The following is a 72,089-nucleotide window of genomic DNA, read 5'->3' as shown; positions in this document are numbered from 1 at the left end:
ATAGCTAAACAAAGCAATAAGAAATATAAATTCTTCTGTTACCTCAACATTTTTGTACCAAAAGGGTTCCCATTGTACAAAATAAGACTTGGCTTAGTCCTTAACTTCTTAATAAGATCCATCAACAATTCCCTACAATGTATAAGTGATCTACATCACTTTTCATGGTAAATAGCATAAAAGAAGACTATAAGTCATGCTGCACAACTTGGGTCAATGAGCCATAGTCCATTCCAATAATTCATATATTAAACCAACATTCACATAATACCATTTAACCACCAAAACCATTTATTAGCCACCACTAGGCCAATTTCCAATTCATATAATTTTTAATCAATTAAAACCTTCACTTAGTGTCACCAACTTTCACCATAAGCCCTTATAATGAAAACTAAATCTTAATTTAAATCTTATTGGGCTTAAATAGCATGATTATAACCTAATCAATAGGTTTAAATCATCAAAGAGAAAAACCCAATCCCTTAGGGTTTGATTTTTCTCTAAAACTCCCTTTTTCATTCAATTACCCACTCAAAATACTAGAGAACTATATAAAAACTCAAAATAACCTTCCTATGACCCAAGAAAACCAAAACTTATAAGAAACAAGCCATTAGGATCAAAATCAAAAAATTTCCTCTTCCAAAATTGAAGAAAACAAAGAGGGAGGGAAGAGGATTGAAGTAGAAAATTTACCTATCATGTAACCAAACTCGCAACGCTCACAAACCCTCCTAGATCCAAACCTTACTCCCTCTCTTCCTCCTCTCTTCTTCCTCTCACTCTCATGTTCGTTCATTTCTTTCCTTTGTTTTGTGTTCTATTTTTCATTTCTGCATTCATTTTTCCCTTTGAAAAACTGATTTAAACAATTTGGGAAAAATTACAAGAAAGGGCCCAACATTTTTTTATTATAGCACAAAAGCCCAAGTCAACTTTGATAATTTTTTCATAGTTAAAAATCAAATAAAACTAAACTTTTGCTAAGTAAAATTCAAACTTTGGACCTCTATCAAATTATTTTTAATTTTAATTTAATTATAGATATTTTATTTTAAAATAAACCCGAGTCTTAAGAATTTCGGGATGTTACACCAATTATCTTACTAGTTTTTTTTTCTTAGAATCTCTTTTTGGAAATCTATTTGGTAGCTAACAATTCCAAAAAAAGTAAAGCATTATATTTCAAAAATTTTAAAAGGTGGTTTTCTTTCCTTGTCTAACCTTTGTAGGTTTAATGTTATCCAATCTAAACTCCAGTCTTTGCCTTTATTTCTTGAATGATTGAAACTTTAGAGCATCTTTTTTGCAATGTGAATGCATGAAATGTTCTTGGTTTTGTTCCTCTCTTGCTTTAAACATTAATAAAATTGATTCCTCTCATCTAGATCACTGGTTATATTGGAGTACATTTAAATCTAGTTTGGATGATTATGGTAAAGTCTTGGTTGCTATGTTGTGCTGAAAAACTTAGAAATCTTGTTGCTCTTTCCTTTATAGGAATGTTATTATAGATCCTCTATTTGTAGTCGTTAATTTTGAATCATTGTTGAATGAATTTTGGTTTGTGCACAAGGGTTTACAACCTATTCATGAGAGCTGCCTCAAAGGGTGACGCCTTCCAACCCTTTAAAGATGGCACACTCCTAGCTCTCTTTTTATTAAGTATAATATTGATGCATCTTTTAGTATGATAGGCAGGAAAGTTGGAATGGGCATTTTTTTTGTAATTCAACTAGAACATTAATGGAGTTTCTTAAGATTAGATGCAAAGCTAAATTTGCATTTCAGGCTAGCTCTTTATTAAGGGGTCTAGATACCAGCTTGTTAGATCCCATATTGAAGGAACTTAAGGAAGGTCCTGGCTATATAAATGGGTACGCTATACACCCTAATGAGCTAGCTTTTTAAGGGAAGAGTAATAGCCTCTTGACAAAGTGGTAGTAGAGTTAGACTTAAGTTTGCCCAATCGGTGGGCCCTTCTGGTAGGCCACCCATGATAGGGGTGTCATGAATTGGCCGGGGGAACTATGAGGTATGATATCAGAAGGACTTGGGGAGGATCTTGCTCTTATAAGTGGGTGTGTTGCATATCCTAATGAGCTAGCTTTTGGGGAGAGAGTAATGTCCCCATGGTAGGCTGCTCTTAACTTTTAATATATGGAATTTGGATCTAATTGCCTTCCTCTTATTTAAGGTCTAAGTTCTGAAGTTGATGGCACTGAATGGAATTTGAGTAGCATTATTGATGACATTAAGGCTTTATGTAGTTCCTTTTGTTTTGCTCCCTTTTCTTAGATCCCTTAGTTTCTTAATCTAGTTATCTACTAGCTTACTAGTAATTTTGATAAGGGAGTGTGTTCTTGAGATTATGGACCCCTACCCTTTTTGGCTAGTATTTTGTCTGGTGATATTTCCTTTGTTTGTATTGGTATAGGTTGATGTCTTTGATTGTATTGCTTTTGGTTTAATGATAGTGTGTTTTTTAAGGCAAAAAAAAGGATATAATTGCCATAAACCACAGTAATATATATTTACTCTTTCTATTTAATGTTACAAGACAATTTTTTGAAGTATTATGTTAAAAATATAAAATATTTTTGATTTTTCAAAATATAAATAATAAGATTTTTTTAAATACTCTCATTACGATGTCATTAATAATATTTTTATTTAAGACAATTGTTATCAATAAAATTAAAGTATAAAAAGAATGTGTAATTTTTTTAAAAAAATGATAACTATGTTAAATCTTATATCTTATAAAACTCGTCTACTTTTTTACTTTACTACTGTTCATGTACAGTATTTTCTCGTGAATAGCCCTTCCTCATGAGTGTGTCTTACAGTGTTTTGTTCTGAATGACTTTTTTGTGAGGGTCCCACAAATTGTTAGTAATTTATATTTTAGTACTTGAAAAATGTCATCTTCTTTTTCTCATTTCATCTTTCCTATTCACGGCCCTCTCACCCTCTTATCCTCAGCACCACTGTCCTTGGAGACTCACCCTCATCATCATCATGACCTCTCTCTATCTCTAATCTTCCTTCAATTAACCTTCTCTTTGACTCAATCTCCCTCACAGCCTTACCGTGTCTTCTTTGTCTTCGCTTCCTCGACCGTCACTGCGTTCTCTCTGGTGCATTCTCCCTCATTCTCTACTCGAGCTCATATCATTGGTTGATTTACTATATGAAAGCATTAGAGAGAGATTTAGCAGAAGATCATGAATATGGGAGCGTCAGAGACCGGTTTAGCATATTTAGAAAATCACAAATATTATCATATTTAGAGGCCTGACCTCAAACTAAGGTTGAATGTGGTGCCTGTCATTGACTTTTGGTGAATCTAATTGATTATTGGTGTCTTTTTCTGAATGTTCTGGTGCATTTAGCATCCCTTAACTATTGTGAACTAATATCTATGCTATTCATGTCTTTCTTCATGCTTGTCAACCAATTTCTAGTGAGTTAGGTTGCATCTATTGGCTTCAAATATGTTATGATATGGAAACCAAGTATTTGCAAATAGTGATGTAATTTTTTCATTGTTAGTTTGGTTTATGTAGATTTACATAGTGATGTATTATTGAAGTAGGTGTTTATTTTGTTTCCATATAGAAAGTTGGAATGATGGTTTTATTTTCAGTCGTGCATTTTAGAAAAGACTAGTATGTTGAGGTTTCTGCTTGTATTCATTGAGGGGTCTTCATGGAGCAGTTACTGGGTTGCCTTTGATGTATATAGATAGAATTCTAAAGGAGAAAGAAACAGAGAGAACAAGAAAACAGAAGGAAAAATATGAATGTAGAAAAGAGAACTAATATTATGTAAGAAAAACTAACTTTCAAGTTGATGATTCTATGATAAGATTCAGAACTTGATATTTTTTCCTTGAGCCTTGTTCCCCTCTTTTTTTGGCATAGTTAGTTCAATGTTTATTGACAAAAATTAAAAATAGTTTGTGCTGTTTATGAAGTTATGAATTCATTTACATTACAGTCTCTATTAAGTGAATAATGTTATGACTATGATTAGTGTTCCTAAATATATTAATGTTTGGGAGATGCCATCCTAATTTTTATGTGTTTTTTTAAACCTAGAAAAGAACAAATGCAAGAAAATTATTCCAATAGGTGTTCCATGAAGTTGCAACCAATCTTACTGTTTCATGATTTAGTGAGTGTTTGAATGTTTATATGATGATGAAAAATAGTGAAATACTGTGTGATTGAAATGGTACTTTGGGTTGTTGTTTTGTGTAATGACGTAGGTCGTTAGAAGTTGTACTGAATCTTGATTGAATTCATAGAATAGTTTACACAACAATTAGTAGATTTTGATCTTGCTAGAGGAAACCAAGAAGAGGATTTGTGGGAGGAGGCAGAAGAAACATGTGGGAGAAAAAAATACCCAAGAGATCGAATCAAAGAAGAGGTTAATAAAGGGAACAAAGAGAAGAGCAAGAGGTATTGTGGGCTTGAATTAGAAGATGTAGAGAGGAGAGGAAAGATGTTAGTGTAACATTAGCAAAATAGAAAGGGAGAAAAGAAAACAAGAAATGCACATAAAAAAATTGCACATGAAAAGTTAAAAGAAGTGACACCAAAGAGAGCTATGTGCAGAAGTGTTCAAAAGAAGAGTAAGGACAAGTCAGCCAAATTTGTGTTTGTTAAGGGGTCTAAACAATTTGTAGAAAAGCCAGCAGTATGATCAGTAGTGTTGGCTTTGCCAGCAAGGATGATAGGAGGAACTACGAGGTATGGTTATGGGAGAGACTAGTTAAGTGGTATAATGACATATCCAGCAAGCATTGTTCATCAATGGAAGAGAACACCAACAAAGATACTTAATGCAATTAGGTAATTTGGTGAATTTCATCCTATGTAACTAACCATTGTATATTTATATATGTCTTTTTTTATTAGTGTTTAGTAAAGGGAGTGATATACCACGCCACAAATATCAATCGGAAGGGCCAGCTCATTTGCACACAAATTTGGTGTTACCATGGAAATTATCATTAGATGAGGGCATAGGAGACAAGGAATGAGGAAAAGACAACCTGCAGATTTAATGCAACCATCAAAAAAGGAGGTTTATGAGTATTGCACAACTAGAAAAATAAGAATGAATAAAGAAGAGTAAGTTTGTTAATTGAAAAGGCATAAGTAAGAAGTAGTTAAATATATCTTCTCTTAACTAGTTTGTAGGACTATTATTGAGGTTGATGGTTATTACTTGATAAGGAGTGAAGGCCAAAGTCTTGGACTGAGAAGATGTGTAAATGGCACAGTATGTACATCTATTATGCTGATTTGCTTCCCTTTCAAAATTTTTAAAATCATGCTATTAATTATGTGTGCTTCTGTATAGGTGATAACTTTAGTAGAGTGACTGTTAATGGAAAAGTAGAAGGTAAAACATAAATATGTGAAAAGACATATTGCAGACACTAATTTTATGGTAAGAAATGATCCCAATGTTTCTCTTTGGTGATTGCCCATATAGGGTGTCGAGAAAATAATTTGATCATAGAATGTCCATTTTATCCCAATCCTAGTTTATCTCATCGTTTGTTCTCCATAATTCTTGTAACTAGAGTCTAATTTGGAGAACCTATTGCCTAGACATGTGGGATATAATATTGTAAAATGTGAATTGATTTTTATGCCTTTAAATGTAAATAATCATTGCTCATGCTATGTATTGGAACTGAAGAGAGATAAAATGTTTGTGTTGGACTTATTGAATATCTTGAATTACCCTTATGTGAGTGGTAAACTTATACAAGGAAATAAGTCAAAAGATAAATGTCACAGAGGAAGAACAAATCAGGAACCCACAATTATTCAAGTCATGGTGAATTTTTGCATTGCATAAGAGATATAATATTGGTTATGATTTCTAACACTAGTTATTTGATTTTGGTAGAGGGATAAATTTATTTTGTTGTTGGAAAAATTAAAAGGGGAGGCATACAGTTAATTGATGGATTTAGAAGTTGAAGTTATAAAGATGGTTAACCAGCCCAATATATGAGTTCAAATATGCTAATTGGTTAATTAACCTAGTAAAACGTTTTATATATTAATGTTGGCAAATTCTGCACAGATTTTTTATGGATTATATGTTGTCTATTGTTTAAGACACTAGGAGAATGATGCTAAAAAGGAATGCACCAGATTAACAGTGCCTGCTTTCACCACTATAAGCTATTTGAAAAGTTTTAAAACATTAGTAGTGTGGTAGAGGATGAATACAAATTAATTTTCCTTTACAGTGGTTACTACTTTTGATGCTTTTTCTTTTTAAACAAGAATAGTTGTTTGACATGCGTGTGGACATTATTAATTGGCTTAGTATGCACCCACTTAACATGGTCTTTGAGAGTCTTATGGCTTCTATTGTGGATGCCATAAAAGTTGGCAATTGCAGATGTATAACAAGCAAATTAAGAAGATGATCTGTAGTTACTATGCACTCAACCCTTTTTTTTATAGTGATAATATGTAGCAATTGGGAACTATATGGTCATGATGCACACAAAGTGTGTAGTTGCTGGCAATAATATGATCATTGATTAACTTTATATTTATGAGAATGATGTACTGTTGTATTCATGTTAAAATTGTATGACTCTATTACAATCATTATATACTTTAAATATGTTACAAAGTAGGCTTATGTGAAGATTGAAGTTTATTTTTTACTTTTTCCATTTTTTAACTAGTCATGTGGTTGTATTGGTTTTTTTTTTCATTTTGGAGTTATATTGTGATTCTTTAGTAAGTTGATGTTCTTAATTGATAGTAATTATTGCTATTTATTGTGCATTGACAAATAAGTTACCGCTCCTTTCACGACTGTGTGCAGTTGCATCTATCGTTGCTACATGATGTTTATATATGTGATTAGAGTAGTAATAGAGTTTATTTCTACTTTGGCTGTCCCTCACTATTTTTGGACCATTTGGTTGCTCTCGTCCTAATTTGGCATTCCTTTTTTATACTTGGAGTTCAATTCTACAAACTGTCTTTCCATAACAAGAAATTTAACCATCTTGCTAACTTCATTTCAAGTTGTAAGAAATTTTTTAAAGGAGTAATTATAGTTTTGAATAACAAGGCAAGTGAAATTTAGGACGTAAAGGGATTTTTTTTTTGAAATTTTATGTTTTTGGTTCAAAAAAATTATGTGTGTTTATTGAGATTTAATAGTATGTATAATTTTATTTAAAAGTGTCCTATAATTTATGATTCAAGGCGATGCATGTGCAACAATTGCTAGGACTAGAGAGAGTGTTTCTTCTTAGTAATCTATAACATCATTTTTAATTTTTTTATTGATGAGAAATTTACATAACTTGGGTCAACAAAATTCATTAAAATTAACACATGTCTTGATATTAAAATAGCATACTTGCAAAATTAATTATAAAGTAGTCTTTGACTAAATTCTCAAATTTGTTCTTCCTAAGGTTTGTTAATATCCTTACTAGCCAGGTTATTTAAATCAATTCTCCTCTTGATCGTGAAAACTACCCATCCAATACAAAAGTACCATTTAAAAACCTATGTTGTTCATGTATAGCGTTTTCCCTTCAGGGGCCCTTATTGTTGAGTTTACTTCACAATGTTTATTCCTAAAGCTCCTTATTATACGGGTCCTCTTTTTTTCTTATTTTATATTATGGTTTTAGAAAAATGTCATCTTCTCTTTCGCCTTCCAGGTCATTCCAGCCCTCATAATAGTTCCATGTCCTTTTACCCTCTTATCCTTTGCACCACTGCTAGTAGAGACTATCCCTTATCCTTATCGTGCCATCTCAACTCTTTGTCTTTATTCCTTATCTAATTGAGCTTCTCTTCGATTTCATCTCCCTCACGTCCTCATCATATTTTTGTTGTCTTCCCTTCTTTTGTCATAATTGCATTCTCTTTATATCCCTTTCATCTACCATTACGCATTATTTCTCTGTCTCTACTCGAGGTCAAGAAAGATGGCACAGTATATATATATATATATATATGAGAGCTTGAGAGAGAGAGATTTAGTAGATCATAAATCTGACCACAAACTAAGGCTATTTCTACCAATCGAGTTCTATGAGCGAGTTGAACAGGGAAGTCTATGCAATGTTTTTTAGTAAGTCACGTGGGAAATGTAAATGGTAGATTTATTGAATTTATCATTTGAAAGCCTTTATCTTTATATGCTCTTCCTCTGTTTTTTTTACTATTATTCTTTCTTATTTATTTTACTAACTCTTTCTCTTTTTTTGAAATTTATTTTTGGTGTAAATTGTTATTGGTCATATATCAAAAGGGAGTCTCACAATGCAATCATTGCAGTTGTCAATTATATTTTCTTATGCGTAATTTATCTTTTCAATTGTTGAGGCATAAATTATTTCACCTATGATTTCTCTTATTTCTATTTAATGCTCCCTTAATTGATTTTTGTGATTGGAATGAATTTTTTTTATATTTTGTATACGTATCTTGGAAAAGTTTCCCTTACATAAAATTTTTTGTTTATTGCCCATTGATTTATTTACTAATTCATAGTTTGTTAATTTCAAAACTAATTTTATGCGGGTGAAATATTTATCGGCAATAGAATTGGGACAATTTTACTTGATCACATTAGTCTATGCTTACCAATAAAATATTGTGCAGTCAAATCAATTGATGATACATAATAGTAACATTTTACTTTTATCATGTTTTCCATGTCCTCTAGGAAAAAAAATAGTAATGACAATTTTATGAGTTATTTTATTAATGAATCTAATTCGTGCTATCCACAAAAATTACCGCTTTCATAAAATACAAACCCAACCACAAGTTCCACTGATTTCATTTCTTACCTTTTTATTTCAGATTCTTTTTTCTATTCAGGGTTCGATTCATTTTTCATCATTTGTTGTTTGACCTATTCTTTCATCTTGTAAGGTGGAATACAAATAGTCTTGAGAAACCTTTTTTTTTTTTACTAGGACTTCATCCAAAGTAGCAGAAGCTGAAGGAGTGGCTTCAATTCCATATTTGGATGATTGCCAATCCTTGCAGAAATGTTTGTCATTTTTATTTTCCTTTAGTCATTAATCCAATTACTAATGTCACAGACATATGGTTCGATTTCTTAAACTTTTGTTCAATTCTTTTGATTCGAGCCAAAGATAAATTAGAGCTATCCTTCTATTAGGATTGGTTTCTTTAAAATTATTATATGGTCTTTTAATTTTACTAGGGTTCATTAATGGGTTTTTCTTTTTTTTTTTTATTTTATGCATCTGTTCATTTGATACTTCCTTTTCTTATTTTTAGAGCATATATTTCTTGGTGTGGATAATAACACAAAGGATGTTGGTTTATACGGAAACTTTTTTTTTTCTTCGTTGTGCATGTTAAGAATGTTAAACAACAAATATATTGAGGATCCTGGTATGAGACAAGATATGTCACTTAATCATACTCTTATGTTCCAGTTGAGGTTAGTCCTTTTATTTTTGCATTCTGTAGTTTAATTTTTAATGTAAGAGGCTGGTTATAATTGTTTCATGTCTTAGGTACATTTTTTTGATTGTTTTAGTTTTTTTGTTTAGGAAAAGAAAAGTTAGTCATGGATGAGAATAATTGGATAATTATCATAAGTTGCCAAGTGTTTAAATTTTAATCCTTTTTTTTCCTTTTAGTATTGTTCTAAATTACAGAAAGTAACATGTCTTCTTTTTGTAGCTTGTGGTACCAAAAGACAAAAGAAATAACGGATGTTAGGATCTATTCCAATTTTATCTATGCATCTAGACAACGCTAACGCTAGGTCCAATGTCATCAAGACTCTTGTATTGTGCATGCTGGATCAAGGTTGTGTTTTGTTTAATTTGTTGGTGTATGTGTGTGTTTTTTTTTTATTTACCTAATTCTATTGACTACGCTCTTTACTGATTTCCCATTGCATGTTTAAGATGTTGTTATGGATAATGCTCAATCCTATGAAGGTTATAATTTCCCTTAATTTTTTGATTACTTAAGGATTGATTGATTGTTTTAGTAGCTAGTTTTACTTCAATGCTTACTCATGGTATGTATCTTTAGGATTGCAAATCGTCAATGATTAGAGTCATATATATGAGTATTGCATGCAAGATAATACTATCAACTTTTGATGTGGGAATAGGATGGTTGTGTGCTTTTTTATGACGAGTTACTAGCAATACCTTTGTTTTTCTTTAGTTATTATAATGTTGTGTTAGTTGAATTAATGTGTAGGATATAATGATGAAGGAGATCTACTGTTTGCTTGTGTCATTGTAAAGCCTTGATGTTGTACAATGAAAGAATTAAGCTTACACCATCTATTGAACCATTTTGATTTTCAATCTATTGTGTGCAAGGAAAAATAAAGTTGCCACCACAACTACCACCATCTATGTACTTGAAGCATTAGTTTTTTGATTTTGGTGCAAGTGATTCTTAAAATTTTATGAAGAGTATCAAATGTTATAACAATATTTTTTCTTTTACTTCCACGGGAGGCCAAATAATGATTCATGATGGAGGTGGTCCTTATTCATTCAAAGTAGGTGGTCAAAATTATCATCATATTGGAAGTCTTTTATTTGAAAGTGGGACTACTCCTATTTATTCCTAGCTTTATGTGTTTAACACTGATAACGAGATTGATATTCGAATATCTGTGGTGAGGTTATGATTTATTTTAGGAAGATATGATTTAAAACTTCTATCCTTGATTTCCTTTTATGAAATTTTGTTATTTATTTATTTTTATAGGGGGCGAAACAAAGAGAACTATGTAGATCCCAATATTGTTGTGAAATTAATGCATTTGTTCGACAATGTTAATATCTTGGTAAAACTATACAGATCAACCTCAACAATTCATAAAAACAATTGTGAAGATGATATTAAAATACGGTTACCAAGTGAGTACTCAAATTGTTAAAGGAATTACGAATTGCTTGTGACTTCTGATGTTGCTGCACTTGTTGTTAGAGAGTTCGACCGTTCTTACCACCCTAAGGACATTATTGTTACTAAATGGCCAGGTGAATTAAGGAGAATCCATAAGCTTTATCAATCATACTTGTCTCTTTAATATCCTATTTTCTTCTCATTTGGTATTGGAGGATATGAATCTAATATTAAACATGACCATCAATATGAGTCTGTGCAGTTAACAAAGAAAATGGTTTTTGTTCGGGATATAATAAATGTTCTACACTACTCCATTTTGGAAAATTATTCTAACAGTTCGTTGTTGATGGTTATACCATGATTGAAGCTGATCGACTTCATTTTATTTGCTCAAACCAAGCTAAATTACATGTTGATAAGTATAAGTCATCAACAGATGTTGTTTTAAAGGGGGAAGACCATGCTATTTCCACTAGCAAGTGCATTATCTTGCCATCTTTATTTGTTAAAGGTCCTAGATATTTACTTGAAAATTACCAAGATGCTATGGCTATTGCACAAGCTAAAGGTCATCCAGATTTATTTTTCACTTTTACATGTAACCTTGCTTGGCCTGAATTGAAGCAAGTTTGTGAATATTCTCTTTCCATGGTGTCTTATAAACATGATTACATCACAAGAATTTTTCATTTGAAATTGAAAACTTTGCTCGGTGTGATAAAGGATTAGCAAGTTTTTGAGGTTGTTGAGGCTGGTGAGTTTTTGGTACTATTCCAAATTTCATTTTGAATTGATTTAGTCTTGCATTCTCATGCTTTAGTTGTGCTTTTTTCTTTTAGTATCATTATTAATAAATTTCTTTTCCTATTCATTACCAGTTGTGTTCACTATTGAGTTTTAAAAAAGAGGTCTGCCTTATGCTCACATCACACTCTAGCTTACCGAGAAAGACAAGCTACTAATAAGAGAAGCAGTTGAAAAAGTAATTTTTGATAAGATTTTCAATCCTTCAAAGGACTCCGTTTTCCATGAACTTGCAAAAACTAATATGCTCCATGAACCATGTGGTCTTTCTAATGCTAAGACTTTTTGTATGAGAGATGGCAATTGTTGTAAATATTACCCAAGGAAATTTCATTATAGCATGATTGTTGATGAAGAGGGGTATCCTACATACAAAAGAAGGGATGATGGTTTAATAGTTTTGAAGAAAGGAGTCCCTTTAGATAACCGATTTGTCATTCCTTGTAATCCTTATCTTTTGCTGAAATTTCAATGCCATTTAAATATGGAAAAGATGAATCACACTTACTCTATTAAGAACCTTTTCAAGTATGTTAGTAAAGGCAATGACAGAGTCATTGATTCTTTTTACTAAGGGAATCGAAGCAATAGTCAAGATGATTTCTATGATGAGATCAAACAATACTGTGATTATTGTTATATCTTGTCTTGTAAGGGAGCTTGGTGAATATTTAGTTTTGACATCTAGTACAAGTATCCTTCTATTGAGAGGTTGAGATTCCATTTACTTGACGAGCAATCAATTTTCTATTCTGACTTTTCTAAACTCAACTTTATCTTAGAAAGCCCAACTATTAGCCAATCAATGTTTGTTGCTTGGATGAAGTATAATGCTAATAATATAGATGGACGTGATTTGAAATATGTTGAATTTCCTTCTAAATTTGTTTATAAAAAAAGATTGTTTTCAAAAGCCACGTGAGAGAGGAATTAAGATTGGTAAATTAACTTATATTCATCCTAGTATCAGGGAATTGTATTTCATGCAAGTTATGCTTAACAAGGTCAAAGGAGCTTCTTCTTTCGAAGATCTTCAAATAATTAACAATGTTGTTCATCTTTCTTATAGGTCAGTATGTTTTGCAATGGGATTGTTGAATAATGATCATGAATTTATTATTGCTATCTAAAGAGCTGCCTATTAGGTTTTTGCAATGGGTTTGTATAGATTTTTCGCTCAGATGCTTTTGTCTCAAACTTTGTCTCAACCAAAATTTGTTTAAGATCGAACCAAATTTTTGATATCTAATGGCATGCTATACATTCCGAAGGCAAATGAAAACTTATCTAGTATGTATTCCTCTTAATTTCTTGCTAACTTCTTTTACTATTCTAAAATACACCTACATTTTTATTTCTTCTTTAACGTGGAATTTTTTTTCTTTTTTTTCTATAGGCATTAAATTCTCACCTTTGGAAAAAGAAAATGAGGCATTGAAAGTTATCAATAATTTCTTGAGGAACAATAGAAAATCATTGCATGATTACCCTGAGTTTTCAGTTCCTTCTGATAGTGAACCTTCTTATTTATGCAACTCTTTGTCATTAGAGGAATTAAATGTTGATAGGGATTCTGTGTGTAAAGGCCAATGAATTAATTTCCAAGTTGATGGTAGAACAACATTATATTTTTTATCATCTTATTAATAATATGTCCAATATAGATTCAAAAAAAAAATTTGTTTATGGTTTTGGAGGCACTGGAAAAACATATTTGTGGAATTGTTTAAGCACTTTTTTGAAATCTGAAGGTGAAATAGTTTTGAGCGTTGCTTCTAGTGGCATTGCATCGCCATTACTTCCTAATGGCCAAACAACTCATTCTAGATTTTCTATTGCCATTGATATTAATGAAGATTCAACTTGTAGCATTAAATAGAATTCACCCTTGGCTATGTTGATTTGTAAGGCTAAACTTATAATTTGGGATGAAGCACCTATGATTCATCGATTTTGTATGAAAGTTGTTGATAGATCTTTCAGAGATTTAATAAGGATTGATTCTGATAGGAATCAATTTTTTCCATTTAGAGGGAAGTATGTCGTTATAGGTGATGACTTCAGACAAATCCTACCAATTATCACTAGAGGTAATAGGGTTGGCGTGGTAAATGCAACCATTAATCGTTCATATTTATGGCAATATTGCAAGGTGTTTACTCTTACCAAAAATCTAAGGTTGCAGACTATTGGACACCAAGAGCAAGAAGATTTAGAAGAATTTTCCAAATGGTTACTTGATATAGGTGAAGGTAAAATCAAACAAACACATGATGGTTATGTTGATATTAAGATACTAGATGATTTTTTGATCCTAAGTTATACTGATCTGATCAAGGCAATGGTTGATGCTATTTTTGGTGACATTAAGGAAAGGTGGAGAGATTCCCTTTTTTTTTTACATCTAAAGCTATGCTCTCTCCTACTATTGATGTTGTCAATCAAATAAAGCACTATACCTGTTCTATTTTCCCTGGGGAACAAGTAGAGTTTTTTAGTTCTAATTCAATTGCATTATCATCTTACGAGAATAATTCATTTGATGATATTTATACACTTGAATTCCTCAACATCGTCAAATGTTTTAGGTTGCCTCCACATAGATTGTCGCTAAAGAAAGGAATGCCTGTAATGCTTATTTGAAATGTTGATCAATCAATGGGGTTGTGCAATAGAACTCAATTAACAATTTAGAGGATTGGTAGCAAGGTGATTGAGACACTAATTTTAAATAGATATCATATTAATCAGAAGGCACTGATTCATAGAATGAACATGACTTCTTTTGACTCAAGGTTGCCTTTTTTAAGTTGAATAGAAGACAATTTCCCTTGTTCATATCTTTTGCAATGACTACGAATAAAAGCCAAGGATAGTCTTTTGAGCATGTGGGGGTTTTTTTGCCCAAACCAATTTTCACTCATGGCCAATTGTATGTTGCTTTATCAAGGGTGAAATTTAGGCATGGCCTAAAGATATTGATACATAATGATGATCATAGATCATCTAACATGTCTCAAAATGTTGTCTTCCAAGAAGTTTTTGGCAACATCCCTGTGATGTAGTTGATATGCATCATGGTGAGTAGAAACTTACATTGCGGTGTAAGAGGTATGATTAAGTTAATCAATTCATATTGTTTACTTTTTACTTGTAATTTTTTATCTAGATTGTAGTGTTTTAGACTTTATTTGTTGCCTTATAATCACTAAATGTGCTAATGTGAACTAATTTTTTATCTAGATTCTAATGTTTTAGAATTGTCATAAATTATATCTAAGTGCCTATTTTTATCAGGTATATGAATATTTTCGTTTTTTTATGTCCATAATATTATTTCATGTTCAAATATAATTTTTGAACCACTTCAACTTTCAATGGTATTAATATTCACCAATAGTGTTTTGTTCTTAATTGCCATTTCTTTGGTTCATCTTGTGGGCTACATTGCTTCACTTCCTCTTTCTATCCCCATCTCTTGCTCATTTTAATATCCCCGTAGAATTTTTACATAGACTTCTGTTAGATTACGAATTTGTTAGAGCCTTAATTTCTAAATCACCATCCTTTACATTTTATTTCTTTCTTTCTAATGTTTTCTCTCATTTATATATTACAAATACCTTTATCTTCAGTTGAAAACTTTCCATAACTACACAATGTTCATATCTATGGATCCTCATTAGTAGCCTAAAAAATCATTCCCCATTATTTGTAATATTATTAACTTATAACTTTTTTTATGTTTTTTGGCCAATTTTGTATAGTACTTTTCCATATTAGTTTCAATCAGATGCCAAGGATGATAGAAGGAATTGCGAGCTGTGCCCTTTTTTTTTGTTCCCATTACCGTTGCCTTTGGTTTGCATCGAATTAATGATATTAAATTTCTCATGGTATTTTCTCTCACTAAAGAAGATGTCTCTGCCTTGTATCAGTTAATACAATTGAAATATTTATTCTGAATTTTTTCACCAGTATCATTAGTAGTACTTTGATAGACAACATATTAACACCATAGTGTGCGCGTATTAATTCTTTATGCAGTTAAAATCTACCACCTCATATTACCTCTCAATCTAAAAGGTTTGTAGATGTATTGAGTATCGGAATAATAATTTATAGTGCTCCCTTCATTGTACATTATAAGACACCTTAAAAAAATCAACGTCAATAAATATAAGATGATGTGATAAAACAAATTTCATTAATTAAACTTTCTCCCAATTAGCTACACCCATTTATTCTATCTCTTCAAAATTTTATTAACATTGGAGTAATAAATAAATGATATTTTTAAATGTTTATTTTTTTATTGAAAGAGTGTTAGGTTGTGAAATATAATTAATAACCTATATTTATATGTGATTTTTTATCTAGACATGTATTAGGTTTTGATGCACATAGAGTACTAGATTAAATCAAATTCATATTTTATTATGTGAAATTTTACATTAACTAAATTATCTAAAAATTAATGATACATCAATTCTTCATAGAACATATGATATCTACTCTTGGGAAATGACCATGTTCCTTGGATATATTCTTGATGAAATTAGAGATTGAAGCAGTGCAATGTATTTAATTTGTTGATACTTTGAATTTTTTTATATTTTTTATTTAATGGCTATTAAAGCACTGACTAATGGTTTTATTGCATAGCAACTGAATAAAGTCATAATATTTTACATTATTGAGAAAATATTGTCTTATAATTTTTAGTGTTTCCAACGTCCTTTGTGGTATTTTATAAAGTTTAGTCTCATAATTTTTGTGTTTCCCAACTGGATAAACTTAATTTTATAAAGCTTTGTGGTGATTTATATAATTAAAATTATTTTTGAATAAATTATCTAAACATTTTTAATTCTATTAAAATAAATTTTTTTAAAAATAGTATCCAAATATATTACATTATAATATAATCAATTATAATTAAAATCTATCACTTAATTAATTATTTTTATAATATATTATACCCAACTGAAGTCCAAACAAGCAACTAGTAGACATTTTTAAAGTATTGGGCAATTTAATACCTTGTACAAATGACAACGTACAGAAACTAAGCGTTTTTTTTTGGAAGCCCACTCTCCTGGCTTTTGCATCAGCGTTCACGTTGCAAACCATTGGATTCATTAAATTATGTTTTTAAATTTGCATGCTTTCTCTCTCCTCTTAGCTTTCAACCTGCCAGGCACGAGGTATCTAGTTTTTTTTTATGTTGCTTTCTTCCTCCTGTGACCTCCTATGTAGCACCTCCATATCTGCTTCGCTTCACCTCCTAAGCTCCAGACATCCAGCACCAGGTTGCATTCAGATCTGATTCTCTTCTACCTGAGTTGAAGCTCCAACATCTCCATGTTGAAGCACCAAGATCTGAGATGAAAGTGTAGTTTCTTGAGTAGTGGTTTCTCCACGTTACAGTCACGTCTCGATCTCCACCATCTCTACCAAATCTAAGGTTTCTGTCGCCGGATCTACTCCCCGTCGACTATCCTTAGCAAGTAAGGTTCTTTCTTTCATCTCATTCATTGCCGAAGGTTGCTGCTATGCTGAGTTTTTTTTCTTCCTCTTTATCGTCTAATTTTGCTCTGCCTACGTCGCCTCATTCCTTGCTGTGCCATCCTTACTCTAGTTCTTTTTTCTTTTTTTAATGAATCGTGAGCAGCTTTCGTTTATTGCTTTGGTTTATAAAGTCTAAACTATTTGCTCTACTTTCATTTTTTCCAGTCACCTTTCATTTTTTGTCTTATGCTCTGCTTCTTATCTGTGTTGATTCCGGTATGGGTTGCATGAGAGACCAGTTGGGTCAGGTCCTATACTTGAGGATGAGAGTAAAAAAGAGAGAGAGGAGCTTTGGGTGAGGGCCTTTGGAAAAATGCAAAGGAATATCAATGAGTACTCCTGTTCACTGTGACACGATGCAGCACCGGAACCTTTTTTAGAGATTTAGATCCCACTGGTTTCATGTCATAAACTGTGAGCACTCCTGCTCAATTAGGAAAAAGTACCTAAAACATTAATGACATAAACCTTATTAAGCAAAAGTGCTTTCATGTCTTTCATAAATATTGAGATTTGATTCCATATATTGCTAGCTGATTTTGAGCTGAAATAAGATAACAACTGATTGATTAAAATGCTTATATACATAAAAAACAATGTCAGACAGTGAAAGATACAAACACATTAATTAGAAAGAGGAATTAGATTAATCTGCTCAATAGGAAGGAAACAGTCTCGATTAATTAAAGATAAGTGTTACCACTTGGATGGTTCATGTGAGCTTTTATCTTCAACCCTTGACTTCAAGGACAAATTAGGTTTTCTAGTTGAAGACTCTGTATCTTCACATCAAATAAGTGGATTTTGTTAAGACTAAAAAGAAATTTGCATCATAACAGGCAATAAAAAAGAACCTAATTTCTCCAGCTTCTTGAGAGAAGATTTACTAAGGATCTCTCGATAAAATTTCTTAACAGAAACTTCAACAATACAAATTTACAGTACATACGCCTAACCATTGCTAATAGTGAGTGATGGAGATTATTCTGTTCTCTCAATCTGGACAATGCAATAGGTACTTGAACAAAAAAGGGAGATATTGTCATTAGATTGTTCTGCTTTTGTTATAATATTTGTTATATCTCATTTTGGAAATTGATACATATATGTATAGATATATATTGATTTTGCATCTTTGTGATGGTTGGCTAGTCTATAGAACAATGCACAGTGATAAAGGAAAAGCCGTATGGAATTCGACCTTGATAGAGATTTTCATTAAGGAATGCTTGGAGCAAGTGTATAGGAAACAAAGGAAAGGAACTACTTTCAACAAAAATGGGTGGCAAGCAATAATTGAGGGGTTTGAGGCAAAAACAGGAAAAAGGTATGAGTGGAAGCAACTAAAAAATAAATTGGACAACATGAAGAAAGAGTGGAACATATAGTACAAATTATTTTCTAGTGAAACTGGCTTAGGATGGGACAGTGTCAAGAATACTGTTAATGCTCTGGACGAGTGGTGGGAGAGAAAAATCTTGGTATGGATAAGTTATTAAGTTTGTTTTTAGATTAAAATTGAATTTGAGAATCTTAATTGTTGGTTAGTTGAATGCTTGCAGGAAAATCCCCTTTATGAAAAATTTAGACATAAAGGGTTGATGTTTGTAAGGGAATTAACCTTGATATTTAGAGATGTCTTGGCAACTGGGGAGACACTATTTGTACCTTCTGCTACCTAGACCTAAATAGAGGAGGAGGAGGATGATGAGGATGTGTACTGCCCCCCATTGACCTTCAAGAAGGATCTGGTAATAGTGAAGAGAAGCTAAATTTATTAGACACTGCAGTACTTACAGGGGTCACTAATGAGTTGTTGGGCCTGAATGTTACCATAAATACTGGTGGAACTAGTGGTGACGGAAGTCAAGGCAAGAGAAAGAGGGTGGTAGGCATTGGTGGGAGGAAAAAGCAAAAAGTCCCTACCTCAATGAAAATAACAGATGTGATGAGTGAAATGGCAAAGGATAATGAAGCTAGAACAGAGACAGTGAATAAGATTTTGGTAAATGACATAGGAGTTTTTGAGGTTGTGGCTCACCTAAATGGACTCCCAAAAGTTTTTGGTGATAAAGATTTGCATTAGAGATGTGTCAATCTTATTTGTACAAGCCTATGTGAGATGCTTACTAGAACTTAAAGATCATCCTGATCACTTGGTCAATTGGTTGAAGCACCAAGTCTACCATCTACTGAATTTTATTTCAAAGAATACATCAGGATGAATTTTTATCTAGGCTTATGATGACTTGACTGGTGTTTATTTCAACTTAAAGACTACTTGTAGTTGCTTTTGGCTAACTTGTACTTCACTATGCTTATGATGACTTGACTGGTGTTTATTTTGACTTAAAGACTACTTGTAGTTGCTTTTTGGCTGACTTGTACTTCGTTATGCTTATAATGACTTGACTGGTGTTTATTTTGACTTAAAGACTACTTGTAGTTGCTTTTGGCTGGTTTGTAGTGAATATTTAACTCTTATCTAATGCTTAACTTATGCTTTATTTTTTATGTTGTTAAATGATATTTATATGCTATGTATTTTATATTATATACAAATGATATTTATATACTATTTTACCTCAGGTTGAAAATCATGGAAGATTCAAATGAATATATATTAGGTTGGAATGAAGGTTGGGATGTAGATGTGGCTTATCAACTACTTTCCTTGTTACAACAAGATATATCTGAGCAAGAAGAAATATGTCAATTAGTTGGTGAATATGTGATGCCATATGTGTGTAAAGAGCCACGAAGAACTAGCAGGAAAACAGGGCAAATGTGGGTCAATAAGATTTTTCAAGGTCATCCTAATCGTTGTTATGAAATGTTTCGAGTGGAAAAACATTTGTTTAGGCAATTGTGTGTGACACTAGTTGAGCTTGGTCTAAAGAAATCTAAAAAATGGGAGTTGAAGAAATGGTTGGAATGTTTTTGAATACAATTAGACATGGAGTTAGTAATAGGATGATATAGGAATGATTTCAACATTCAAGGGAAACTGTCCATAGAAATTTTCATAAAGTATTAGCTGCCTGCCTTAACCTTTCCAAGGCAAACATAAAGCCACTTGATCCTTTATTTCAACGATGTCATTCAAAAATTCAAAATGATCCATGATATTGGCCATTCCTTAAGGATGCTATAAGAGCAATTGATGACACTCATGTGCCATGTGTGGTTAGTATTGCTGATCAAATTAAATTTATCGGAAGAAAGGGATATGCAACACAGAATGTCATGGCTGTATGTGATTGGAACATGTGTTTTACTTTTGTCATTGTGGGATGGGAAGGTATGGCTCATGACGTCCGAGTATTTGATAATGCCATATCAACTCCTTCAACGCATTTTTCGCATCCATCTCCAGGTATATTTTATTAAAGTCACTATAATTATTATTGCATTAATTTAATGTTGGTCAAATTTACAACACTTCCTTTTATTTAATAGGTAAATATTATTTGGTTAATTCTGGTTATCTAACACTAAATGGGTATCTTGGTCCATATCGTTGCGAACGTTATCACCTTCTAGACTTCAGGTGAGTGTTAGGATTTGCAAACAATAATGAGGTCTTCAATTATTATCATTTAAGTTTGAGATGCACTATAGAAAGAACCTTTGGAGTATGGAAAAATAGGTTTGCAATTATACAAAAAATGCCTAAATTTAAATGTAAAATACAAGTTCAAATTGTTTGTGCAACAATGGCAGTACATAACTTTATTAAGATAAATTTAAGTACTGATAAGCAATTCATTCAAGCTGAAGATAAAATTGTAGATGTCCTTGAGGAAGATATCGATATTGGTGAGGCATCCTCATCAAATCTACCCGGATCATCAAGACAGATGCAGCATGTTTGTGATATAATTAGAGACCAGCTTGTAAATCATATCAATTGAACATTAATTTATTTTAAGTTTTTGTAATTAAATATTTAAGATATTTTTCTTATTAGTTGTGATTTTAAATTTAATATTTTTACTTATTAGTTAGTCTAAAAATACACTGGTACAAAATATAAAATTTATAAGGTACTTTTTACATTGGTTGGAAGGCAAACGGTGTAAAAAATAAAGGCGGTGGCATTTTTATAATTATGTTAAATTATTTGACACTTTTTACACCGGGTTCCTGTACACTCGGTGTAAAAAGCCTACTACTTTTTACACTGGGTGCCCCCACCGGGTGTAAAAAGTAGGCTTTCTACATCGGGTGTCCAGGCACCCAGTGTAAAAAGTGGGCTTTTTACACCAGCCCTAGGTGTCAAGGCACCCGGTGTAAAAAGTCTTTTTTAAAATTCTTCCTTCCTTCCTCCATTTTCATCAGTTCCCTCTCCTCCTTCTTGCGCCCTCCCCCTCATCTCCCCTTCGTTCGCCCAGCCCCCTCCCCCTCATCTTCTCCCACGTCGGCCCCCTCCCTCTGTCCGCCCAGCCCTCTCTCCCTCTCCCCCATCCATCGAGCCACCTCCCCCTCCCCCTCCTCCCCTCACTACCCACTCCCCTTCCCTCTCAGTCCGCCCAGCCCCCTCCCCTTCCCCCTCGTCCCGCTGCCCACTCCCCCTCCTCTTGTCCCGCCGCCCCCTCCCCCTCGGTTAACCAACCCCCTCCCTCTCCCCCTTGTCCCACCGCCCCCTTCCCCCTCCCCCTCATCCCCTCGCCGCCCACTCCCCCTCCCCGTTGTCCCCTTGCCCACCCCCTCCCTCAGCTACCCCCCTCTCCTTGTCCCTCCCTCTTGCCCCCCTCCACCACTCCTTCTCCCTCCCTTTTAATGTTGAGCTGTTGCTGTAGCTGCCACTACCCACGTATGTGTTGAATATAAATTTTTAAATTTTATAATGCTTAAATTTAGTTTTTAATGATATTGATTGTTGCTGGGAATGCCGTTAGTTGCTTCATAAGGCCTCAGGTTGTTGCATGTGATCATTTATTTAGATTAAAATTGTTAATTTTCTCGTGTAAAATTTTCTCAAACTTTTGGGAAGTCCAATTTTTAGGGGAGACTGTCAAAATTTTTTTGAATTCATTCTTCCCTTTCATTTGCTTAAATTTAGTTTTAATGATATTGATTGTTGCTGAGAGTGCTGTTAGTGGCTCCATAAGGCCTCGGGTTGTTGCATGTGATCATTTATTTGGTTTAAAATTATCAATTTTCTCCTGTAAATTTTTTTTAAACGTCTTAGGAGATCCAATTTTTATGGGAGATTCTACCGAAATTCTTTCAAATCTTAATTTAATTAGGAACTTAGTTTCTTGAAATAGTTTGAAGGTAATAACATTAGTTATATTCTTTAGGAGGTGACACATAGATCGTAGTTGGATGAATGCAAGACAAACGAGTGACGAGTATGATAATGCGGTGAAAGAAGTTTTCAAATTTGCTAATAAAAATGCTGTTGACAATAGTGAAAGGTTATATTGTCCTTGTGTTAATTGTTTAAATGAGAGGAGACTAAGTGTTGCTGAAATAAGAGAGCACTTAGTTTGTGACGGGATTTGCAAAAATTATACAATATGGATTTGGCATGGTGAACAATTGGAAAATTATAGCAACACATCTCAATGTGTGGGAGTTGATAATCTTGATGATGAAGTAGAAATGAATGAAAATCGATTAGAGGACATGATCCGTGATGTTGGGGAAGAGGCTTTTGAACGAGCACATGTGTATGATAACTTATGCACTGACCCAGAGAAGCTTCTATACCTGGGGTGCACTAATTTTAGTTTGTTATTCAGGGTGTTAAAACTAGTTACCTTAAAGGCAAGAGCTGGGTGGAGTGATCAAAGTTTCACATGGTTATTAGAGTTACTTCAAATAATGTTTCCAAAAGGTAATGCACTATCAAATCGTTATTATGATACCAAGAAGATCTTGTGTCAAATGGGTATGAAGTATAAAAAAATACACGCATGTCCTAATGATTGTGTGTTGTACAGAAAAGAGCTTGAAGTGGAGGAGAAGTGTATGAAATGTGAGGCACCACGGTACAAAGAGAAGGGGGCTCCTACAAAGGTCTTATGGTATCTTCCAATTATACCAAGGTTCAAGCGTTTGTTTGCAAATGCAAATGATACAAAGAACTTGATGTGGCATGCAAATGAGAGGATATCTGATAGAAAACTTTGATATCCAGTCGATTCTCCTCAATGGAAGAAAATTGATCAATTGTTTCCCAAATTTGGCAATCAGCCAAGGAACTTGAGGCTTGGACTTTCTATCGATGGAATGAATCCTTATGGTAGTCTTAGTAGTATACATAGTTCATGGCCTGTTCTTTTGGTGATTTACAATCTATCACCTAGGTTGTGCATGAAATGAAAGTACATGATGCTATCCATGTTGATTTCAGGACCAAAACAACCGGAAAATGATATTGATATTTACCTAAGACCTCTGATTGAAGATTTTAAAGTGTTGTGGGAGGTAGGTGTGGAAGTGTTTGATGCAAATCAAAAGGAGAATTTTAAGTTACGTGCTATGATCTTTTGTACTATAAATGATTTTCCTGCATATGAAAATTTTTCTGGTTACAGCGTGAAAGGTCATAAAGCTTGTCCAATTTGTGAAAAAAGCATAAACTACCATCAACTTCAACATGGAAAGAAGACAGTCTACCTTGGCCATCAGAGATTTCTTAGATGAGATCACCCATATCGTAGATTAAAGAAAGCTTTTCAAGGTCACCAAGAACACAATGATGCTCCGGATGCTTTGACTGAGGATCAAGTGTATTAACTTGTGAAAAACATTAATATTGTATTCAGTAAGACTAAAAAGAATACTAGTGCAACAAGCATATGGAAAAAAAGGTCTATCTTTTTTGACCTCCCATATTGGTGCAATCTTGAAGTAAGGTATTGTATTGATGTTATGCATGTGGAGAAAAACATGTGTGATAGTATTATTAGAACGCTTCTAAACATACCAAATAAGACTAAAGATGGTGTGAATGCAAGATTAGATTTGAAAGAAATGGGAATACGGGAAGACTTACACCCAAGACCAGAAGGTAAATGAACTTATTGTCCCTCAACCTCTCATACATTGTGCAAATCTGAGAAAACAAGTTTTTGTGAGTGTTTACATGGAATTAAAGTTCCTTCAGGGTATTCTTCAAATATTATGAAGCTTGTATCTGTAAAAGAGTTGAAATTGGTAGGCTTAAAATCTCATGATTGCCATATCTTGATGCAACAGCTATTGCCTTTGGCTATTCGAGGCATATTGAAAGAAGATTTAACACTTACAATAACCAAACTTTGTTTCTTTTTCAATGCTATATGTAGTAAAGTTATTGATCCCCATAAACTGGAAGAGTTAGAACAAGAAGCTTGTACTATCTTGTGCCAACTTGAGATGCACTTTCTTCCTACATTTTTTGACATTATGGTTCACTTAATAGTTCATCTAGTGAGGGAGGTAAAATTGTGTGGCCCTGTTTATTTGTGATGGATGTACCCAGTTAAGAGATACATGAAAATACTGAAGGGGTATGTCAAAAATCCATTTCGACTTGAAACATCGATAGTTGAGAAATATGTTGCTGAAAAAGCTATAGAGTTTTGTTCTGATTACTTGTCAAGTACAGAATCAATTGAACTTCCTAAATCTCGTCATGAGAAAAGGAAATATGGTCAAGGCACACGTGGAGTATCAGTGAAGAGCATAAATCATGTTGAATTACAAGAAGTACATTTATATATCTTGAATAATATTGATAAAGTTAAAGATTACATATCTTCTCATAAAGAACTTTTAAAGGCAACAAATTAGTGAATGAGAATGACAGAACAAAAGTTGTTGAAAGAGCATAATAGGACTTTTATGAATTAGTTCAAGCAGAAAATTTTGAATGAAAGTAGTGTTTCTGAAACAATTAAATGGTTGGCTGGAGGTCCTAACTTTGATGTTATATGTTGGAGTGCCTATGATATTAATAGGTATTCCTTTTATACAAAGTCCTTAGATGAGAAGAGTACGATGCAAAATAGTAGAGTTATGATAATGGCTGAAGCCGTACACTTCCCTAGTTCAAAAGATAAGAAACCTAAACTAGCATCCAGAACTTACTTTGGGGTTATTGAAGAGATTTGGGAGGTTGATTATACAAAATTTAGAGTTCCTGTTTTCAAATGTAAGTGGGTTGACATCAATAGTATTTGTGATGATAAGTTTGGATTTACAATGGTTGATCTTAAAAAACTAACTTTTAGAGATGAGCCATTTATTATGGTAAACCAAGCTAAACAAGTTTTCTATGTTATGGATCCAACAAATAAAAATTGGTCAATAGCACTTAAAGGAAAAAGGATGATTGATAGTAATCACGATCATGAATCAAATTTTGATATTTCTGAAACTCCTAACTTCTCAAGTAGGCTACCAATTTTGGATGTGGTAGATGAAGTAAATGATGAACATGCCATAAGAAGTGATCACCATGAAGGGATATGGGAGAATATCCCTATATGAGTTTAGTTTTGAAATTAAAGTATGTTAATTTAGTTCAATTAAATTTATGTTGTGGGATTGTTTTTCTTAATTATCTTATCTTTGATTATTTTTTTAATTAATTTCATTTATTTGAATTAATAGGAACATGGAGAATCAAGGTGATGACACTCAGAGCCAATCAATTGGTGATGTTGCTCCTAGTGGGGAGCTGAGTCAGGGCACCCCTAGTGAGGAGCTAAGTCAGAGCCAGTCTGTAAGGAGGCGGAGACGTGGCACACGATTGAGAGATCTGACATTAAGTAGGAGTGCTGGGTATAGGTTACCAATTCAATTTGACTAGAGATGGAATCTGATAGGGCCACATAAAGCCAAGTTTGTTAGTTTTCTTGGCCTCCTATCGCGTACCAAGCCTCCTATTGTGTTTGAAGACTGGCATGATGTGCCAGAACATGTAAAGGAACAATTTTGGGAAAGTATTCAGGTAAATAATTAAAAATTAAAATTTTTTATAGTTATATATTATTGGGCAATTATTAATTATTATCTTGTGTCTTCATTGTAGCTCACATACGATGTTCCATCTAATCAAGATTGTCGACACAAGTTGATTTCTTACTATGGAACCCGTTGGAGAAATTTTAAGACTAATCTTGCTAGAAGATATATCTTTATCGAGGTGCTAGAGGGTCAGGCTCGTCCCAATCCTCTTGATACATGCCAGTTCCTTGATGAAGATACTTGAGAAGAATTTGTCAAGATTCAGACTTCTGAAAAGGCTATGGTTTGTTAATTTTTAATTTATTTAAGTTTTATTTAGATTTACTTCAATTATAAATCTAAAATTCAATTTATTAATAGGAAAAATGAGCTAAAGGGCGAGAAATTGCTCGACAAAATCAATGCCCCCACAACCTGTCTCGTGGAGGTTATGCTAGAGCTGATAATATACTGATGGCAAAGAAACAGAAGAAGAGAGAAGAAGAAGCCAAGTCTGATCCTTCCATACTCCTTTCTCCACCATCACTTGTCTCTCGAGAGGAGAAATGGAGATATAGACACTAGTACAAGAAAGGAGGCTATACAAGTGAGACAGCACAGGAGATTGTCGAGAGGATTGTAAGTAAAATTATTATTCCTTGTCCCTTTAAATTTCTATACAATTGTATATATTATTAATTAATATTGTTATTTTTATATTATAGGATACTCTTAAGGAGCAACAAGCCCAAGGAAGCTTCATTCCAGAGGGCAGAAATGATATCTTAACAGTTGCTACATGCAAGCCAGAGCATCTGGGTCGTACGAGGGGCGTTGGATATGGTGTGGGCATTAAGGACTACTTTGAAGCACCTGCACGTCCCAATTCAAGAGGTGCAGTGACTAGAGAAGAGTTTGATACATTGATATCTACTGTAAGGCAGTAGACTAAGGATGAGTTTGAAGCTTAATTTGCAGCTCGGCTTTTACAAATGAAAGAGCAAATGAAGGAGGAGATGATGAGCATGATGAGCTCACGACAGGAGACAACTACTGAACCAATTCATATGTCTCCTACATTTCATAGTACAAAAGGGAGTAATATTCTTGAGCGTGTGTCAGAAGGTCCTTCTGCTGACAACATTGGTGAACCATATGAGATATTTCTAGAAGATCCTGATAAACGCTTGGTTGCTCTTGGTAGCATCTATAGCTTGGGGTCAACCATCCACCACAAGTAAATTCAAGATGATCAAGTAAGAGTAGAGGTTGCAGATCTAAAAGTATCAGATGCTTTGGTTTCATTCCCTACTGATGAGGTGAAGATTGTGGTTGAAGCTGTTGGCAATTTTATCCTATGGCCTAAGAGACTTGTGAATTTGGTTCAAGCTGTGGTACGAAGTTTCATGAATTTTTATTATGTAGAAACTTCCTAATATATTTTTTTTATTAACTATTTCTTGCCTTTTTATTATATAGAAGCTTTCCTCGTCGAATCTCCCAAAGCTTCCACAATCCTCATTGACTCCGCATCAGCGAATGATCTTAATGGCGTATGATTTATCATTCAAATTCAAGAGTTTAGAAATGGATCTGGAGGTTGTGGGCAAGAAAGACATGATAGTGACAATTGAACGGGAAGATTTGGTTCGACTTCTGTCGAATAATCAGCTTATCACACCACACATTGAACTATTTATGATGTAAGTATATTTTTCTTTAATATAGTTGCATTATTGTAAGTAAAGTTAATCATCAAGTTTAGTAAACTAATATAATTGCATTGTTATAGGTATCTTCATCATTTGTGTATTACATCGGGCAAAAGTGATAAGTTTGGATTCCTTTGCCCTCATCACATGACAGAGAAAAGTAATACTCCAAAGTTAAGGGCCGCGTACCTCCAACAGAGAATATATGAAGTCAAAAAGGACGTTTTTATGGCTCCATATGTGCACTCGTAAGGATCAATTTATAATTAATAGTTTTTTAATATGGATTTACTTTAACTTGTATCATATTTAGCAGGGACTATTGGCAGTTATTTGTTCTTTCAATGAAAAGCAATACTATTGTCTTTTTATGCTCCCTCCATTACAAACTTGGGAAAGAAATGAAGAAGGCGATAGATTTGTAAGGATACTTTTACTAAACTATTTAATTTAATTTTTTTCTGAATATATTTACTAACTTGGTGATCTTGATCATAGGGCAATGAGAACATATCAAAATGTAGTCTTACAAAAGCATGAACATGAGCTCAAGGATCCCACATGGATTGAGCCAAAGGTGATGCTATACTTTATTAATATGTTCAATTATTAAGATTTCTTACTAATTTTTTATGATTTGTTCTTATACAGAGTCATAGACAACCAGTGAGGACGAACTTGTGCGGTATATATGTCATGAGGCACATGTTCAATATTATCACATTAGGCATGATTAAATTTACAAAAGAGGTAAATATATTTTTAAAAAATTTATTTTATTATGTTATTTGAGATTGATTAATATGCCTATTTTATGAATCAAATTTTAGATGATCAACAATTCAGATGCATTTTCTGAAGCTGAAATTGAAGACATCCACATACGTTGGACAACCTATTTTATGAAGAACTTGTGAGGTTTTTTGTTCCTTTTAGACATGTTTTAATTTTGATAGTTGACACAATTTAGATAATTATTAGTTTTCCTAATAGTTAAACAGTTTTGTATAGTTGATAAATACTTGATAAACAATTATAAATGAATTGAGTTGTCTGATTTGGCAATTTTTATGCATAGGAATGGCAATTTTGATAATTTAGACAATTATTAGTTTTTTTAATAGTTAAATAACTTTGTATAATTGATAAATACTTGATAAACAATTGTAAATTAATTTGGCTTTCTGATTTGCAATTTTTATGCACAGGAATGGGTAAAATCGATAAAATAAATATAGTATAGACAAAATAAAATACTTTTTACACCGGTTATTACCACAATCATTATAGAATATAATATTTTTTACACCGGTTATGGTAATAACCGGTGTAAAAAGTGTACTTTTTACACCGGTTCGGAGCCCAACCGGTGTAAAAAATTAAAGTAAATTTTTTTAATTTTCTTATATATAATTTTCAACATCGGCTCTATAATCAATGTAAAAAATTTAATTTTTATATCGGGTTTATAATCGATATAAAAAAAGGGACTTTCTACACCCTCTGGAATAATATCGTCTTTTTAACCGTTTTAAAAAGTCATTTTTGTACTAGTAATATAATCATGCTTATTTAAGATTTAATATTTAAGAACAAAATTCATGTTTATTTTTGTCATTAAACATCTCAACTGGCTTTTGAATGAAATTATCTAAATGAATTTCAGTTTATTTAATTGACTTTTAAAAATAAGGTATCCAAACATAAATCACGTTACATCAACTGACTTTTCTTCTAACCTCTGTTTGCTAACCTCAGTTGAACCTTAACCTCAGTTGTAAATTTTTTAATCCAAACATACCCTAAAACCTATTGCATCATTTGTAGTGAGTGTTTCTTGGAAGAAGTGCCAACAACTTCGCATTGTAGTACTAGGGAAATTATGAGTATTTAAGAGGTGCTTTCTAAGTTCTTCCCAAACAAAATTGAACATTTTCAATTCGCTTTTCAACTACAAAATAAAACGCATTAAGAAATAGTTTTCTTTCTCCTTTTTTAAATTATACAGTAAAGGGCATCAGGAAATTGTTTTATTTCTACTTTTTTTAATCATTTATAATATTTCATTTTCCATTACCTGCGATGTAAATATTTTATTTAACACACATATATATTTAATTCAAAACACCATTGTGTGGGTTTTTTCCAGAGTAACAATTTCTTGAGTACGCAAGATGTCTCTCGCTGTCAACATTTACTCCTACCCTCTGCAATTTTTCTAAATTCCCCTCTGTCAATCGTTTACGAAGGTGAAAGATGAACTTAATGGGTGGATGATTTTTAGTAGGTACACTTTGTGTCCGTCAATTTTTCATTTTTCATTGATAAGGCTTTTCGCTAACATCTTGTCACTCTATTTTTGTCTTCCTCTGTTTTGCTACCTCTATGAAAAAAATAGATATGGATGAGCAACCAACTCAATGATAGCAGATTCAAAGGCTTGTATGTTTAGGTCTATATTCTTTGGCCACTCTATTTTCTACTGATATACGTAAACAGGATGCCAATGATATACTTAGTCTAACTGGAGATCTGCAAACTTTTCCTTTCCAACTTTTTCTGTATATTGCTAACTTTTTCCTGATGTATTGTTTTCATGTAACCTTTATTTTTTCCTTTTTTACATTCAATGTCTGAGATAGACCCATCGGTTGAATAAGTTTTTTTTTTTTTTTCTCTTCATGCCACGTATCAAATATCTGATATCGTACTTATAAGGACAATTTAATTACAGATCTAAAGACACTACATAATGAAAGTTTTTGCCAAAGAACTATTTTCTCGGAACGAAAATAGTAGTGTTATACCACCTATGATTTTTTTTATGGTAGAAAATGACTCATTATCTGACTGAACCATATTACTATTTTTAACTCTCTAACTAATTTATCTATCGGATACTCAATCTCATGGAATTGTCAGTTCTTTCATTTCCTTGATGTAAAATAGCCCACTAGACATCTCTTAATTCTTTGAGAATATTCTGGAAACGTATATTAGCTTCGTAAATATATGTTAAAATTCCATAGAAATGTAGATACATTTAAAATTTATATAGTTCTTTTGAAAATGTTCTGGAACAAATTATTCAGTCCCTTTTTCCAACATCTTTTGCTTTATGCCATCTGCATAAATGAGTATGTTTGTTCAACCTTTCCCTATAACCTCATATCTGCCTGTAAACTCCCAGGTCTAAGTATTCACAACAGGTCTCTCTTTCAATTAAACAGGTACTCTTTTTGTTATGCTATTCTTCCACTAGGTTTAGTCTTTATTTTTTTCACAATACGCCTGTGGTTCTTATGAATTATTAATTTTTCTGTTTCAAACTTGTGTGTGTCTATGTTTTCTAGCAACCATCTCCCTGTGTTTATCTTGAAGAAGTAAATTGAGTCCATGCTCAAAAAAACAGGCCATTAATAATTTTTAAATTTATATAAATTATAACAGTGCGAGATGAAGTCATGACACCAAAAATGTATTCTTAAACTGAATATGATCCTTATAATTTTCTTGTGTGATGTTTAGTTTTTTTAAGTTTCACCAAGCATTGTTTTGTTTTGTAATGAATTTTTTTGTAATTTATTCTTTATCCTTCACGTATCTAACTACACTTTTCGTTCCTGATCTATTGATTTTTTTTCCAAGCCTTATATCTCTAACATTTTCTGCAATGTCATTCAATTTTACTTAAATCTCTATTCTGAAATTCATTAGTTATTCCTGACAGGTATCTTCCTTTTGCACTGGAGATATATGCATGGTTTTTATGTTTCCTTTTTTATCATAATTTATGAATTCTTTTTAGTATGTTTTTTGTCCTTATATTAAAATAAATTTTAGAGGAATGTCATCTGTATGGACAGATTCCACGCATGATTGGAAAAAATGAAGCAGATTGCTTAGATATGATTAATGACATCGACTCAACCAAGGAAACATGGAAAATCAGGGTTAAAGTACTTTACGAGTGGTACCTTACTAAAAGTAAACCACCTCATGATCCCTTTGGGATTAGTATGTTCTTCATTGATGAAAAGGTAAAAGTATATATTTTGATTATTTATCATTTATATGTTATCGTTGTCACTCTAATGAATTTACTAACATATATGTTTCTTTTATTTAGGGCAGTAAAAATCAAGCTATTATATTGTCTGATGCACTTGTCCGGCAAGTTTGACACTGTGCTTATCGAGGAAATTGTTATCAATTTGCAAACTTCATGATTTCTAAAAGTACCCTACAATATCATGCTGTGACCCACCAATATACTCTAAGCTTCCACTTGAGAATAGTAGTCAAACCATGCTCTGTGAACATCCTAGTTTCGCTTGCAACATTCACCCCAATAACAGAAGTTTTATAGAAAAAGGAGTCATTCAATCAGCTTACAGGTTTGGAAACTCCTCTTCAAATTCCAACAATCAGTAATTGTCTACAAACTATAGTGTCATCATGTTAATTGATGATTTCTGACGAATGCCTATTTCTTCTACAGACATTGCAGGTTATGTCAAATATTTCGGTGAGCTTAGCCAATTCAACAGTAACAGTTTTTCATATCAGAAACTATAGTTTGGAATAGTTGATCAATAGTATGTTTATCCTATTTGATATTTCTTCTTAAATACTTGATAAATAATTGTAAATGAATTGAGTTGTCTAATTTGACAATTTTATGCATAGGAATGGGTAAAATTGATAAAATAAATATAATATAAAAAATTAAATACTTTTTACACTGGTTATTACCATAACCTCTATAGAATATAATATTTTTTACATCGGTTATGGTAATAACTAGTGTGAAAAGTGGACTTTTAACATCGGTTGGAAGTCCAACCAGTGTTAAAAGTTAAAGTAAATTTTTTTTATTTTCTTGTATATAATTTTCAACACTGGCTTTTATGTAAAAATTATAGAAAGTCCATCTTTTTACACCCCCTGAAATAATATCACCACTTTAATCACTGAAAAAGTCATTTTTAACTGCTGTAAAAAGTCATTTTTATGCTAGTGGTTTTCTCATTGACTCATACATATGACCTCTTATTCATTTCATAGATATCCTTGAGCTAACCAATTCATTAGCTGTAACTAGAATTTCTTTCAACCTAGATATCCTTGAGCTCAAGGAACTACTTGCGAGGTTAATTATTCTTACATTTTCTGCACAGATTTGGGCTAAAATGTCTTGCATGTCCTATAACACTAATTTCATTGTGCATGTTTATTTCTCTTAGTTTTGAGAATTCTCTAGCATTATCATGCCTCAAATCTAAACAATTCATTAAGCCTCAAAACTCTGACCTATTAAGGTGTCATTTGCTTGATGATAAATGTAACATCCCAAAATTTTAAGACTCAAATTTATTTTAAAAATAAAATAAAATATCTATAATTAAATTAAAATTAAAAATAATTTGATAGAGGTCTAGAGTTTGAATTTTTCTCAATAAAAGTTTGGTTTTATTTGATTTTTAACTATAGAAAAAATTATCAAAGTCGACCCAGACTTTTGTGCTATAATAAAAAATGTTGGGCCCTTTCTTGTAATTTTTTTCAAAGTGTTAGATCAGCATTTTAAAGAGGAAAATGAACATAGAAACGAAATAGAACAAAGAGCAAAGGAAAGACACAAACACATGAGAGAGAGATAGAGGAAGAAGAGAGGAGAAAGAGAGGGAGTTAGGCATGGATCTAGGAGGCTTTACGACCATTGCGAGCTCGACTACATGATAGGTAATCTTTCTATTTCAATCCTCTTCCTTCCCTCTTGATTTTCTTCAATTTTTGTAAGAGAGAATTTTTAAAATTTGATCCAAAAGGCTTTATTTTTGTAAGCTTTAGTTTCATTGGGTCCTTGAGAGGTTGTTTTAAATTTTTACATGATGCCCTAATTTTTTAAGTGGGTAATTAGATGAAAAATTGAGTTTTAGGGCGAAAGTCAAACCCCAAGAGATTGGATTTTGCTTTAATGGTTAAAGCTTATTGATTTATTTACAATCATGCTATTTGAGCTCAATAAGATTTAAATAAAGGTTTGGTTTTCATTATAAGGGCTAATGGTAAAAGTTGGTGATACTAAGTGAAGGTTTTTAATTGATTAAAAATTATATGAATTGAAAATTAGCCTAGTGATGGCTAATAAATGGTTTTAGTGGTTAAGTGGTATTATGTGAATGGTTGGTTTAATATATGAACCATTGGGATGGATTATGTCTCATTAACCCAAGTTGTGTGGTATGAGCTATAGTCTTCAGTACTGCTATTTGTCATGATAAGTGATGCGGATCACTTATATGTTATAGGGATTGTTGGTGGAATTTGTTCGGAAGTTAAGGAATAAGCCGAGTCTTATTCTGTACAAGAGGAACCCTTTTGGTACCAAAGGGTTGAGGGAACAGAGAAATTTATATTTCTTATTACTTTGTTTAGCTATTTTTGAATAAATATTACTAGCTATCATGCATTACATGTTTTAAAAGATTAAATGTGCTTTATAAGGGGTTATGTGGTACTAATTTGATTATAGTGCAAATATGTTTTTAAATTGTTTAACAACAATGTTTTTATGGAAACGAGATTTGTTTGCATGTATTGTAATCATAAAGAATAGAAGTTGTGCTTAAGGAAGTGTAACTAAGTTAGGCACTTTAGATAGGCTAAGGAACCGTTTGAGAAAAATTTATAAATGTTATACTACCTTAGAGTGTTAAAGTGGTCAATACTTGAGAAAGGTAGACACAAGTAAAAGGCATGATCTCGGTGGGAGTTCACCAATGAGAAAGTGTGGACTTTTGATATTTTATGGCACACTGCCAATACTTAGTGTTGCCTTACGTATTGTAAGCTATGATCTTGGTAGGAGTTCACCAATGAGAAGGTATGGACTTTTGATATTCTATAGCACACTATTAGTACTCAGTGTTGCCTTACGTATTGTGGGCCTAGTGTACTAAAGTGGTTAGTGTATTAAGTGTTTGACACCTCTTAGTGGAGGAGAGAATCTGACATATAAAGTGTGAAGTTGAGTGCCGAGGCCAAGGTAGCCCTCACATGGAGAGTAAGTCGGGCTGGCTCTAGGAGGGAGTTAGCTTTGACTTCTCAAGATTCATGTCGAAGGGGCATAGGTGGTTCAGTGGATTAGATCATGCCTTAGATTATATTTTATGCCTGTGGAGGTACAAGTAGGTATAAGGTTTACCTGCGAGTTAAAGAGTGCTAGGGGGCATTCTGTTGGTCATGAAAGGCCATACCGGCCTACATCGTGCATTCATGGATTTTAAATGGCTAAATTATATACTATGTTAAATTTATTATTTGTTTATTCGATTATGGCTTACTTTGTAATAATCAATGTAGATTTCTCTGTTATTAAGACTGTGGTTCTTTCACCCCTTTTTTTCAATATTTTTAGGTCCAAGCAAAGGAACCAGTAGAGGACGGGGAAGGGAGCAGAGCTAGGGGTTGTTTGTGAATTGTAAAGAACTGTAACTCCTTTCTTTTAAGCAAATCTATTGTAATGTATTTAGGATTAGGGTGCCAGTAGGATGTGATTATGTATATGTGTGTGAGTATGTGTGGATTGTATGGCTTGTGTATGAATTTTTGTTTGCTTGTAGACTTGTGATGAGGAAACTTGGCTATGGTGTGTGGTTTTGATGGATTTATTTAGTAGACCAAGTTTTCACTATAAGAAAATATTTATTTTGGTATATATGTGATTCCACAAGTAAATGCAAAGTAGTTGCATTGTAAATGGTGTGTTATGGGCAAACATATATCTTAAAGAGAGAGAGTGGGTGCGTGGGTCCTGCAGAGATCTCTAAGCCAAATGAAAATATTTAGAGTGTATATTCAATTGTATATATGATATTTGGAATAGTTTTTAGCCACTCTTATATGATTTGTGCATTTTGGGGGTTTAGGGTCCATTTTGAGAAATGGCACTCGAGTGGTCAAATTTTGGTATAAAGGATTTTTCTATCATTTAAATGTTCTATCAAGTGTTTTAAGTCTTATTTGTCATGTTCAAAGTGTTCCCACAAGTTTGTGACCATTAAGATGGTATTCCAAATATCATATATGTGATTCCACAAGCAAATGCAAAGTGGTTGCATTGCAAATAATGTGCTATGGGCAAACATATATCTTGGATAGAGAGAGTGGGCGCGTGGGCCTTACAAAGATCTCTGAGCCAAGTGAAAATGTTTAGCGTGTGTATTCAAATGTGTATATGATATTTGGAATAATTTTTGGCCAGTCTTGTATGATTTGTGCATTTTGGGGGTTTAGGGTCCATTTTGAGAAATGGCACCCGGGTGGTCAAAATTTGGTATAAAGGATTTTTCTATCACTTAAATGTTCTATCAGGTGTTTTTAGTCCTATTTGACACGTTCAAGGTGTTCCTATAAGTTTGTGACCATTAGGGTGAGATTTAGACAATTTTGAAAATGGTTTTTTACTAAAAAACTGTACTTTTACATTCGGGTGTCCAAATCTTAATCCGACCGTTGGATTTCTCCAAAATTTGGGTCACAAGTAAAACTTTTTATAATCTTTGTATGGCCTTTAGAATTCCATCGATCAGATACCGGACGGAGAAACGGTGCAATCTAAAATTTGGTTTGGAGGAGCTATCATGGCAGCACTTTTGCTGTTATGACAGCAATATTTATTGATGTTGTAACATGCATGAAATTCAATCCGTCCGTTAGATCTTTTCAAAATTTGGTATGCTACTAGTACTATTTAAAAGTAACATGTGGGCTTTAGAATTGCTCCGATCAGAGGTTGGATGATAAAATGGTGCACCTTGGAAGTTAGTCCGGAGGTGCTGTCAGCTGTCATGACAAAAAAATGACCAATCTTTTAACATGTCTAACTTTTAATTTGACTGTTGGATATTTTTGAAATTTGGTACACTTATAGTACCCTTTGAATGTGATGTATGAGCTTTAAAATCACTTCGATCGGAGGTCTAATGGCAGAATGGTGCCTCCCGAAATTTGGCCTTGGAGGGCAGTCATGATAGCAATTTAATATTGTCATGACAATATCTTTTTATTTCACTTTTGTCTAGCTTGCTTTCGTTCGCTATAGGTAGAACCTATAATTTTTTTAAGGTTTTAAATGATTTATTTCTTAAGTTGTTAGAGGATCAACTCCTTAACCATACTTAATTTATTTAAATTATGTGATTTTTGGATAACACTCGGGGCAAGTGTTACATTTGGTATTAGTTTTAGATTTATGATTTCTCTTTCCTATTTGGCACCTTAAATACATTACTCTTATGCTCTTTCCCTTCTCCTACTAACCTGGATTAATATTGTTTTTCTTTCTCTGGCTTGTTCCTATAGAAAGGGAGAAAGGTCTGAACGCTTGTGGCCGTACACCTTTCAGTTCTAATATGGCTCGGAGGGGAAGAGGTAGATCGAGGAATGAGGAACGACCATCACCTTTACCGCCTTCGCCTCCACCTCCAACACCACCATAAGGGATAGATGTAGTTATGGCTAGGCTACTTGAAGTGATGGTAGATATATAGCAAAATCTTAGAGGTCATGCTGTTCCAGATCAGTATGTTGACCCAAGTTCTGGGCAGTGATCTTCTAGTGATGTGAGAGCTCATGGACGGATTGTTGATAACCGAGAGGATGACATATTCGGACCTTGGAAGGAATTCTCTCACTCTAATTCGACCACATATGATGGTAGTATGCTTGATGGGAAGGCTGAGGAGTGGTTAGATCGGATGGAGCAGTTATTTACTATAGTGAGGTGTACATCTTAGTAGAGGGTTATCTTGGCTACGATGCTACTTGTTGGTGAAGCCAAGCATTGGTGGGATTCTGTTAAGCCCACATATGGAAGATCTATAACTTGGGTCGAATTTAAGGAAAGATTTTATGATTTTCACTTTCCACCAACTTTCAAAGACGAGAAAGAGGCAGGGTTTCATGCGTTTCAGCAGGGGGCTTAGACGAGGAGACTTTTATGAGAAAATTCAATCAGTTGTCTAAGTTTTCAACATATCTGAATGCTTCTAATGATAACAAATGGAAAGCAAAGAGGTTATTAGAAAAGATGGGGCTAGAATACTGCCAGCAGCTATCTTTGTTGGGCGAGGTGACATATGATGAGATGTGCAATTGTCTAAGGATTGTCGCTCGTCGAGGATGAAACACAGAGAGTAGATGGAGTAGGGATACATGAGGTCAATTTTCTTCTGGGTTGGCTCTTACTGGTGGTGCATCTAAGAGAATGGGTTTTAGCTTTGGTTCTTCTTCTGGTGGCTCCTTTAGAGCCGGGTCTTCTTCTGCTTCTAGTAATCAGAATTTAATTAGGGGTTCAAGATTTCAAGGTAATCGAGGTGGTAATATGAGATCTGGGGGTTCTCGTTTCTCTGGGAATGCTCCAGAACATTCTTCATAGGCTAGTCAGGCCCCAATTCTAAGCACAGCAAGGTCACCTTACAATAGATGTGGTAAGGTTCATTCTAGTCATTGCTTTGCTTGTTACAAGTGTGGAAAGTTAGGCCATTTGATATGTGATTGCCCTGATTTGCATGAGAGCTCAGACCGGAAGAACATGATTCCCGGTAGAGTATATATAGTATCTCAGGAGGAGGCTAGGAAGTCATCAAATCTGATCACTGGTATGGTTTCTATTTGTGGCCTTGATTTAGAAACTTTGTTTGATTATGGTGCAACACATTCTTTTATTTTTGCCGAGCGCTTAGATAGAATGGGTATGCCTGTTAACCAGTTGCCCCATGATATAGAAGTTTCCTTTACTTTTAGTTTGGTTGGTCGATCCAGTGTAGTGTGTAGGACTAAGATGACTTTTAATGGGCGATCGACTTGGATGAATGTGATCAAATTACCTATGCAAGGGATTAATTTAATCATCGATATGGATTGATTGATAGCTTATGGTGCTATCTTAGATTGTGTGGCTAAGACAATGACTTTGGTAGAAGTACTGGAGGTGATCGAGGAATACCCTGGTCATTCTTGTTTTCTTCCTTCTTTGCAAGCTGAAAGGTTGATTGAGCAAGGTTGTGTGACTTATGTGGTAGTGTTTGCTACCTAAGGATCTGAGTCAGGTAAAATAGATGAAATTAAGGTTGCTAGCGAGTTCTAGAAGGTGTTTTCAAAGGATGTATCAGGATTACCTCTAAAGCGTGAGGTTAAATTCTCGATTAACCTGGTACTGGGGATATAACCAATTTTAAAGGCTCCCTATAGAATAGCTCCTTCAGAGTTAGTTGAGTTGAAGAAGAAGCTTGAGGAGCTGTTAGATAAGGGATTTATTAGACCCAGTGTTTCTCCTTGGGGATCCCCTATCTTATTTGTGAAGAAGAAGGATGGTAGTTTGAGATTATGTATCGATTACAAGCAACTGAATAAGGTTACAGTGAAGAACAAGTACCCACTACCTCGCATCGATGATCTCTTGGATCAGTTGGTTGGTTCCATGATTTTCTCTAAGATTGATTTATATTCAGGGTACCATCAGCTGAGGGTTAGTTAGAAGGATGTGGTGAAGACGACTTTCAAGACTCGATATGGTCATTATGAGTTTTTAGTTATGCCATTCGGGCTGACTAATACGCTTGTGGTTTTCATGGACTATATGAATTGCATTTTTTGACCTTTCTTGGATCAGTTTGTGGTGGTTTTTATTGATGATATACTGATCTACTCTAAAGATGAGGAGCAGCATGCCAGACACTTGAGGACTATCCTAAGGTTTTTGCGAGATCATAAGCTATATGCCAAGCTCAGTAAGTGTGAGTTTTGGATGAGAGAGGTTAGATTCTTAGGACATATCATGTCAGCAAATGGTATTGCAGTTGATCTATATAAGGTTGAAGCAGTCTTACAATGGGAGAGACCAAAATTGATAACAGAGATCCATAGTTTTCTAGGGTTAGCAGGTTACTACCGGCATTTTATCAAAGGTTTCTCTCAGATTTCTATCCCTTTGACTAGGATCACAAGGAAGGATAGGCTATTTATCTAGGATTCTAGGATGATAAGTATGAGACAGCTTTTCTTGAGTTGAAAGAAAGGTTAATAAAAGCTTCAGGGTTGGTGATTTCGAATCTCAAAAGCCTTATGATGTGTATACCGATGCCTCTCATAAGGGTGTTGGTTGTGTTCTAATACAAGATGAGAGGGCAGTGGCATATGCATCTCGACAACTTAGGCCACATGAGGAGAATTATCTGATGCATGATCTCGAGTTAGCTGCGGTGGTCTTTGCATTGAAGATCTGGCATCATTATCTTTATGGAACAGAGTTCCAGGTCATGAGCGACCATAAAAGTCTCAAGTACCTGGTGGATCAAAAAGAGCTAAACATGAGACAGAAACGTTGGATGGAGTTTCTTAAAGATTATAATTTTGAATTTAAGTATCATTTGGGAAAAGCAAATGTGGTAGCAGATGCTCTTAGTTGCAAGACCTTACATGTAGCTTATTTAATGGTTCAGGAGCATATATTGATAGAGTCTTTGGTTGAGACTTCTCTGGGTATGATTGAGTTCACCTTGAATGGTCTTAAGACTATGGTTATTTCCAATGAATTTTGGAAAGAAATATGAGATGCTTAACTTCAAGATCTGATTTTATTAAAAATAAGTCAAGACATCGAGAATGGTGGGACAATGGACATTTGGTTTAGTGATGATGGGTATGAGGTTTTCAAGGATAGGGTGTGTATTCCTAACAATGAGTCTATTTGGAATAAATTGTTAGATAAGGCACATTGTAATAGCTACACCCTTCATCCCGGTGCTACTAAGATGTATCATGACATGCATCATCATTGGTGATGGCCAAGCATGAAAAAGGATGTCACAGAGTATGTTAGTAAGTGTTTGACTTGTCAAAGGCCAAGATAGAGAACCAAAAGCCATCGGGATTGTTACAACCTTTAGAGATTCCTAAATAGAAATGGGACAATATTTCAATGGAATTTGTATCTAGTCTACTAAGAACCCAGGCTAGTTTTGACTCTATTTGGGTAATTGTAGATCATTTGACTAAGTCAACACATTTCTTACCGGTCAAGACCACCTATACGGTTGATAGGTATGCTGAGACCTACATTAAGGAGATTTTACGACTACATGGGGTACCGAGGGAAATTGTTTCAAACCATAATCCTCAGTTTACATCAAATTTATGGCAAGCTATGCAAAAGGCTATAGGCACGGATCTAAAGTTTAGTACGTCCTATCATCCACAGACGGATGGACAAACTGAGTGGATGATCCAAACATTAGAGGATATGTTGAGGTCATGTGCCCTAAAGCTTTAAGGACGCTGGGATAAGCATTTGCCTCCAGCAGAGTTTGCTTATAATAACAGTTATCATGCCAATATTCAGATGGCTCTTTATGAAGCACTGTATGGAAGACAGTGCAGATCACCTCTCTGTTGGTATGAGTTGAGTGAGAGGACAATGATGGGACCGGATGTGGTAGATGAGACCACAGAAAAAATTAAATTGATCCAACAAAAGCTTCTTATGGTGTAGAGCAGACAAAAAAGTTATGCAGATAATCGTCGTAAGGACCTGTCTTTTGAGGTTGGGGATCAAGTGTTTCTCAAGGTTTCCCCATTGATGGGCATTGGATGCTCAATTCGAGCGAAGAAGTTATCTCCTCGACATACGGGTCCTTTTGAGATTTTGAAGAAAGTTAGGCCAGTGGCTTATCAATTAGCATTACCGCCTCAGTTACTGGGTCTACACAACGTGTTTCATATGTCACAGCTGAAGAAGTACCAGCCAGACCCGTCGCATGTGATAGAACATAAGGAGGTTGAAATTTAGGAGAATTTAACCTACCGGATTGAACCAAATCGTATTGTGGATGCTAAGGATAAGCAGCTCAGAAAAAAGATAATCCGGTTGGTAAAAGTGATTTAGAAAGGGACGGCTCCGGGAGATGCAACCTGGGAGACTGAGGATCAAATAAGGAAAGAATATCCACAATTGTTTCCCTAGGTATGTTTCTCTCTTTGATTCATGAATTAGTTTAGATTTTGAGGACAAAATCCTTTTTAAAGGAGGGGAGAATGTAACATCTAAAAAATTTTAAGAGTCAAATTTATTTTAAAAAATAAAATAAAATATTTATAATAAAATTTAAAATAATTTGATAGAGGTCCAGAGTTTGAAATTTTCTCAACAAAAATTTAGTTTTATTTGATTTTTAACTATGAGAAAAATTACCAAAGTTGACCTGGGCTTTTATGCTGTAATAAGAAATGTTAGGGCCTTTTTTGTAATTTGCTTCAAAATGTTTTAACATCAGTTTTAAAGAGTAAAAGCACGTAGAAACGCAGAACAAAGAAAAAGGAAAGAAACGAACGTGAGAGAGGAAGAAGAGAAGAGAAAGAGAGGGAGATAAGCTTGGATCTAGGAGGTTTTGTGACCGTTGCGAGCTCGGCTACACGATAGGTAAACTCCCTACTCCAATTATCTTCCCTTCCTCTTGATTTTTTTCAATTTTTGAAAGAGAGAATTTTTGAATTTTTATCCCAAAGACTTTATTCATGTAAGCTTTTGTTTCTTTGGATCCTAGGGAGGATGTTTTGAGTTTCTATATTGTGATCTAATGTTTTGAGTGGATAATTAGATAAAAAGAGGTGTTTTGGACGTAAATTAAACCTTGAGAGATTGAGTTTTGCTCTTTAATGATTTAAGTCTATTGATTTAGTTATAATTTTGCTATTTGAGCCCAATAAGACTTAAATTAATGTTTGGTTTTCATTATAAGAGCTAATAGTGATAGTTGGTGACACTAAGTAAAGGTTTTTAATTGATTAAAAATTATATAAATTGGAAATTAGTCTAGTGATGGCTAATGAATGGTTTTGGTAGTTAAGTAGTATTATATGAATGGTTGGTTTGATATATGGACCATTATGATGGATTATGACTCATTGACTCAAGTTGTGTGGTATGAGTTATAGTCTTCATTAATGCTATTTGTCATGATAAGTGATATGGATCACTTATATATTGTAGGGATTATTGGTGGAATTTGTTCAGAAGTTAAGGAACAAGCCGAGTCCTATTTTGTACAAGAGAAACACTTTTGGTACCAAAGGGTTGAGGTAAAAGGGGAATTTATATTTTTTATTCTTTGTTTTAGCTATTTTTGAATAAATATTATTAGCTATCATGCATTACATGTTTTAAAAGATTAAATGTGCTTTATAAGGGGTTATGGAGTACTACTTTGATTATAGTGCAAATATGTTTTCTAATTTTTTAACAACAATGTTTTTATGAAAACAAGATTTGTTTACATGTATTATAATCTTAAGGAATAGAAGTTGCACTTAAGGAAGTGTAACTAAGTAAAGTACCTTAGATAGGCTAAAGAACCATTTAAGAGAGATTTATAAATGTTATACTACCTTAAAGTGTTGAAGTGGTCAATATTTGGGAAAGGTAGACATGAATAAAAGGCATGATCTTAGTGAAAGTTCACCAATAAGAAGGTGTAGAATTTTGATATTCTACGGTACACTGCCAGTATTCAGTGTTGCCTTACGTATTGTGGGCTCAATGCACTAAAGTGATTAGTGTATTGAATGTTCGACACCTCTCAGTAGGGGAGGGAATCCGACATATGAAGTGTGAGGTTGAGTGCCTAGGCCAAGGTAGCCTTCACATGGAGAGTAAGTTGGGCTGACTTTAGGAGGGAGTTAGCTTTGACTGCTTAGGATTCACGTTGAAGGGGCATAGGTGGTTCAGTAGATTAGATCATGCCTTAGATTATATTTTGTGTCTATAGAGATATAAGTATGTATAAAGTTTATCTGCAAGTTAAAGAGTGCCAGGAGGCATTCTTTGGTTATGAAAGGCCATACCGACCTATGTCATGTAGTCATGCATTTTAAATGGCTAAATTATATATTATGTTGAATTTATTATTCATTTATTCGATTATGGCTTACTTTATAATAATCAATGTAGATTTCTCTGTTACTAAGACTGTGGTTCTCTCACCCTTTTCTTTCAATATTTCTAGGTCCAGGTGAAGGAACCAATGGAGGACGGGGAAGGGAGCAGAGCTAGGGGTTGTTTGTGAATTGTAAAGAACTGCAACCCCTTTCTTTTGAACAAATCTATTGTAATATATTTGGGATTAGGGTGCTAGTAGAATGTGATTATGTATATGTGTGTGAGTATGTGTGGATTGTATGGTTTATGTATGAATTTTTGTTTGCTTGTAGACTTGTGGCTTGGAAACTTGGCTATGGTGTGTGGTTTTGATGGATTTATTTAGTAGACCAAGTTTTCACTACAAGCGAATATTTATTCTAGTATATATGTGATTCCATAAGCAAATGCAAAGTGGTCGCATTGCAAATGGTGTGTTATGGGCAAACATATATCTTAGAGAGAGAGAGTGGGTGCGTGGGCCCCGCAGAGATCTCTAAGCCAAATGAAAATATTTAGAGTGTATATTCAATTGTATATATGATATTTGGAATAGTTTTTGGCCACTCTTATATGATTTGTGCATTTTGGGAGTTTAGGGTCCATTTTGGGAAATCGCACCTGGGTGGTCAAATTTTGGTATAAAGAATTTTTCTATCATTTAAATATTCTATCAGGTGCTTTTATCCTATTTGACATGTTCAAAGTGTTCCCACAAGTTTGTGACCATTAGGATGAGATTTGGACAATTTTGAAAATGGTTTTTTACCAAAAAACTGCACTTTTGCATCTGGTTGTCCACATCTTGATCTGACCGTTGGATTTCTCTAAAATTTAGGTCACAAGTAAAACCTTTTATAATCTTTATGTGGGCTTTAGAATCACATCGATCAGATATTGGACGGAGAAACGGCGCACTCCAAAATTTGGTCTGGAGGAATCGTCATGACAGCAATATTTATTGATGTTGCAACATGCATGAAATTCAATACGTCTGTTAGATCTTTTCAAAATTTGGTATGCTAATAGTACTATTTAAAAGTGACATGTGAGCTTTGGAATTGCTTCCATCGGAGGTCGGATGATGAAATAGTGCATCCCGAAAGTTAGTTCGAAGGTGCTGTTTTGATAGCAAAAATGACCAATTTTTTAACATGCCTAACTTTTAATCCGACCGTTGGATCTTTTTAAAATTTAGTACACTTATAGTACCCTTTGAATATGACGTGTGAGCTTTAAAATCACTTCAATTGGAAGTCAAATGGCGGAACGGTGCCTCCCAAAAATTGGCTCGGGTGGGCTCTCATGATAGCAATTTATTATTGTCATGACAATATCTTTTTATTCCACTTTCATCTAGCTTGCTTCCGTACGCTATAGGTAGAACCTATAATTTTTTTAAGGTTTTAAATGATTTATTTCTTAAGTTAGTTAGAGGATCAACTCCTTAACTACAATTAGTTTATTTAAATTATGTAATTTTTGGATAACATTCGGGGTAAGTGTTACATTCAATATTTTATTTAATATGGTAAAAATTCAACATGACACACTCAAATAAAATTTTGAAATGGTATATACAGTTGTCACTTTTCTCTATAGAAATCTATTTTATATGAAGGTAATATCAAAGTTTTTTTTTTTTAGGTGTGACCTCACCAATGAATAAGACCTCATAAAATTAAAAAAAAAAACAAATGTTGTTGATTTTTTATTTATAATGTCATGTTTATGTGACATTGCTAATTTTCATCAACTATGATTTCAAGTTCATTATTTATGACCTGTACAACATGTATATTATGATCATTTTTTTCAAAATCTTACAAAATGACTTTTCAACGCATAGCACATTTGATATATATATAAATAACACCCGTAAAATAATTATAGGACCTGTGTGTGAAATTTTATTGATTTAATTAAAAATCTTTTCTGTCTTATAGAACCGCACAGGTTGTTCTCCGAGAGCTTTCCCAAACCTTCAGCTATGGAAATTTAAAATTCATTTTTTGTTTCGATTATTTGTTTTCTAATCAATTAAATAACTTAAATTATTCACAGTTGTATTTTACACATTACTCGAGGTACTTTTCTTTACAATTCGTAGCTATCAATGAATACATATCTGAACTTATCTGACCAGAGCTGCACTTGCCATTTAATTTTTTTTCAACTATTACATGCCCACTCCTCCTAGCCAACTCAATTCATGTACTTTAACTTTTTTTATTCACTTAGAATTGCTATATTTGTCAATGTCATCTTCACTGGTCACAGCCATCATTTATTCGCTTTGTTTTTTAGGCAAAATGACACTTTCCCTTCAAACTCTTTAATTACTCGGAGTTCAGTCAGGGATAACGTCTGATGTATTTACCCAACAGTCAACCTCATCAACTTGCGTGAAACAATCACTTAAGTAGAGCTTTCTTGGACATGTAAAAGATAATATCCATATAATTCATTATTTTTTATTGCAAATCATTCAATATGGCACCTTATATATCAATTAATAGTTTAATAATCACATGAATTTAAATTTTTTTCTCGAGCAAATTTCACTTACAAGGCTCAACTTTCATTAGCTATCATAGTCTAAATATTATGTAGAACTAAAACTTTTTATGCACGACACACACTTCAAAATCAAAGTATATTCCAAACATTATTACAAAATAAGCTTATAAGAACGCTTTTGAAGCGCTCTCTTATCAAGCATTCCAAAATATACAGGAGTGTTCTTGTATGTAAAGACCAAAAATACATTGGCTAGGCACACACGGGAGCATTTAGTTAAAGAGCACTCCCATATGTCTATTCTACAGGAGTGCTCATTTTAGGAGTGCTCCTGTAGATTGTATTTATTTTTGTTAAAATAGATTTTTTAAAATTTCTTTTTTTATGTCTTTTTAATAATGACTAATCACAATATCAAAATCTAATTCAAAAATAATATCAATATAAAAATTTATATACAAGAAAAGAACTTGAAACTAAAACAATTTCAATTTCCTAACTAGCTATTTTAATTTCTAACAAACCTAACAAATAAAACTATTGGTATTTTTCTAACATTGAAATCTAACTTCTTATCACAAATAGTCAATAATATATTCTAACTACTCTTCAACTAAATCTTCTATTTCCTCCATAGTCAAATGCGAAGATCTTGTTCCAACAAAATACTACACAAGATATGAAAGAAATATTTAAGTAATTAACATTATATTAACTTAATTTCAAAACTTTTGACTTGCATTTTTAGGAATGATCAACTCTTATTGTGTGATTACTTCTCCCATAAACTTCATAACAATTTAAAATTCACAATAATCTCGCTTACATTGCCCTTTGTAAATACCATCCTTATTGCTCATCCGGTCACTATTCCTCTTCAAAACTTATCTTCTAACTACGGTTTTGCAAATAAGGTTCGAAAATTTTGAATTCCTCATTAACACTTCCATAATGTCTGTACCTCCAAGGTTAGAACTGCTTGATTCTTTGCAATTCCTTGGCCTCGTATGGCCTTTTTTTCCCCCAATTATGTGTCCTTTTTTACAAGTTGTAGGAATAGCTCAGATAAAACCATGCTTTGTGATACATCAGAAGAGATTGATCTTGCCAGTCTCACTTCCTCCATACCCTGTGTTCGCATATGCAAAAAAAACTTCTGCAGAATTCTCATTCAAGAACTACTTGCATTAGATGCCCACCCCATGTTATGAAACTTGTAAGTTTATAACCTACATGTTAGATATGTATCTCTAACCATATATTTTTAGATACATTTTACACTCTATTCAAAACTAATATCATGTATGTATTTGATTATCAAATTATTCCTTTTTTAGAAAGGATGACGATAAGATTAAACTATCACAAGGAACGTCCTGCAGTCAAACAAAGACACGCGTCAAGCACCAATCCAAACAGCTCAGCTTCAATGGACAAAGCAAAAGAATCCAAACTAGTGAATAAATCTGGAAAAAGAAAATGTTCAGAGACATTACCAAATAACTTTGCAAAGCTTAGAGTTGTTAGGAAACTTCACTTTTCCAAATACTATGTAACTCAATAACACATCATTCATGCCCTGTGAAACTTTTACCCCAAAGCCCCCCTCTTTTTATTTAATAATTTAATTACTATATGTTTAATTGTTATTTAATTATCAATCATGGTATATGACATGTTAACTTTTTTTTTTTTTCACTATGTTACTTTAGATAAAAATCAAGTCATTTATTAGTCCTGCTTCTCTACATAGTTCACATGACATACAATACAACCTGATATAACAAAAATCACTCCAGCAACAATTACTAACTAATTATATATTATTTCCTACATTAATATTACATGACAAACCTACCAACTACTACCTCAAAGCCAACCTATCAGACTAACATATCTATAATATGCCATAATCCATAGATTATAATACCAAGATAGAAAAAAATATGTATAAATTAACATATAACTGAAATAATTATCTTAGTTATGATTCTTATACACCTATGACAAAATATAGGACAGAAATTTCACCATGAAATACTAGGTCTGCCATAGATGGCAATTTAACACTATCATCTGACAACAATTATAAATTATCACAGATTCAAAAAACTTAATCAAAACCTACCTAAAACTAAAACATAAATGGTTGAAGCTTCAATGGATTGAATTCTACTTTTGTTGCATTCAAATAATTGCGAATAACATGGTTACCTACAATGTGAAATCATATAACATATTATTAGAATGGTGTGCAAATGTTAAATCCTATTACATATTATTAACCAACTATGGAGAGGTTACAACTTCCAAAACAACTCAATTATGAATTATGTTGAACTCACCTCTAACAAAATCAATAGTTACATAACTTATGAACACACTAAGTGGCCTATTATCACAATTCACCCAACCTTGAAAAGCTTCTTTAGCAACATCTCCATGAAATAGACACCTTAATAATGTGTTGCTATTAAATATACATATATATTACTCATAATTCAGTAGTTAAATAGATATTATTAAATAAAATTTCAAAACTATCTTCTTTAAACTTACTCTAGGTCTTTGATCAATAATCTAAACCATTTTACACGCCCATTGCTCTCCTTTGATTCTTTACTCAAACCTAAATCTACTATTAGTTCATATACATCTGTAGATCATTAATATTATGAATCAATAGAATTCAAATCGACCACTTAAAAAAAAACATGTTTAAAATATGACCAACAATATTGATCAAATAAAGAAAAATATGATGATATGAGATCTTCTACAATATTGTTATATATCTTACTTATCAATTTGTTAGGACTGACAACACCTTTAACTGCATCAACGATTTTTGAAATGTCCAATATATGTTCTGGAATGTCCTCACCGTTGCACTCTATTGATTGTGTGGTCTCATTAAAAGTCAACATCAATGAATTTCTTTTTGGTTTTCCATGATACAAACCTTCCTTTGCAACAAAACCTTCTATATAATACACCTTTCTCTCCTCTATCACATTCCTAATGCAAAGTGAGTCCGGCTGTTTTGGCTGTCGACTATGTATAATGGTTTGCTATGTTTAGTTTTCAACCAAGTCCAATTCCATAAAATCCGTCAGGAAACGTATTCCATGATATAAAAAAAATTAAAAAATCGAGTTGTACTAACCTCTTCGTTGACTAAAATTAAAGAAATCCATTGTTTGCCTACGTCATGTTCCAGTTCCCTTTCAGCAAATATATATAAAGAACCCGTACCCTGATGTGACCTCTATTATCACCAATGATCAATGCTCTTGAAACAATTGGTATGTCCTTGAATTCCCAAATGCTCTTTCAGTTGAAACAAAATCAATCAATAACGAAAGGAAGGATTACATCCTATCATTTTCCTAGGTTTAGGTATTGAATCATTAAATTTTTTTGATCAACTTACTATCCTTGCAAAAGGTTGCTTCCGTTCAGATTGTGCCACAATTTTTGGGGCTTTTGAAACTTCGATACCTACAACTACTTGTCCGCAGCAAGTCTGAAGGCGACACTGTTTCCAATCCGGTGACGAGCAGTAATCAAAGAGTTTAGAAAGCACTCTTTTAGTATATAGAACCGTGACCCATGGCCACAATGTAGTACTGTTCCTACTCCTTCCAAGAAACACTGTAAGAGACGTAGCTGGTTCTGCTTTCTTCACGCTGTCAGATATATAGGCTATTATATCCATTATTACTCTTAATATAGCTTCTTCATTGTTGAGAACGATAACCCAAGAAATATATACACAGAAAAAAATTATATTGATTAGTTTCTATAAAAAACAGGTTGCACAGTCCTAAATACTATTCGCCGACCCTCTTTTAACTCTAACATGAATCATCTTACAATTTCTTTGTATCCATTTATTTTATCTCCCAACATGAGGGTAACAAAAAACCAACCCTACATAACTATTACAGAAATTAACTCTATTTAATATGGTAAAAATAATGTTACAATAATATCTCCGTTGCCCATAATGGTATAACTTAATTTATGTTTTATTCATTAAACCCATTAACGGGTGCATTAATCCGTGCTAAATAGTAAAATCATAAAAATAGGCTTCAAGGATCAATAAATTAATTACATTTATTTACTTCAATATCTATTTTATGAAAAATCTATCCAACCGTTATCGTATTTCTCGAAAACAAATGTCACGTGTTATGTGATTAATTGAACTCTAATTTCATTTTAGTTATTTCACTTAATGTAACATTTCATACGGTAAAAAATTATTTTCATTTAACAATGAAATATTTTCTGCTCAAATAATAAAATAATTTTAAACAACATCTCATTTATTAATAACACTCATTGATATAATTTACAACATTAGGTTTTAACACTACATGAAAAAAATATAAAATTAAAAATATGTCTTTTATTTAGTAATACATTGGTGAAAAAATGTTGAAAAATCAGGGTGTATAACAATAGTAATTTTGAAAAAGTCTATTTAAAGAAATTCTATTTTTATTAAAGTATGTTATATTTTTCTTACAAGTGAAACATTTTTAAAACAGCTTTATAATTAGAAAAAAGGACAGTATTATGAATGAATATTTCATCAATTAATGCATCAATATATCTTTTGTATTGAAACTTAATATAATTTAAAAGAATTAACAACATTAAAAATGATATGGCAGAAGAATGGTTTTAATATTTTAGCCATCAAACTATCCGTGCAACCCGCGGGTCCCAAATCCTAGTTGTTTAGTAAATAATAATACCAAAGGGAGTACCCTTATGTATTGATTGACATGAATCAGGCAATTACGAACTCGCTGAAATGCTAACGAAGAAGAGGAAAATGGGAGACGGGAAGGAGGCAGATTCGAGCAAAGCAGCACAAAAATGGCCTGTCATCAAACCAAAAAAGAATCTCCAGATTACTCGGCTTAAAGATAGCGATCTGTTTACGGTAACAATTTTAACCTACATCCTCCGAAATCTTTTTTGGTTTTCTGTTGCAGACATGTCCATGTTCGACATCTTAGCCCGATCTTTACTGAGTACAATTTGATGGGGGTCTCATAAGATAATAATGAGACCTGAGCTGCGTTCCATCCAATTCAATATATCATAGTTTCCTCCTTCCGCTTTTCACTTGATTGAGAACAAGAACACTCACCATAGCTAACTTTAATACTTGAATTCTCAAAAAGCCATGCCAGAATTAGGACCATAAGAGGAGTACATGTCTTATCGGGATTCCAATCCTGCTGGTTAAAAAAAAGCGATTTTACCTTATGATTTTCAATTTGTAGCAGCAGTAAATGAAAAATACGTTAAAAGGACGCTACTCTTAGCTCTAATGTTTTCCCTGTTGTTTACTGAGTGGAGTGTAAATATTGGCCGTGGATTCTTTTAATTGCTTCTACTTGATCCGCATAATTAATAGGAGATGGAAATTTTCAGTGTTCGAAAGCAATTAAAAGGTTTACAATTACGAAACTCTCGCTCATTTGCCACGCATTATCTGTTTAAAATCTTTCTATAAGCTTTTCTTATTGTGTTAACATTTTGTTCAAGATATCAGGTTCAGGGCTTTTTCTCATCTTCTGAATCAAAGACATTCGTTAAAGTAGCAGAAGCAATTGGCTTTTCTCATCAAGGGAGTCTTGGTCCAGCTAAAGGTGAAGCTTACAGGGATAATGATCGAATCTCTGTTCATGATCCTGTCCTCGCTGCTACAATTTGGGAGTCTGGACTCTGCAAAATATTTTCGGATATAAGAATTCGAGGGAAAGTTGCCGTTGGTCTGAATCCAAATATCAGATTATATAGGTCAGTATTTTTTCTTCTAGTTCGTGATTCCCTAGGTTACTTTTTTCCTGAAAAATTTTTGAAAGCACTACTTGGTTGTCTAAAGATTTTTTTCAGGACGCAAGATTCTCATTTGGTGTAGTCTCCTTGACAAATAGTAAACATTATCACCATGAATTTGGTGTTGAGGTAATTGAGATGCATTACCATCACTAATGACCTTGTGCTTTTGCATTTTAGGTACAAAGTTGGTCAACGGTTTGGACGTCATATTGATGAAAGTGTTGATCTTGGAGAAGGAAAGCGCACTTATTACACACTGCTAGTGTATTTGAGTGGTGGCCTTAAATACAGTCCCAAAAATGCAATAAAAAATCCAGGCGATTTGTCTGTTGATCCTCTAGTAGGAGGAGAAACTGTCTTCTATGGTTCAAGAAATAGTGTTGTGGCTGAGGTAGATCTGTAAATTTTTTTAATAGAAATATGGATATAAATATTTCCTTTCCACTTCAAAAGAACCTCAGAATTTTACTTTGTGCAAATTCTGGAATGTGCTGTATGATTTGAGTTTTAATACAAAATTGACTTTATAGGTAGCTCCTACTGAAGGGATGGCTCTCCTGCACCTTCACGGAGATAAATGCTTGTTGCATGAAGGCAGAAATGTCACAAAGGGTGTCAAATATGTTTTCCGCTCAGATGTAGCATTTGCTTGAACAATGGTACATATCTTGTGTCCAACTATGGTATATCTTTTTAAGGATTTCCCCTTGTTAACTGATCACTAAACTGGTACATATCTTGTGCCCAACTATGGTATATCTTTTTAAGGATTTCCCCTTGTTAACTGATCACTAAACTAAGTGTATTATTGTTATAATTATGATTATTAATGTTGGTGCAATGCAGTAATTCTTTTCTGTATGGAGATTAAGGACTTTGATCATTTACTGTTGGTAAACAGAACCAGTAATTAATTTTGCAGTTTTAGTTTTACCTCCTATTGTTGGAAAATTACAATGTCCAAAACTCAATGCATCCAACCTCCGACTTCTTAACTTTCTTGTGAATGTTCTATTTAGTTGAGTTACACGAAGGAGTGTGCAATGCTGATGGAGGAGGTTTTAATTTAGGGAGATATCTTATGAATGTCATTGTCCCTGACCTGTTTTATTCTGTTCAGGTTAGATGTTTATATCTTTTTCTTACTATGTTTCATTATCTTGAAAACCATAAAACAATTCCAACTTAAACATTTTTATCAACCATTTCAAATTTCAAATAGACAATAAAAATGTTCACTGGAATTTGATATCTCTGAATTAATTTATAAAAAGTTCCATGAGGACACTGGTAAGCTGAGGTATTATTAGTCCATCTCATGATCTTGAATTTATTGACTGGACCTCTGACTAACAAGTTTGACCCTCAATATTAAAATAATGAAGTGATGTTAACTGATTCTGTATTTAAAATATCACTATTGTGGAGTATCGGTTTCATATGATGAAACAGGTTTGTGGTTCATAAATATGTAAGGCTGCGTCACATAAATATGTATGTAAGGTTGAGGTGCTCAGGAAAGCTTAGGGATGATTCTAGGTAAAAACCATTACATTAAATAATGTATAGGCATATAGGAAGTTGATTTGATCAGTTTGTTCATAAGAACTAAACTAGCTGGTTAACCTAGTTGCTGTTATTATGTAAATAGCATACCAGTCAAACATTTTTCACTCTTTAGTATTCTGTACGAATAATTTTACTCAACATATTTTGCCTTCAGTTAAAGTTTAGGTTATTGTAATTAGTTTGCAGCTTATGTTGGATTACCGTGCTTCAATGATAAGCAAGGGCACTTTCAATGTCAGTCTCTGTTTTCACTTTGAGATTTAGCTCATTTGATGTATGTTTTTTTTAGAATATTACCACTAAACAATTTTTTATGTATTTATTATTTTTTTAAATAGAAATTTTTTTATCATTTTTATTTTTAAAATTATTTTGTCCATCTTCTGTATTTTGTATCAAGTGATCCCTTAAAATGTCTTTGGTGCAAGGATTGGATTGAGAAAAGAGAAAGACATAGTGGGGAGCAAATTTTAGATTGCCTTGTGTGAATGAACATATTTCTGAACTTGATATGGTCTTTCCGGCAATACAGATAATTGTGCTTTCTGCCTAAGTTGCCATGAAATTGCACTGTTTATACGATAAGTGCCTTCAAAAAGGTCCTTTTACCCTTGATTACTTTGAAAGAAAAAGTTTGTTCAAATGTGAAGTATATATAGTTTTTAATCTTTTTACCTCAATTAACAAAACTAACATTTTAATATTTATAGCAACAGCCGTATTTTGGTCATTTTTTCACATTTCATTTGTGTTCTTATATTATTTTCTTTTTACCAAACATACAAATAAAAAAAAAATGTTATAACATGAGTTTGGATTCTAATATTTCATTAGATTGTCAATTCGTTTTTCTGATTCTTTTTGGATACAATTATTTGATATCCCATATTACTAGGTCAGATTTGATCAGCTTGGGCACTTTTGAGAATTGCTCTTCCAATGTGATTTTCTTTCATTCACGTTTGAATCGTTGACCCTCTTCCCCCACTCCCCCCCCCCCGGCGGTGGGGGGGCTGGGGAGAAAAGGAATTGATTCCCTTCCACTTAACCACTGTTCGTCTTTTGTTCTGATTTTTATTTTCTCAAGAGTCTTTTCACTCTACAAAGTTGTAACGACATTTGGGCTCTTTGGCTTTGTCTTGGCATCCTGTTTAGTTGAGTAAACAATTGTAGTAAATGCTGCTCACACACTGACCCAAGTAACCTGAGAACCCCAACAGGACCTAGCCAAAATTAGCTGGGTCAAGTCAAGCATAAATGATGATATTTTTATTGATTTTCCTATTCTTTGATCAAGTCTGTTACTGCTGGATGTTGATTCGGATGGTTGAGGCTCATTTTTGGTCAAAATAGCATTAGTAGCTGTTGTTAATTTTTTTTTCTTTTGGTTGATAAAACAAGGAAAAACATAACTTTTGGTTCTTGCACTTTGCTCATGTTTTTCTATAGGTTTCTGCATTTTCTTGTCTATATACTAGGTCCTCACACTTTTGTTTTTCAATATTCTAAATCCCTAAATGAACAAAGTGTAGGGACCTTGGAGGGACTTAGAACATCAGGGAAAAAAAAAGAAAAAAGTGCAGGGATTTATAGCAAAATGTAAGAAAAGTGTAAGGACCAAAAATTATGTTTTTTCATAAAACAAAGTAAGCTAGTGGGCTATACAGAACTAGTAGTGCCAGCACAATCCTTCTCATTGATATCCTTGAGAGCTGCAGGGTGAACAAAGTGAAAACCCAACAAGGCAGAGAGTCCACACTTAGCCAAGCGATCAACAGTTTGATTTGAAAATTGCCTAACATGCTGCATTGTAACTTCCCACTCCCTACTAATGAGATTATTGGCCTCCATAATGACTGCTCGATCAGCATAGTTGGACTTAAAATATCAGCATTTAAAAGATCCAAAGCTTCTAAATGAATCAGTTTCTAGAATGACTTTCCTGTACCCATGATTTCAAGCAAGCTTCATTCTGTGAACGCAAGCCCAGAGCTCTGCTGAAAGGCTGCCTCCTTCATTCATGTGAAAAATAAACCCGACGAGGAAATGACCTGAGGAATCTCTGATTAGACCTCGACATGCAGAGTTGGGGATATGTGCATGAGCTCCATCCACATTAACCTTAACCCATTCATCCACAGATGGCAACCACCTGCCCATATTAGGCTCACCAACTGCAGTGTTGACAATAGTTATTGCTGAGAGCCGAACTTGGGCTTCTATCATACTAGCGATAGTAGCATGGGCATTAAGAATGATACCAGTGTGCTGAATCTTATTCCCTTCCAAGATAAACATATTCCCACATCTCCAGAGCCACCAAGATAAAAGCATGAAGAGAGCTCCCCAGTTCGTGGGCTTCATCTTCCACCCCGCTACTGCAGATGGAGCAAGTGTCTGTACAAAGACCCCTCTTAAATCGTGCAGCATTAGTAAGATGGCTCTTTCAGGTTGCCAATCAGATGAAAGTCTTACATTAGACCTTAGCCTTCCGTATCTTCATCAATTAGGTGCCTACCATCTGTTGATTTTTTTATAAAGCAATGAGATGTTGGTTTATTATTGCCATGATGCTTTTGTTACGGAGAGAATATATTTTCATCAATTATGTGCCTGTCGTCTGCAACAACTGCTGTCTGTAGTTCATGGATTGTTGAATTCTTTTCCCCACATCTAGATACAGTATTTGCTAATCGGAAGCACTTTCGCTGACCTTGACTTCCCTTTAGGAATCCATCATTCAAATAGGGTAAGAGCTGGTTTGCTGTAAAATCTTATAATTGTCCTTAGTTTTTGTTAGATGCCACATGATCATGCTTTGTTTTGTATTTTGATGTAGCAGTTCTCTTGGTCCCAAATTTATTCAACATAATCCAAGTCATTGTTTGAGTGGATAACAGCTTGTGCTTCGCTTTAATGTTTTCTGTGATCTATATTATAAAACCTGTGCATCACGTCTTAATATTTACAAAATTTTCTTATTGAATTATTAAATAACCCTCAAGTGTTTTACTGAAAGGAAACGAACTAAAACTAGGTAACTCTTGATTTTTCTGATGCCTTATATAGTGGTAAATAACCATCAAGTAAGCAGTCAATATTTAAATGACACCTTTATATTTAACAGTTAAAATGCGTTAAATAAAACTAAAAATAACCATCAAATATAATTTTTTATGTAGTATTGTTTATTTTTATTAAAGTATAGCGTGCATTGACGGAGGGCCAAAATTAACATACACACGCATGTATTATAAAGCTTTCGTAAATTTTACGTGATCATAAATATATATCATCTATATGATATTAAAAAAAAATTGAAAACGGCCTCTGTCCCTCACTCCATCCCTGCAAGTGATTTGAAAATTTTAAATTCATCTTTTATTGAGCAACCAATTACATTGAGTGAAGCATAGAAGTAACAATATTGTTATTCTCGCATGGTCACATCGTTGTAAACCATAGGGATACATAGTGGGAAAAGACGAGGCGGGGGAAAAAAAAACTGTAAAATCATCATAGTGTCTCAGATTGTCTCTCTCAATTCACAACCCTGCAGTTAAGTCTCACTTCTCCATTTGCAGAGGCGCCCACGTTGCCAAGTTTCAACATGGAATGAACAAACTCTTTGAAGAACAAACTTTGATCGTAAGAAAAAGCTTCAACAATCCATCTGGTCCTGTAATCTCCAACTATTGCTTGATCTGATATAAACAATCCTTTCCCAGCAAGCAATCTCTTGTAATAGTCATTATCAAACACTGAAGCTGTTGAGTCCAAGAAGTGTCCTGCATTATGGCCCCTGAATAATGGTTTTTCTGGGCATTTCTGCTTCAGATCTTGAGCGAACTTAGAGTCTAAACTCGGATCAACGTCATGCAACAGACTGAAATTCCTAAGCCGAGCTTCGAATGAAGAACAGTGTGAAAATCCCAGAGTGTGACCACCTGATAGAGTGACCAAATCTTTGACGTCTAATCCTCTTGAAGCGAAGCTCTGAATGAGTTGGCTCACATTTGAAGAAGGAGCTGGTAGGTTTCTTGTATCAGATGCTTTTGACACTCTTCCATCTTTCCTTCCTTTCAAAACGTCCCAATATGGACCTCCAGACTGTCAAAGAAATCACCAATACAAATATACATGATTAAGCACAACACTGGAAATTTGGGTCAACCCACCTGGCTCAATTGGTAAATTGTTAAATCAGTATCTTGACTACTTTAATAAAATGCTTTATTTATGATTAATTCAAAACAGTTCAGCTATTATTTTGGCCATTAACCTTTAAACCAGTACCTTCATAAGTTTAATGACTAATTTGGTTTTTAATATCTTGCAATGCACGTATGTATATAGGATAATGAAACTTTTAGTACCTTAAATTTGTCTCAATTTGATCCTTCAAATTTATTATTTTTTTTTGATTTAGTCTCTTAAATTTGTGTTAGTTATTGATATAGTTCTTATTGTTTAAATATGAGGTAATACTATTAAAATTTGTTGACATAGATAATAGAATATTAATGGCAACCATGTGAATTGACAAAAAGGATTGTAATTAGTTAATTAGTTTAGTAGGAAAAAAATGGACTCTAAAATTAAAAAAACTAAAATAAAATGAATGCAATGCAAGGGAAAATATTAATAAAAGTTAAACTGATTTGATGGCTAATTTATTCTCATTTAGCTACATATGTAAGCATTTAAAATATTTTACACATTAAATTAATTTATGAATAAATTTTTTTATTAAATCTTAAAGGATTAACATGATAATTTTTTTAAAAATAAAGGATCAAATTCTTGAAGGATCAAATTCTCTTATTTGTTTAAGTCTACTCATATTTGGATAACATAACAATTTGAAAAAACATTACTAAAGGTACATGGGTGAAAAGGAATGGAAGGACACCACATATTTTAACTCAAAACTCAAATTTATGGGTCCTTAGCTTCCTCTTTATTTTATATTAGGTATTAAGTTCAATTTTATTTGTGGAATTTCCCACATCTATTTAAATCAATTCATATTTACACAATCTAACATGTGCATATATATAGAGAGAGTGAGAGCGCTCTTGAAGTGACGAGATGAGTGTGAATTACCTGGACTACAACATCTCTTGCGGCAATGGCGAGTATATCAGCACATGAAACTGTGCGTGGGCATGCCTTTTCAAGCTTGGCTTTAGCTTGGTCGATCACATAGAATGATCGAACAGAGATGTTTGGGGGGCCATCTTTCTCTGCTTTGTTTATTGGAGTTGAGTCCAATAGTATTGATGCATCACAACCCTACACGAAAAAAAAATACAAGCTAACCAATTATACACACACATGCACAGGCTATTCATATGGGAAGAAGTCTCATATCAGATGGAGTTGGTTTAAAAAGATAATCCAAAAATTTTAATGCCTTAATTAAGCATACCCTAATGAAACAGTCATGGAAGAACATCCTCAATATACGAGCTGGAACTTTCGGGTCATATTTTGAAGAGTTGAGAACTGTCTCGGATATGATTGTTTCCAACTCAGGACATGTTTGATCATAGTAGTGTGAATAAAGCTCAGCTTTAGACAATGAGGGAAAAGAAAGAAATGCCAAGAAGATGAATGTGATCGGAACGACGTGTTTTGGTGACATGATGATCATGGCAATAAGATGTCAGAATCTGAAACAGATTAATCAGACACACTCAGAGGAATTTGAAACTGAAAATACAATGATAAATCTCCAGGAAAGTCTAATTTGTATATATAAAGTGAGCCTTGCTCACAAACAAATGCTTAACGCAGGACCGTTATACTTTGAAGCCACTCAATGATGAGATGGAATTGTGCAAAGTTAGTTGGAGACCAAGTACCTGAGCCGCCAATCAACAAAACTATATGATATGAACGTGTACCAGAAAAAAGTACAACATAGTTAAGGTTGGCACTTTTGTGTGTGTGTGTCTATATTTTTGTTGATTATTATAACTAGGGTTCTGTTGGATTGCATATATCAGGTTCAGTTTAGGTGAGATGTTATGTTAGTGAGGAATGGTAGAGTGCAAGATTTGCTTTAATGTCTTGGCTAGCTTTCTTTTTGTTTTTTTTTTTTTTGGTGGAAAGGTTCCAGAAAGACCAACTACTAATAGAATGAAATAAATTTTACTTCAAGTATTCTTTCATTTTCTCTTTCCAAGAAAATTGGGAAATGATACCTGCAGGCCATATTTAACTTTTAGGAAGTCATTTTATATATATATATATATATATATATATATATATAATTCATCCATATCGTTTAATTTTTTTTCTATAATTTTTCCTAACATTTTTTTTAACAAAGTTCAAATATTAAAGCAATGCGTACAATCTTCCAAAAAAAAAAAAAATCTCGTATATATTAGTATAATTATTATGTTTATTTTCTCTTCCACACCACGAAAGATATTTATATAGTTGTTATATGTATGCATCATTTTGGTTATACACAAATTGAATTGTTAGGAAAACACAAGTTATGATTGAACTTCTTAGTTCTTACTCCAACTTTGATTATTGCATCTCCTTTTGCAGCTAGTTATGACATTTAAGGGTTGATTTCGTATGTTTAAAAAGGAAAAAAAAAAAAAACTTGAAAACATTGTCTTTAAGGGAAAAATTTTGTCACCACATCTTAGTATTAGCGAATATTTCCTCAATAAAAAAGTTCTAAAATCCTATTTCAACTGTATTTATATGTTAATAAAGAAGAAATTCTACGTCGTTTTTTTTTTAATTTTATTAAATGATCAAATTGATGTATAGCAAAAATTTAAATCTCAATATTGTATAGTGAAAATTGCAAAATATTCTTTTAACCAACCGACATTATTTGCTTAACCAATACTTTAACCTATTATGAACTTTATTGACATGTAAATAGGGGAAAAAAAAGTTAAATAATGTCCAGAAAAAAATATAATTAATTGTTTAGAGGAATTAAGCTCCTTTCACTCAACTCAAGTATAACTAATTGTTCTCTCCCCTTTTTTAAATAACAGTTTCCAAGCAATAATTGTCACTTCAGAATTTCTACAAAGTATTAATAATTATATTTTTGACGAAGTTACCCTACAATTCGATGAAGAAAGAGAGAAGACATAGACTATTAAAAGAAACATAACAAATAAAGGTATTTAAATAAAATATCATTGCATCTTATTATAAAGAAATTTTTGTATAGACATGATGCATCACATCATTTATACTATTCAATCAAAATATATTATATTAGATGACTATAAATATAAATTGAATTTGTTATTGATAATGATAAAAAGAGAAAAGACAAGAAATAAAAAAAAGGCACTCTAATAAAAGAAAAGTCATTAAAAATAATAATATATAAGATTTTATTTAATAGATGAATTAATATAATTTTATTAAATAGAATATAAATAAATTGATATTCGAATCCATGCAAAAAATTTTCCTTATTACAAGTTAGACTATTTATTATTTTTTTTAACGGGCCTGAATAATTAGCTCCACAGTGACTATTGTTAGAAATGCAGGATTATCTCTCTTTCTCTGTTTTTTTTTTTTTTTTCATGATTTTGTTTCAACTTTCAATGTCAAAGTTTGCTCTCCATAATTCAAGAATCTGGATTTCCTCCAATAACCGGGGAATTTAACAGAAATTTCTTTATTTTATTTATTATTTATCTCAGCATCTCATTTCCTCACCTTTCCTTTACTATTCTCTATCTAAGGATCCATACCTTTTTTGGTTTTTTGTTATCTAACTAACACTACTATAAAAAAGAGAATATAAAATAGTTATTTTTCTTATTATTTAACAGTTATGAACTATTAAGTAATCCGACGCTGAATATTCTAGGACTCTTTATTCAACGATTTTTAACTGTTAAATATTATCCATTTATTCAACATTTTTTTTAGTTCAAAACTATTGAATATCATGACCCAATTTTTTGCATTGGGCAAACTGCATTTCTACCAATTCTCCTACATTGAAAATTACAAAATAATATTCCAACACCCAGACCCAAATTCCAGTCAATAATAGTCAAGTATATATATAAATGTATAATGAATTCCTATAAAAAACTTATATACAACATGAAGTGCTTAAATTAAACCAATTAGTGGCTAAAACATAAAGCTACAAATCCTAAAATTTGCCTAAGTTTCCTGACTCTCATTACTTCTGCCTATTCAAAATAAACCATGCTTCAAAAATACCATGTACTAACTCTTCAAGGACTTATTCCATTTGAGAATAAGTATACGTGTCACAGTATGCGTCCTCATAATACTATATGCAACAACAACAACAAATTAAAATCATGTTTATTAATGAAAACTAATATAATATTAATGAATAGGAAGACAATATATATTATATCATTTGGAAGAATTTCAATTGGAGCATATTGGATTATGTCTTTCATGAATTTCATGATAGCGTACCTATAATCGCTGACTTTGTCTGCCTGCTCTGGACACTACAATCATACAATGGATAAAAATCAAATAGTTAATTAATAATATGACATGACTTATACAGTGACGTTGCTAACATAATTAATGATAAATACATATACCTTGACAACTGTCCATGATGCTACTGTATCAAATTGACCACTTCCCTTTACTAGTTGTCAAAATTGTCGATCAACATCAGTGCAGTACATGACAATGGCCCTAACGTGAAATAGAAAACTTGAGATGAAAAATATTCATAGAAAAAGAACAAATTACATACATATATGTAAAAAAATTAATCAACTTACTAATTAATTATTTCTACAATATGGAATTTGTTAGAGGGATGGCTACTACAAAGAGGGTCAAGGTACCACACCCTCCCTAAAGTTGGATTGACCACAAGTAATATCCAGTGTCCCCTATGACAAAAACTACAATTAGGAAGTATCATATAAATAATTAAATTTTGAATAAGTTAAAGTGAAGCATCATAAAATAACTTACCTTTCACAATAAGGTGTTATGAATATTGTGTTCTTGTCGGCACCATGTTGCTATAAGTACTTTGAAAGCTTTTGAGATATTTTCAATCCTTGCTTAGAACTCATTATGTCATGGTCATAACGAGAGACCATATAAGGACTGACAAATATAATCCTTCATGCTATATCTCTTTCGGCAAGCATGGTAGTATAGAGGTTTCTTAAATGTCAAAATAAATAGAACAATAAATGATTAAAAAGAGTGTGTGTGTGTGTGTGTGTAGCTAAATGTTTAATGAAAGGTTTCAGAAATATACCTCATATACAAGTTACATAGGGTAGTAGTAACCTTTGCATGGTTGAATAAATCATCCAACACCTCATTGTTGACTTGGTCAAAAGACTGTGGATTAGCATACACGTTCGCAAGGAAAAGGAGCAATACTCCTTCTTGCATCTCAGCATAGGTCTTAAGCAATTGTTGATTTTTGTTGGGTGCAACTTGATGCTTAGAGGCTTGAGGCTGAGGGGCTTTAGGCAAATTGGCTTAGGGGAGAACCAGTGTCTTCTAGGAAAATATGATGGATTCTTTAGATTTTTTTGAGGTCTTCTTATCATTTTCCCTCTTTTGCTTAGTAGTAAATGCTGTCATAGCCTCCAGTGCTTTCTTTCCCACTGGCTTATTAACAGGCTAATTTTTCCAACATATAAGATAGTTAGATATCAACTATAAAAAATGAAAAAAAGTTAAGTTTCAATTATGAGTTTAACAAATATACCTTTGGAGATGGTGCTAAAATATGAAGAAGGCCATACAAAAAGTTGAGCAATGCATCTACTACTATCCTTGTATTCGGAGTGGGGTAGCATTGATCATAATTAAGATCCTTAGCTCTTTTTAAAGAGATTTTCACTGTCCCTTTAGGGATGTGTTCATTGTGAAGTATCACTTGTCTAGTAATGTTATACATGCACCCCCAATGCAATCACAAGTCCGTCTTTTGCCAACAATCAACGTCAACCTCACCCTACACAAATTAAAAAAAAAGAAAAAAATTATGTAATATGAATAATAAAAGTAGTATTATGTGTAAGACTATAGTAAAATGAATAATAATACATTAGGTAGGAGTTGAGATAGGACTATGCAACTATCATTCACATTAAGGCTACTATCAGCTAGTGGAAGCCCAACTTATGCTAGCTCAACAGCATGTCTATGAGTCTAGATTGTTCTTGTATTTGTTGCGATTGTGCTAGTATCTACTGCTTCTATTTTGCTAGCTCTTGCTATAACTCTTAAACCTCAATAGAAGAAGTAGCCTTTTTACTGCGCTTAGACCCATCTCTAAAGTAATCTTTTCTTGTGACTCAAAAGCTGATGCCTAAAAAACAATCAGGATGGTTAGTATTCCCTAATGCCTTCTTCAATATATCCTCATCAACAGTTTGAGTGCCTTCTAATGCCTCCTAAGTTAAAGTCTCTTTTGAATAACATTATATCAATATATCATTAATACTTACTATTGTTTCATCAACTGCTTTTGTTTTGGGTTATCAATATTGCCTTCTTTATTTTTTCAAGCCTCAGCCCAAATCCTACCACGGGATATAGAACCCCCCAATACTTTCTCTTTTTCAATCAAGCCCTTTTCAATACCCGCATATCCCTTATGTCCAGTCTTATATGTATATTCATTTTTCTTCACTAGCTTTTTATTTTTGGTGCTTAATTCCTTTGAAAAAACACAAAACATGACAAGTCAATTAATATAAAAAGGAGGTGACAACAAAAGCAACAATACATAAATAAAATAACATTACTATTACTTTGAACTTTGGATTGTGATGTGAGTTGATAAAAGCTTTCCATTCATCCTCACTTACAATTGTCAAAATGAGTGAAGGAACTGTATATACCCTCTATGTCAAGGTTTACCAAGAATTTACAGGTAACAAAACTTTTAAATGATCTTAAGGCTATCCCATTGCTAGTATAGCTTGTGTAAGAGAAGACATGTTTGCTTGGACCTTATACCAGCCATCTTAATCTATCAAGAACTGAATTAGGTTCAATATTGTACTTCCCTTTGATATGCTCTTTTAACCAGTGAATGAACTATTTATTGTGCAATTTAATGATCTAACTTTCTAATCAAAGATGGTGCTGCCTTTTTATCTCTGCCTTGTGAATTTTTGCATACTCATCAATTTTTGGAGAGTTGTACAGCATAAAAAGGTGTACTTTTTTTATTGGTCACTTGAGATAATGATGACTTTTTTCTCGTTGTTTGTTCTATAGCTTTATTATCAACATCCCTTAAATTATTTAAGTATTGACTGTAGAAGTAAATAGCCTCTTCATTAATATATCATTCAATAATGTAACATTTTGGTTGACCCTGACTTTTCAAATACCCTTTTAATACTTTCATATTATGCTTAAATGGGTAAATCTACCTTAAATAAGTAGGGCCGCATAATCGTATCTCCCTTACCAAGTGAATGGTTAGGTGGATCATAATATACAAAAATGTAAGAGGGAAAAACATGTCCAACTCATATAATGTTTGCACAATTCAGCTTTGCAACTTTGTTAACTTGTCAAGATTAAGTACTTTACTATAGAGGTGCCTAAAGAAGTAACATAGCTTTGTAATTGTACCTTGCACATTATCAGGTAAAATACCATGTATGGCCACTAGAATAAAATTCTCCACTAAAATATGGTAATCATGAATATTTAAACTCTTAACTTTAGGTCCTTTATTGAGATAAGATTTCTAACATTTGAAGACTAGCCATCTAGAACCTTGACTGTAGCAAGAAACTCATATAAACTTTTCTTTTCTTTTTCAGACAGTGTGTGAATTGCTACTTGAAGAAATGTGCGAGTTCCCTTCTCTTGCGGTGCCAATTCTTCTCTTATCCTCATTTCAACCATGTGTAACCTTGCATTAATGTCATCCTTAGTCTTTGTAACATCCTAAAAATTAACCTAAGATTAATTAAGTTAATTTAGAGCAAATGAGTAATTTTGGAGGAATATTTAAATATAAATATTTTTAATTAGAAGATTATTATTGGATTTAATTTAGATTAAAATCCTAAGTTATGATCTTATAGTAAATAGAAATAGTAATGATAATATTATTAAAAAAAAAGAAACAAAGAAGAAGGAAAAGGAACATAAAATAAATTGAAAATTGAAGAGGGGGGAGAGAAGTAATTTTTGCTTTAGGTGTTGAGGTGTAAATAATGCCAAAAAAAACAGAGAGAAAAGGTGAGGCGGAAACCGTGTGTGCATTGAAGAAAATGAAAAGAGAGAGAGAGAGGCGTGACGTGGGATCCACACGATTTTTTAAAAAGCCAACAAGCCTTTTGGCTTTTCATTCTCTCTTCCTTTTTGTTTCTGTTTCTGTACAGAGAGAACGAGCGAGAGAGCGAGTGTCGCCGGCGATAGGAATAGTTTAGAAGGTAAAGCTCCATAATAAGATATTTCAGATGAGATTTTAAGTATTCTAAGACTAGGTAAGTGTTCTAAACATTTTTTTCTTAGTCATTTTTCCCTTTGAGCTGCAGATTTTAAGATTTTGAAAAATCTAGGGTTTGAAAGAGGGATAAATTTTTCGCGAGAAAATTTGGTTGTTGAGGTTGTTAGTAGTGTAATAAATATTCTAGAGTATTATTTTGTTGATAGAATTGGAATTTGGGCATTTGAGTTTATCCTTAGATCCCTATGGGTAGATTTTTTGTTAAATTTGAAAATATAAATTGATTTGTTGATATTTAGATGATTATTTGAGATGAAAAATAAATTATTATGGCTATAGAATAATGATTCTAGGCTTGAAATCAAGTTTGCAATATTTAGATATTTTTATGTGCGAATTTTTGGAATAAAAAGGGAAATTTTGATATTAGAAAATTATTTGAATTAAATTATTGTGAAGGAGACTATTGAACCAAGTAGATAGGTTCAAATACATGAAATTAAATTTTAGAACTCAAGAGGCTAAGACTAAGGTCTTAAAAATAAAATAAAATAAAATAAATACTTAGGTGTTTGAGTATGAGTGAAAATTGTGTTAATAATATTATTGACATCTTGGGATATGATCAATTGTAGATTAGTTTTCTTTTGACACCATTCAAGCTTTGGAAAGCTTAGAAGTGTTGTAACTTGAGGGGTAACCTTTGACCTCTCAAAGGTTAAGGTAACCGGGGGAGTCTATTTTATATATTTGTATGTTACTTAATTAATTATGTTGGTGAAATAAAAGAATATATATATATATATATGTTTAAATTTTGAAATGGTTGTTTGTAATGCATGTGGCTTTGTTGAGACTCTATGACTTGTGACCAAGTTAATTATGACTTGGTGTGAGTAATGAGATTGATGGTTGATGATTATATGTACACTCTTAGATATAAGTTGTGGATTATGCACAATGATGAATTGTATGAGCATGTTGAGTTTTATATGATGCTAATGTGATTTTGTATGATAATATAAAAATTGATGCAAGAGGCATGATTGAAATATGATGATTCTTGATGTTTGTTGAGCAAGCAAATTGATGAGCATGTGGGATAATTTTGAATTATATATATATATATATATGAGTTTTTGAAATGCATTTTTCTCATGAGCATGATCATATGGCAGGAGTTCACCTTAGTGAAGGAGTTAGCGGTTATACAAAATCCATATGGTACTTGACTATTAACCAATAATCCTAGGGGTTATAGTCACTACTTACCTTGTAAGGTACTATAGCATTATTCCTATTACGGGACTTGACCCTACTGGCCTACCTGGAGTTTTGGGTAGAGCTAATTTTGGGTATGACACCCCATAGTGTGTGATTTGGGGGAAACCGTGTTCATAAGTGAGTAAGGTAACCCTAGCCCGATAGCCCCTTATGATATGATTAAGGCCTTGGGTAGTCTCACCACATGGACGATCCCTTTCGGTTATTGGCTCACAGATTTTATGTCAAAGAAAATAAGGGGGGATATAAGGAAGAGATCGATCATGCAAATTATTACTATCGTGCCATTTGAGTGATTAATGGCTATGTTGAGAATATGATTATAATTGTAGAAATGAGAACATGTAGTAATTATGTGAATAACGTATATGTGGCTATTTGTGCAAATTTTGTAATTGACTTTATTCTTAAAATTATTCACATGAATTAAATGTTAATGTGATTAACACGTTATTAATGTGATTGTTTGAATGGTCACCTTGATAAATTTATTGGCCACTTGCATTCATAATTAATTATCATGCATTTGTATAACTTGGATATACCTTGGTTACTGAGTGGTTGTACTCACCCCTCTCTTTTAACATATTACAGGAGCTAGCTCATCTTAAAAGGACAGAGGAAAGGAGCATTAGGCTAAGTGATAGTAATCACTTCTGTAGGCCTTTCTCTTTTTATTTTGATATGTGTATTTAGTTTTATGATATTGCCAACTAGGATAATATATTCTTAATTCACTTACATTATGGGTTTTGTGTTGGGGGAAATGTATTTTGGGCCCTGGGGAATGTGGTTTGATGCTTGTGCTATATTAACGGGCCAAAATATTTATGCAAGTGGAAATAGTTAATATTTGCCTAATTTGAGAACTTGAATGTTGTTATGGTCTCCCCTTGTGTTTTTGATGTCCAAGGGTGAGCAGTTAATATTAATTATATGTGAATGAAAAGAAAAATTCATGTATATGATAGGCGATTGATGAATAGATGATATATAGAGTATGATGATTAGGTAATAGTCATTGTGATAAATGTAATGTCCACCTTAACATAATCAAAATTCACCACACAATCACAACAACCAATCATAATTTGGAGCAAGGATTTGCTCCTAATCTCACATTATCCATATAAGGGTTTAAATTAATAATATTTTAAAAATAATTGTGGAATAATTGGAATTCCATGAAAACCCTTTAAATTGATAGTTTAAGCTCAAACTTAATGATTTAAGTAGGTATTGGAAGCATGGAAAGGTTTTGGGAATCAAACCACTTTAAAGTAGGACTAAAAATATCATTTTTGAGTGTTTTGTCCGTGAGCCGTGGCTCGTGGTCCGTGCACTGCAGCTTGTGGCACAGAATGCCAAGTTTCCTCACTATACTGTGCGCCGCGACTTGCGCAAAATGCGCCACGACGCACCTGTCCATGACAGCAATGCTGTCATGACAGCTTTTCTGGACGAATTTTAAATGTGCCCCATTTTTACATACGATGTTCGATTGGAGTGATTCAAGCACCCACGCGAAGCTTATTCAATAATCTAACTAATGGTACAATTTCATTATGATCTGACACCGTATGAGAATTTTAGACACTTAAATGTAAAAGTCAGTTTTTTAAAGAAATTTTCAACCATCCAAGTACCCAAAACTCATAACTTATACTAATAAATCATTATGAGACTTGAACCAAGTCCAATAGATCAAAATACACTTGAGTGACCAATCAAACACACAACAACACACCAAACACAAAATTTGGCCACTCAATGGCCATTTTGCTAAAAATGGCCAAAATGCACAATTAGCATTACAAGCACTATTTGGCCTCTATTGCCATATAATTCACTACCAATACATTATCACCACTTAGATAAAATATTCCTTGTATTTGTATTAGTATTTTAGCCCATCACCACAAAAATTACCACATATTCACCTCACATACTATATTGGGCTAAAATACAAAACAATATAGTATGAAACAAGTGCAACCAATCAAAATGATATGCATTCCTAGTTGGCAACATATAATATCATATAATAAATTTATATACACCACTCAAACTAAAATTAGGCTTTACAAATAGTGTAGTAGATATGCTAGCCCCTGACCGATTCTCTCCCTGGCTCAATCTCACTGGTAGCACCTGTAAAATGATAATCCATGAGGTGAGATAAAAATCTCAGTAACTAAGATAATCTACATTATTAATTAACAAGCCAAGTTATAAGCAAGTATTAAAATGAGTAATTTAATCACATCATATAATATCACCACAAATTTGCATGCATGATCCCTAACTATCCGGTCCTCCAATACTCCCAACCGAACCAGTATGCTATTTCACAGAACCAAACCACATGTATGGTCCCCAAGCTCACCATTCATGGTAGGACTACCCGGCCAAGGTGTCCTAAACCACTTCTGGACTACTGTTTCCCCCTATTACAAGTAATTGGGGTGTCGTTACTCCAACACTGCATCCTACAGATGCTAAGGAGCATAGTCTCCAACTCCGCACCCTTTTGGGTACTAAGGAGAATAAGTCTCCAATACTGTACCCATTCTCGGCCACTAAGGAGAGTGAATGCTACACCTGGCGTTTTGAGGTGTTAGCAATGCCATATGGACTTAAACCTTCACTATCTCCACTAGAGTGACCTCCCACCCTCTAATATACCACATTTCACTACATATCTCCACTTGACCATGCATAAACAACTTTTCAAGCAAGTATAACAAAATCTTTCCATTTACTTCAAAAATATAGAATTTTACAAAACCAATACTCCACTTTTTTTAGAATAGTTAACCTTTAAAGAATTTATGCATATATACTCAACAAATCATAGAAAAGCAACTTGAGAATAACTTATACAAGGTAATAAACAATGCAAATTATCTAGTTACCTAAACCCTTTTGTTACTAAAAGGGTTACCCATGGTACTAATTCTCTTCTTGTGTCAAGGTAAGTCTTTCCACACTATAATCTATATCAACAACTACTATATGTTAATTTTCAATTAACACAAGCACCATTAGCTAATAATAACCTCCCAATTCTCCCACTTCTCACTCAAATTCTTAACAAATAAACTTGTCAAGATTAGAATTTGTTTACTTCATCCCTTCAAGTCTCCTTCTAACTCTATCACAATATAAAACTCAATATCTCAACTTATTACACTTCAACACCCTATGATCAAGATAAAGCTTGATCCAACTCCCACTAAACAATAAAGTAACTTCATATTACCACATATCCAAGATCAATAAACCTAAATTAAACCTTTAGAGTCAATAAAAACCTTTAAAACATTGACTCATGGCTTAATCATCAGACTAAATTCTCACTCTTCTAAATCCCATGGAAAATGAGATGAAAAGGTAGAAGAGAAGAGTAGGAATATTACTCAAAAATTTGAAGGCTCAAATGATCTTCAAAATCCTTCCAAATTGATGCCCTAGCAGTACCCAAAGTTTTCTCCTTTGTGCTCTAGGTTTTCCACCCCAAAATCTGAGTTTTTCTGCTGATTCCCGAAAATATAAGTTGCCTGCTGTGCCGTGCACCACAACGCACGCCGCTCAAGCCACAGCTCACGGTATAGCGAGCAACAACTTGATTTTGCTCCCCCCGATGCCTCTCGACTTGATTCAACTTTCATCCTATCTCAATTTAGAGCTAAATATGACCCAAAAATCTAATTAGCCACCCAAAAACATAATTAAATAAATTAATCATATTTTTAACTAATTTATCCCTTAATTAATCCATTTTTTCCAGATTTAAAGTTTTAAGATGTTACAATAAATGTAATTGAGACCTTGGCCCTCCGCTGCTAGTTATAGAAGGGTTTGAGTGGCCAAGTGTTATGTTATAAATATGTATATATGTATTGTAGAGTAAGGCATAGAGAGAAAATAAAGGGGAAAGCTCTTCTCCCATGTTGATGTATTTCTTTTATCATGCTTCTGCATATGTGTAATTGAATGATATGAGTTCTTGAGATATTTTAAAGATTTGGGATCCCTTTATATTGAATCATTTGTGAAAATACATGTTAAGAATTTGTTTAGGTTAATCTCTTATAGGATAATCCTTTTAGGTTAGTCATTGATTTATTATAGTTAGATTGATGAATAAGTCCTAATTTAGGACACCCTTTACAGTCTTTCTTAGAATATGAAGCAACGTCCTAAAAAGACTATCACATGCATTTTTCTCAATATGCATCAAATTGAGGAAGTGTCGCACATTCAAGGTCTTCCAATATGGCAACTCAAAGATTGATCTTTTCTTCCACCCGCTTATTCCAACATGCTTCGCAAATAGTTTGCCAAATTCAATATCAATGTCTTTTACCTTTTGAAACAATTCTTTACTAGTCAACTGCTTTGGTGGCCTTTCTCCTATCTTTCCATCA

The 72,089-nt window shown here is 33.1% G+C and overlaps 4 protein-coding genes across 4 annotated transcripts; 2 read left to right on the top strand and 2 right to left on the bottom strand.

The window, feature by feature from the left end:
• Positions 1-18,484: 18,484 nt before the first annotated feature.
• Positions 18,485-19,407, top strand: LOC129288233 (uncharacterized). The gene is made up of 2 exons (XM_054924772.1): positions 18,485-18,648; positions 19,080-19,407. The coding sequence occupies exons 1-2, from the start codon at positions 18,485-18,487 to the stop codon at positions 19,405-19,407; spliced, it is 492 nt and encodes a 163-aa protein (XP_054780747.1).
• Positions 19,408-51,271: 31,864 nt separating this feature from the next.
• Positions 51,272-53,195, top strand: LOC129290747 (uncharacterized). The gene is made up of 4 exons (XM_054927681.1): positions 51,272-51,438; positions 52,057-52,304; positions 52,524-52,737; positions 52,877-53,195. The coding sequence occupies exons 1-4, from the start codon at positions 51,307-51,309 to the stop codon at positions 52,997-52,999; spliced, it is 717 nt and encodes a 238-aa protein (XP_054783656.1). The 5' UTR covers positions 51,272-51,306; the 3' UTR covers positions 53,000-53,195.
• A 2,379-nt stretch (positions 53,196-55,574) lies between these two features.
• LOC129288183 (uncharacterized) lies at positions 55,575-56,345 on the bottom strand. The gene is made up of 2 exons (XM_054924662.1): positions 55,896-56,345; positions 55,575-55,793 (listed from the first exon to the last, which is right to left on the bottom strand). Exons 1-2 carry the CDS (start codon positions 56,343-56,345, stop codon positions 55,575-55,577), a joined length of 669 nt encoding a protein of 222 aa, XP_054780637.1.
• A 928-nt stretch (positions 56,346-57,273) lies between these two features.
• Positions 57,274-59,738, bottom strand: LOC129285161 (peroxidase 66). The gene is made up of 3 exons (XM_054920737.1): positions 59,347-59,738; positions 59,022-59,210; positions 57,274-58,025 (listed from the first exon to the last, which is right to left on the bottom strand). Exons 1-3 carry the CDS (start codon positions 59,569-59,571, stop codon positions 57,456-57,458), a joined length of 984 nt encoding a protein of 327 aa, XP_054776712.1. The 5' UTR covers positions 59,572-59,738; the 3' UTR covers positions 57,274-57,455.
• Positions 59,739-72,089: the final 12,351 nt, after the last annotated feature.

The sequence above is a fragment of the Prosopis cineraria genome, unplaced genomic scaffold, assembly GCF_029017545.1.
Source record: "Prosopis cineraria cultivar Desert tree isolate PC_DT_omini unplaced genomic scaffold, ASM2901754v1 PC1, whole genome shotgun sequence".
Taxonomy (NCBI): Eukaryota; Viridiplantae; Streptophyta; class Magnoliopsida; order Fabales; family Fabaceae; genus Prosopis; species Prosopis cineraria.
The sequence above is the reverse complement of the archived record's forward strand: the minus strand, read 5'-3'. Positions and strand labels throughout refer to the sequence as shown.

Coding starts and splice junctions, on each gene's coding strand:
- LOC129288233 (XM_054924772.1), top strand. CDS start 18,485: ATGCACAGTGATAAAGGAAAAGCCGTATGGAATTCGACCTTGATAGAG. Junction 18,649..19,079: donor GAGGCAAAAACAGGAAAAAG/GTATGAGTGGAA, acceptor ATCTGGTAATAG/TGAAGAGAAGCTAAATTTAT.
- LOC129290747 (XM_054927681.1), top strand. CDS start 51,307: ATGCTAACGAAGAAGAGGAAAATGGGAGACGGGAAGGAGGCAGATTCG. Junction 52,305..52,523: donor CCAAATATCAGATTATATAG/GTCAGTATTTTT, acceptor TTTGCATTTTAG/GTACAAAGTTGGTCAACGGT. Junction 52,738..52,876: donor GAAATAGTGTTGTGGCTGAG/GTAGATCTGTAA, acceptor TTGACTTTATAG/GTAGCTCCTACTGAAGGGAT.
- LOC129288183 (XM_054924662.1), bottom strand. CDS start 56,345: ATGCTGCACGATTTAAGAGGGGTCTTTGTACAGACACTTGCTCCATCT. Junction 55,794..55,895: donor CAGCAGAGCTCTGGGCTTGC/GTTCACAGAATG, acceptor TGATATTTTAAG/TCCAACTATGCTGATCGAGC.
- LOC129285161 (XM_054920737.1), bottom strand. CDS start 59,571: ATGATCATCATGTCACCAAAACACGTCGTTCCGATCACATTCATCTTC. Junction 59,211..59,346: donor TCCATGACTGTTTCATTAGG/GTATGCTTAATT, acceptor TTTTTCGTGTAG/GGTTGTGATGCATCAATACT. Junction 58,026..59,021: donor CAAGAGATGTTGTAGTCCAG/GTAATTCACACT, acceptor TTTCTTTGACAG/TCTGGAGGTCCATATTGGGA.